Source organism: Oncorhynchus tshawytscha, linkage group LG02, assembly GCF_018296145.1.
Source record: "Oncorhynchus tshawytscha isolate Ot180627B linkage group LG02, Otsh_v2.0, whole genome shotgun sequence".
NCBI lineage: Eukaryota > Metazoa > Chordata > Actinopteri > Salmoniformes > Salmonidae > Oncorhynchus > Oncorhynchus tshawytscha.
The window spans coordinates 65,215,377-65,279,794 of NC_056430.1; the positions used below are offsets into that span (position 1 = coordinate 65,215,377).

A 64,418-nucleotide genomic window follows, 5' to 3' on the forward strand; every position below is an offset into this window, starting at 1 on the left:
TATAAATATTTGGACGAACAATGTCAGAGCGGCATAGACTACAATACAGTAGAATACGATAGAGTACAGTATATACAGTTGGAAGTCGGAAGTTTACAGACACATTAGCCAAGTACATTTAAACTCAGTTTTTCACAATTACTGACATTTAATCGTACTAAAAATTCCCTGTCTTAGGTCAATTAGGATCACCACTTTATTTTAAGGATGTAAAATGTCAGAATAATAGTAGATATAATTATTTATTTCAGCCTTTATTTCTTTCATCACATTCCCAGTGGGTCATACACTCAATTAGTATTTGGTAGCATTGCCTTTAAATTGTTTAGCTTGGGTCAAACGTTTTGGGTCGCCTTCCACAAGCTTCCCACAATAAGTTGGGTGAATTTTGGCCCATTCCCCCTGACAGAGCTGGTGGTGTAACTGAGTCAGGTTTGTAGGCCTCCTTGCTCGCACACGCTTTTTCAGTTCTGCCCACAAATGTTTCTATGGGATTGAGGTCAGGTCGTTGTGATGGCCACTCCAATACCTTAACTTTGTTGTCCTTAAGCCATTTTGCCACAACTTTGGAAGCATGCTTGGGGTCATTGTCCATCTGGAAGACCCATCTGCGACCAAGTTTTAACTTCCTGACTGATGTCTTGAGATGTTGCTTCAATATATCCACATAATTTTCCTCCTTCATGATGCTGTCTATTTTGTGAAGTGCACCAGTCCCTCCTGCAGCAAAGCACCCCCACAACATGATGCTGCCACCCCCTGTACTTCACGTTTGGGATGGTGTTCTTCGGCTTGCAAGCCTCCCCCTTTTTCCACCAAACATAACAATGGTCATTATGGCCAAACAGTTATATTTTTGTTTCATCAGACCAGAGGACATTTCTCCAAAAAGTACTATCTTTGTCCCCATGTTTAGTTGCAAACCATAGTCTGGCTTTTTTATGGCGGTTTTGGAGCAGTGACGTCTTCCTTGTTGAGCGACCTTTCAGGATATGTTGATATAGGACTCGTTTTTACTGTGGATATAGATACTTTTGTACCTATTTCCTCCAGCATCTTCACAAGGTCCTTGTGTTGTTCTGGGATTGATTTGTGCTTTTCGCACCAAAGTACATTCATCTCTAGGAGACAGAACGCGTCTCCTTCCTGAGCGGTATAACGGCTGCGTGGTCCCATGGTGTTTATACTTGCGTACTATTGTTTGTAATAGATGAATATGGTACTTTCAGGCGTATGGAAATTGCTCCCAAGGATGAAGCAGATTTTTTTTCTGAGGTCTTGGCTGATTTCTTTTGATTTTCCCATGATGTCAAGCAAAGAGGCACTGAGTTTGAAGGTAGGCCTTGAAATACATCCACAGGAACACCTCCAATTGACTCAAATTATATCAATTAGCCTATCAGAAGCTTCTAAAACCATAACATCCTTTTCTGGAATTTTCCAAGCTGTTTAAAGGCGCAGTCAACTTAGTGTATGTAAACTTCTGACCCACTGGAATTGTGATACAGTGAATTATAAGTGAAATAATCTGTCTGTAAAGAATTGTTGGAAAAATTATTTGTGTCATGCACAATGTAGATGTCCTAACCGACTTGCCAAAACTATAGTTTGTTAACAAGAAATTTGTGGAGTGGTTGAAAAACGAGTTTTAATGACTCCAACCTAAGTGTATGTAAACTTCCGACTTCAACTGTACATATGAGATGAGTAATGCAAAATATGTAAACATTATTAAAGTGACAAGTGTTACATTATTAAAGTGGCCAGTGATTCAATGTCTATGTATATAGGGCAGCAGCCTCTAATGTGCTAGTGACGCCTATTTAACAGTATTTAACCGTCTGAAGGAAGTTGTTTGTCAGTCTCTCGGTCCCAGCGTTGATTCACCTGTACTGACCTCACCTTCTGGATGATAGCGGGGTGAACAGGCAGTGGCTCGGGTGGTTGTTGTCCTTGATGATTTTTTTTGGCCTTCCTGTGACATTGGGTGCTGTAGGTGTCCTGGAGGGCAGGTAGTTTTCCCCCGTTGATGCTTTGGGCAGACTGCACCACCCTCTGGAGAGCCCTGCGGTTGTGGGCTGTGCAGTTGCCGTACCCGGCGGTGATACAGCCCAACAGGATGTTCTCAATTGTGCATCTTTAAAAGTTTGTGAGGGTTTTAGGTGCCAAGCCAAATTTCTTCAGCCTCCTGTTTCTTCAGCCTTCTCAACCTGAGGTTGAAGAGGTGCTGTTGCGCCTTCTTCACCACACTGTGTGTGTGGGTGGACCATTTCAGTTTGTCAGTGATGTGTACGCAGAGGAATTTAAAGCTATCCACCTCCTCCACTGCGGTCCTGTCGATGTGGATAGGGGGGTGCTCCCTCTGCTGTTTCCTGAAGACCACAATCAGCTCCTTTGTTTTGTTGACGTTGGTTGAGAGGTTATTTTGCTGGCACCACATTCCCAGGGCCCTGACCTCCTCCCTATAGGCTGTGTTGTCATTGTTGATAATTAGGTCTACCACTGTTGTGTCATCTGCAAACGTGATGATTGTGGCCTCCTGAGTGGCGCAGTGGTCTAAGGCAGGTAAAAGATAAACAGAGAGACCGGTAGAATATAAACTGATAAAGGTACAGCTACAATCTGTGTCACTAGAGATTCTGGGTTCGAGTCCAGGCTCTGTTGCAGCCGGCCGCGACCAGGAGACCCATGGGGCGTCGCACAATTGGCCCAGCGTCGTTAGGGGAGGGTTTGGCTGGCAGGGATGTCCTTGTCCCATCGTGCACTAGTGACTCCTGTGGCGGGCAGGGTGCAGTGCATTTTGACATAGTCACCAGGTGTATGGTGTTTCCTCCAACACATTGGTGTGGCTGGCTTCCAGGTTAAGTGGGCATTGTGTCAAAAAGCAGTGCGGTTGGGTTGCGTTTCGGAGGATGTACGGCTCTTGACCCTCCCCACTCCCGAGTCTGTATGGAAGTTGCAGCGATGAGACAAGACTGTAACTACCAATTGGATACCACGAAATTGGGGAGAAAAAGGGGGTAAACAAGAAACTTGATGATTGAGTTGGAGGTGTGCATGGCCATGAAGTCATGGGTGAACAGGGTGTACAGGAGGGGGCTGAGCAGGCATCCTTGTGGGGCCCCAGTGTTGAGTATCAGCAATGTGGAGGTGTTTTTTCCTTCACCACCTGGGAGCGGCCTGTCAGGAAGTCCAGGACCCAGTTGCACAGGGCGGGGTTCAGACCCAAGGCCTCAAGCTTAATGATGAGCTTGGAGGGTACATAGGTATTCCTCTTGTCCAGATGGGATAGGGCAGTGTGCAGTTTGATGGCAATTGCATTTTCTCTGGATCTATTGGGGCGGTAAGAAAATTGAAGTGGGTCTAGGGTGTCAGGCAAGGTAGAGGTGAAATGATCCTTGACTGGTCTCTCAATACACTTAATGATGACAGAAGTGAGTGCTACAGGGCAATAGTCATTTAGTTCAGTTACCTTTGCTTTCTTGGGTACAGGAACAATGGTGGACATCTTAAAGCATGTGGACATGTAGACTGGAATAGGGAGAGATTGAATATGTCCGTAAATACTCCAGCCAGCTGGTCTACAAATGCTCTGAGGACTCGGCTAGGGATGCCGTCTAGGTCGGCAGTCTTACAAGGGTTAACACGCTTAAATGTCTTACTTACGTCGGCCACGGAAGAGAACCCACAGTCCTTGGTAGCGGGCCGAGTCGGTGGCACTGTGTTATCCAACAGCTTATCATACACAATCTACGGCACCCAATACTGATCACAGATTTGATACTATTTGTTAAAGATGTGGTCCACTGGTCTGTGTCCTCTGATCTGCAAGGTACAAGGAAGTGGGTTTCCTGTTTTCAATATTGCACCACTCTTTCCAGCTGTCTTAGTAGTGTTATCATTTGTAGTTAACATTTTAACCAACAGTATTTATATTGTATTGACCTGATGTGAGCAAAAGAGACAGGTAGAAGATAAACAGATAAGAGAGACCGGTAGAATATAAACTGATAAAGGTACAGCTACAGTCGTCTTCCTGCTAGCACACTTTAAAAAAAAACGTCTGTCACTTTTGCAGCTAGACACCATGTGTAGGAACCATACCAGCAGCCCCATATCATTTTAATTAGTAGAAAAGACATTCTCATTCAAATCAACATCCATGATGGGTGGGCCGGTGACCTATTGAGTTTACCCATGAGTGTTCCAGTCAAATTGTTGCAGCTCATAATTGTCCGTTATAATAATTATATTTCTATGATCAGCCTTTTGCAATAGTGATGAGATTTGTCACAGCTTTACCTTAGGTGCAGAGATGCAGTCGTCCCTCTGCAGCAGTCACCTGTTGCACAGAATTGTGGTTAGTGTTTTTTTGCTGGGTTCTTTTCCTGAGCGCCTTGAAAACTCAAAGCCGCAACCGCACAGGCAGACAGGTGTGCAGCTTGTGCAGAGTTGATGGAAAGTAGGGGAGAATAAGACTGAACGTGCCCTTTACTGACCAAGATAAACTAAGACAGCAGTGGAACTGCCACCACTGCCTAAACAAAAGTGTTGTGGTGGTAAACACAATGACAAACGTATACTGTATGAGTATTGGTGAAAGGGACATTTGGAGAAATTACTGAAACTTTTGTGTAAAGCACTTATTTGTCGAAGTTGTCAAAGGGGACATGAAGAAACATTAGAATATCTATATTATTTTGGATCAGACACGCATGAAGCATTGACTGAAATGAGTCTATCTCACCTTAGAAGTACATATCAGCCATTTGCTCTGGGAGGCCTGTTTTGTAGCTGTTGGTTTGGCAAACACCCAGAATTGGTATAAGACACTTAAAAATAGTCTCTTCAATGCATGAGGTTTACAGAATGAGCATCGCTCTTGTTTGTTACTTACTTGTGCAGTATTTGTTTTTTAGTTATATTTATACTTTTATTCTAGCTAAATGTAACTCAAAGTGGGTTATTTGCTATGCTAAAGATTTCATTTTAATACAGACTTTGTAATACAGCCTTTTTCATCCAACATATTAGTACACTCTTAGAAAAAAAAGGTGAACCTAAAAGGGTTCTTCGTTTGTTCCCATATGAGAACCCTTTGAGTAACCCTTTTTGGTTCCAGGTTGAACCCCTTTGGTCTCAGAGGGTTCTAAACGGAACCCAAAATAGTTCTACCTGGAGCCAAAAAGGGTTCTACCTGGAACCAAAAGGGGTTCTCCTATGGGGACAGTCGAATAACCCTTTTGGAACCCTTTTTCTAAGAGTACATACAGTACATGTATTGTAATGATAAGCAGTATGCCCTGTTTGACCCAGACACTGAGCTTTTCTTTACCTTCATCCCTGCTCCACCTGAAAGTACAGGCAGTTGTGGGGATAAGCTGCAGACAATAGAAAATAGTAGACAAAAGTTTTTAAAAATACAATTAAAATCAATGTCTAATGGCTTTTAATCCAACATCAGCTGTAAACTCAGTCGGAGATGGCATGACCAATTTCATCAACATCTAAGCCTATTGTTTAGCAATGGGGTTGTAATGGCGAGATGAGAAACCAAGTCTATACCGATTTAGGACCTATATACTGTATTCTCAATGAACCGATGTAGCCCATTCTTCACTGTGGACTACAAAAATAAGCCTCAACAGCACAAGCGTAATGGTGTTATCTTTCTAGTGACTGTGTGTTGAAAATAGAACAGGCAATACATTTTCCCTCAACCACTGTGGTCACTGAGATCTTTGTGTCTGAGTGTCTGTGCTGAACAACATGAACAATAATTTCCTCTCATAGCGTGCAATAGCTGTATGCAACAGTTCAACACGAATGTTCAATAGGTAGTAAATCACCAACTACAAGCAGTTCTATCTCTCTGTACTGTCATAGATTATACCTCAAATTGTTCATTTGTCAATTTCTTGCACACTCCTGCACAATGCGTAAAACCAACAACATTTGCATTCACTCTCATTCCTAATCATTGTTTTTTACAAGACACCGAGAGAGTAACTATGATCCAGGGGCCCTTTTTTTTAGTATAGTTCAAAGGAGAAACTAGCGCCTCACACAGCCTCATCTAGACTTGCGGGCTGTCTCTCTACTTTCACAACCTGTGTACTGAACGAATGCGCAGTAGTAACTCTCAATCAACATGACCGCTGTCAAAGGTGAGAAGATCATTCAATGTTTCATACAATTTCATAACTGTGGAAAAGTGATTTGAACCTCTTAAATAGTTGATTATTCATAGGATATTAGCTCTACTGTGGGGCAGGTTTAGCAAAACAATGTGTCCAGTCAATTGCTGCATGCATGTAGACAATAAAATACGAAAATAGTAAATGTGCTTCCGTTAGGTGAACATAGTGTATGTGATGTATGGTGCTAAGATGGAAAGACTGATAACAAGCCATACAGCTGTATAGCTACAGTAGGCTGTGATCATTAAATTGAGCTTCTACTTCTTATTAACACAATATCTGTGAATCGCTGACATCTGCTGCCCTTGTTTAATTCATGTTTAGGGAGAGTGTTAATTCACTTTTTAAGTGTTTCGAATCAATTGAGTATAGAAATAGTGAAACTGGAACCAGGTTTGTAAGACTGAGATGGTTGCAGGTACAGCCCCAGTTCACTCATGATGTTTTGTAACCGAGTTACTTCTGTTTTGACGATTGAGAATTTCCAGTTTTCTGATCATGAGATTTCTTTTATATATATATTTTTTATTTCACCTTTGTTTAACTAGGTAGGCTAGTTGAGAACAAGTTCTCATTTACACCTGCGACCTGGCCAAGATAAAGCAAAACAGTGCGGCAAAAACAACACAGAGTTACACATAAACAAACGTACAGTCAATAACACAGTAGTGTGTGTGTGTGCAAATGTATGTAGGCAATAAATAGGCCATAGAGGCGAAATAATTACAATTTAGCATTAACACTGGAGTGATAGATGTGCAGATGATGTTGTGCAAGTAGAAATACTGGGGTGCAAAAGAGCAAGAGGGTAAGTAATAATATGGGGATGAGGTAGTTGGATGTGCTATTTACAGATTGGCTGTGTACAGGTACAGTGATCGGTAAGCTGCTCTGACAGCTGATGCATAAAGTTAGAGAGGGCGATATAAGACTCCAGCTTCAGAGATTTTAGCAATTCGTTCCAGTCATTGGCAGCAGAGAACTGGAAGGAAAGGCGGCCAAAGGAAGTGTTGGCTTTCAGTTGTGTCACTTCCAGTTGCTGCAGGGGGTGCTAAGATGATGGTCGGGGGTAGTGGTAGCCAGGTGGAAAGCATGGCCAGCCGTGGAAAAATGCTTATTGAAATGATCGATTATCATAGATTTATCAGTGGTGACAGTGTTTCCTATCCTCAGTGCAGTGGGCAGCTGGGAGGAGGTGCTCTTATTCTCCATGGACTTTACAGGGTCCCAAAACTATTTGGAATTAGTGCTACAGGAAGCAAATTTCTGTTTGAAAAAGCTAGCCTTAGCTTTCCTGACTGACTGAGTATATTGGTTCCTGACTTCCCTGAAAAGTTGCATATCGCAGGGGCTATTTGATGCTAATGCAGAACATCACAGGATGTTTTTGTACTGGTCAAGGGCAGTCAAAGTCTGGGGTGAACCAAGGCCTATATCTGTTCTTAGTTCTACATTTTCTGAATGGAGCATGCTTATTTAAGATGGAGAGGAAAGCACTTTGAAGAGCAACCAGGCATCCTCTACTGCCGGGATGAGGTCAATATCTTTCCAGGATACCCGGGCCAGGTTGATTAGAAAGGCCTGCTCGCTGAAGTGTTTTAGGGAGCGTTTGACAGTGATGAGTGGAGGTCATTTGACCGCGGACCCATTACGCACGCAGGCAGTGAGGCAGTGATCACTGAGATCCTGGTTGAAGACAGCAGAGGTGTATTTAGAGGGCAAGTCTGTCAGGATGATATCTAAGAGGGTGCCCATGGTTACGGATTTAGGGTTGTAACTGGTAGGTTCCTTGATAATTTGTGTGAGATTGAGGGCATCTAGCTTAGATTGTAGGATGGCCGGAGTGTTAAACTTGTCCCAGTATAGGTCACCTAACAGTACAAACTCTGAAGATAGATGGGGGGCAATCAATGTCTTGGGCACAGATGGGGGCCTATAACAAGCAGCAATGGTGAGAGACTTGTGTCTGGAAAGATGGATTTTTAAAAGTAGAAGCTAGAATTGTTTTGGCACAGACCTGGATAGCATGACAGAACTCTGCAGGCTTTCTCTGCAGTAGATTGCATCTCCGCCCCTTTGGCAGTTCGATCTTATCAGAAAAAAAAAATAGTTAGGGACTCTCATTCCCTAATGAGGTAGCTTTCCTAAGCCAGGATTCAGACACGGGTAGGACATCCAGGTTGGCGGAATGTGCTGAAGCAGTGAATAAAACAAATTTAGGGAGGAGGCTTCTAATGTTAAGATTAACAATGTTCAGCTAGCAGGCCGGGATAGCAGGCTAGCAGATGCGCCTCAGGGGGACGTGCCAAAGGGGTATTTCTGATCGTGTTTTTTGTTTGTTTCTTTCTTTTTGCCTCTTTAGAAATTTTTTATTTTTAATGCTATTCATATTTGGGTTGGTGCATCCCCTTCTGTTACCACCAGATGTCCTTGCTATGTCTTTGTTGCACACTGGACAACAGGGCTCCTCAATTACATTAATCCGTGTGAATATTTTTCTTTGGGTGAATGGTCACAGGTCCAGAACATAGTTATAAAAGATTTGCACACTGCAAATTAATTGCAGAAATCCCAAACACTTTGAGCTGATTTCCTGGTGATTTTCTGGTGATTTTCTAGTTTTTTATGTCCAACAACAAACACTATGCTCAGAAAACTTGGGGGGCCAAATAAAATCACCTGTGGGATGAATTTGGCCTATTGGCCACTTATTGGGGAACCCTGCAGTACAAGCTAAATACCGAACAGTTGACACAACTCAAATGTATTGTTGACACTTAGAAAAACCATTTATGCTAATAACAAGGGACATCAACTCCTACGTATCATCATAAGTGACGTGTCTTGAACTCTTTCCAAAGGTTGTTCTTATACAGTGGCTTGCCCTTCACATTGTTCCTATTTCGTAACATTACAACCTGGAATTAAAAATAGATGTTTTGGGTGTTTCTATCATTTGATTTAAACATGCCTACCACTTTGAAGATGCAAAATATTTTTTTTTTGTGAAACGACCAAGAAATAAGACAAACTGAAAACTTCAGCGTGCGATACTATTCATCCCCCCAAAGTCAATAGTTTGTAGAACCACCTTTTGCAACAATTACAGCTGCAAGTTCCTTGGGGTATGTCGCTATAAGCTTGGCACATCTAGCCACTGGGATTTTTGCCCATTATTCAAAGCAAAACTCCTCCAGCGCCTTCAACCTTGATCTGTACTTCTCCACAACTTTGTCCCTGACTTGTTTGGCGAGCTCCTTGGTCTTCGTGGTGCCGCTTGGTAGTGCTCCTTGCTTTGTGGTGTTGCAGACCCTGGGGCCTTTCAGAATAGGTGTATATATATATGCTGAGATCATGTGACAGATCATGGGACACAGATTACACACAAGTGGACTTTATTTAACTAACTATGTGACTTCTGAAGGTAATTGGTTGCACCAGATCTTATTTAGGAGCTTCATAGCAAAGGGGGTGAATACATTTGCATGCACCACTTTTCCATTTTTAAGAATTTTTTGAAACAAGTAATAAAAAAAAAAATTCACTTCACCAATTCGGACTATTCTGTGTATGTCCATTACATGAAATACAAATAAAAATCTATTTAAAGTGCAGGTTGTAATGCAACAAAATAGGAAAAACGCCAAGGGGGAGAAATACTTTTGCAAGGCACTGTAGTCAACTAACATATCAGTCTATTTATCAATCAACTGATACTCTAGAGCTTTAACCACACCTTATCTGATTTTCAGATACACAAATCTTAGTACCAGCTCTACTGATCTGGACCTACTTTGAGGTAAGAACCATGTATGAACAGTCTTCAGTATACCATATCATACAATATAATTTGTATGAAGTATTAATAGTCTTTTGATATAATTTTTTTTGGACAATCAATTAACTGATATCTTTATAACTCTAACACAATCTACCCACAGAAACGCACAAACACTACACTGGTACTAACCACAGTCTTTCATTCGAGAGCATACTGTATAGCACATCTTCCTCTCAGGAAGTGGTATACTCATCTGTACATTGTGTCTGCTTTATTTTGGACACAGTTCCCTGAACCTGAACACTAATCTATTTGAATGACATTTTATTAGAATTCAAGGCATATGATTACACCAGTCAATCATCAATTATCCTGATTTACAGTATGTCCCATTGTCTTTTTTTCAGACTTGCTTCTCTCAGAGTGAAAAAATGACTACAGAGTTCATCACTGATTACACTGATTACCCCACAGACAAGACTGACTTGGATTATGATCATTGGACCCAGCAATGCCAGAAGGAATCCAACCGCCACTTCCGCTCCTGGTTCATGCCCACCTTCTACTCCCTCATCTGCTTCCTCGGTCTGGTCGGTAACATCCTGGTGATCGGTACCTACGTCTACTTCAACCGGCTGAAGACCGGGACCGATGTGTTCCTGCTCAGCCTGTCCGTCGCCGACCTGCTGTTTGTCGTGTCGCTGCCCCTCTGGGCGACCAACTCCATGACGGAATGGGTGCTGGGGCTGTTCATCTGCAAGGCCATGCATACCATCTATAAGGTCAGCTTCTACAGCGGCATGTTCCTCCTCGCGTCAATCAGCGTGGACAGGTACGTTACTGCAAATGAGAAAGCGTTCTCAAAGACTAACCTGGTTAAATAAAAGCCTGATCGAAACGTGTTGCAGTGTGCGTCCTGCTGTGACCTAATAGGCTGATCTGCTCCTATCTCTGCTGTGACCTAATGGGCTGATCTGCTCCTATCTCTGCTGTGACCTAATAGGCTGATCTGCTCCTATCTCTGCTGGGACCTAATAGGCTGCTCCTATCTCTGCTGTGACCTAATAGGCTGATCTGCTCCTATATCTGCTGTGACCAAATAAGCTGATCTGCTCTTATCTCTGCTGTGACCAAATAAGCTGATTTGCTCCTATCTCTGCTGTGACCAAATAAGCTGATTTGCTCCTATCTCTGCTGTGACCAAATAAGCTGATCTGCTCCTATCTCTGCTGTGACCAAATAAGCTGATCTGCTCCTATCTCTGCTGTGACCAAATAAGCTGATCTGCTCTTATATCTGCTGTGACCAAATAAGCTGATCTGCTCTTATCTCTGCTGTGACCGAATAGGCTGATCTGCTTTATCTCTGTAAATATTTGTATATGGTTCACTAAAGTATTATATGAGCCTGCTATATAAAGCCTACTTTGTCATTTTTCCGACAGGTACTTCGCCATCTCCAAGGCCGTCTCTGCCCACCGCCACCGCTCCATGGCAGTGTTCATTAGCAAGGTGACCTCTGTGGTCATCTGGGTGATGGCGCTGGTCTTTTCTGTGCCCGAGATGTCCTACACCAACATCAGCAACAAGACCTGCACCCCCTACACCGCCGGCTCAGACCAGGTGCGCGTGGCCATCCAGGTGAGCCAGATGGTCTTGGGGTTCGTTCTGCCGCTCCTAATCATGGCCTTTTGTTACGGCGCCATTGTGAAGACCCTGTGCCAGGCCCGGAGCTTTGAGAAGAACAAGGCCATCAAGGTGATCTTCACTTTGGTGGCGGTTTTCCTTCTCTGCCAGGTGCCCTATAATCTGGTACTGCTGCTGACCACTCTCGACGCGGCTAAGGGGGGCAGCAAGGACTGCCTCTATGACAACAGCCTCCTCTATGCCGCTGACATCACCCAGTGCCTGGCTTTCCTGAGGTGCTGCCTCAACCCCTTTGTGTATGCGCTCATCGGGGTGAAGTTCCGCCGCGACCTCCTGAAGCTGCTGAAGGATCTGGGCTGTATGAGCCAGGAGAGATTCTTCCAGTACACCTGCGGCAAGAGGAGCTCAGCGGCCGCCATGGAAACAGAGACCACAACCACTTTCTCCCCCTAAAGCTGCCAATGCTGCCTAATCTGTCAGCCTTTTCAACATGGACAAGATCTTGTACACAGCCTATGTTTATTTCTGACTATATTTAAATAGTTTTTTAAAAAGTGTTCTATAGATCACTGAAAAGGTCTAAAGGACATGTATGCTTAAATGATCAGGCAGCTTACTTGTTGCCACTAGGTATTGATTTAGATCAAGTCTGTACCATTCCATTTTTTCCTGTTATAGAGCTGCCAGTGGAGGACTAGCACTGTAAATACTCAATGCCTTTGTATTATTCCTGTGTTGTTTTGAGTCTTATTTCCCGAAGTCTAGTAAATAAATAAGAATTTAAAAAAGGTGTGCTCTGGTCTCATTTGACCACTTATTCAACAACTCACATGAAAAAAGACTAAAGTATACTATGGTATAAATACTGTAGTGTTTTTGTGGTATTCATTGCAGTGTTTTTGCATACTTTACTGTATACGGTAGTATTTACAGTTAACTATATTATAAATACTGAAGTAAAAAAAAAAGTATCTACTATAGTAATTAATTCAGTGTTTCTGCATATTGTACTGTAGTGTTTCTGCAGACTAGTATACTGTAGTATTTACTGTAGTGTTTTTGAATACTATACTGTAGTAATATTACTGTTTTTGCAGACATGGTGTTTTTGTTTTACTATCTTTGAAATAGAAGTGGAGGCTTTCTCCTTCAAGAAACCTACTAGAGAAATATTAAAACAGCACATTTTCCATAACCTGTAAGTAGGTAGGACTGGGGTCTGAACTGCTAGTTCGGTGCTTCTGCTCTTTTCAATAACCTGAAGGGAAATTAATATATGGTCTATACTTGGCATGTATGTTTCTCACTTATGGGTGGCACAAATTGCGATACAGGGGAGGGGAATGGGCAGGGTATATGCAAATTAAACACTGCAGTGTTTAATATAGTAGAAAAGTATTGTTTTTGTGGACTGTAATGTTTTTACTGACATTGCTGTAGTATTTACTACAGTGCTTCTTTTGCAGTTAATACTGTAGTATTTACTATATACTACAACATTCTATATTAAGTACTACACATGATCGAGGGATTCTACAGTGTGGTATAGTATTCTACAGCAGCGGTAGACAACCCTGGTCCTGTAGGGCCACAGGCACTTCATGTTTTTGGTTTAACTGACCTGGAAGACCAGGTGTGTTGAATTTAGGCAGTCACTGAACTGATTAAAAGTATACTGCAGTCTACTATAGAATTATATAGCAAGTACTGTAGTATTCCATAGTAAACTGTAGTATTTTGTCACGTGGGAACCCTACATCTAGGCTATTTGACATGTTAAATGTCAACCAATTTACAGTACCTTGCTTCAATATGGGTCTTTGAAGCCCATAACACTTTATTTGCATAGTATGTGGAGCATCTACAGATGGACTATCTACAGACTATCAGTAACATTTCAGCTAACCATCTACTAACCTTAACCCTTACCCTAACATTAACCCTTACCTAACCTTTCTTTTAAACCTACCCTTAACCGTAATCTTAGCAAGCAGTTGCTTATCAAAAGATAGTTTGTTGATAGTATGACCATCTGCAGAGTATCTACAGATGGACTATCCAAATAAAGTGTGACCTTGAAGGCTTCCACAGGACAAAAAGAACATCACACGGCATGGTTAATAAATGGTTTGCATTCAAACTAGGGGGTTACAGAGGAGGTTAGCACAAGTCAGACATACAAACCTTGGGAGTTCAGTTCCCCAGAAAAGCAATTGTCTCGGTTCCCCAGAAATGCAAATGACAATAGGCTATTGTTTGTAAGAAAGGGGTTATCCCTTTACATCCTTTCTGAAAGTTACCTAATACTCCTTTCTAACAACTGTAATAGTGATGAGATAAGCTTTTATTGATTCCACAGCATTTTGTTTTACAGACGCTAAAAGACATGGAGATCAATTGGAAGTTTTATAGAACATGTATTGGCTTTCAACATAACATGTAAAGCTTATGGAAGTTGTCCAATTTACTGTATCTCAGTGCAAAATTTGCACACAAAAAATACAGTAAAAGACATGGGTTATACTCATGCCCTCTTCACGAATGTGTTCTCTAGAACACTATCCATCCTTTAAATTTCACTCATTCTAGTTACAGATCTGTAAAATCCACTTAGAAAATTCAAAATCTCCACGAATTATATTCCTCGTGATAATTAATAATTCCTGTTTCTGCCTCAAATTAATATCCTACAACTGATGACATCATCAGACCTAACCCAGAATATTAGAGCTGCAAGCAAGGGCGTGTGAAACAGTCGACTGACTAGATGACAGTAGGAGGAGTTGGGAGCTATCAATAAAAGCATTCTACTCTTGGATTAATTTACTTTGAAACCTCAGGGATATAGACAACCCCTTTCCTTACACATTGAGGACAAGAGAACAACAAAAACAGGTAAGATACCTCAACTATATTTCAGTATCCAGAATCTCATACGTGACGGAGGTAGATTAAGAATGCATTTAATTAGAATATGTATACTATGTTTACTTATACTTCTGCTGTTACACTTTGGAGAAAAAAATTGATTTATGCAAACAAGTATCATAAAACATTAGTACTGTATTCATCAAGGATAGATCATTGTGTCTTTCCAAATGTTAGGGTCGTGATTTTTCAGTAATAGACATATCTATTATTCCCATAAGTATATTGTGGTGAAGGTGGGTCAGGACCTCATGCACACGCTACCTGCACATAGAGATTGGACGTCCTTCGCAGGGTCGCAATCTAATGCTACAACCTCATGCTACTGCAACTACAGTATGTTTTGCCCCCAAGGCTGATAGAACGATGTTGAAGTGTGTCACATAACAGTGAGCCTCAGGCATCGACTTTCCTCACTCTGTCTGGAATGTGGAAATAGTAGGCTACTGTACACTACAGCAACACTAAAGGGGGTCTTTATAGGGCCTCCCGAGCGCACAATTGGACCAGCATCGTCCGGGTTAGGGAAGGGTTTGGCTGGGGTAGCCGTCATTGTAAATAAGAATTTGTTCTTAACTGATTTGCATAGTTAAATAAAGGATAAATAAAAATAAAATAGGAAGCAGTTCTTAGAAGTAACATCTGCACATATTTTAATTGCTGTAAATACCAGTGGTAAATCAGGATAGAAAATGTATGGTCTCTGATTGCTGTATCAGCAATGGAAGTGTTGGGGGGACAACAAGGGTTGTGTTGTCATGGCGACTCCCTCTGGCCCTGTGACTCACTGGGAGCCTTGCCCTGTCTGAGACGAGGGGGTAGAGTCCTTCTCCCTCTTACACACTCCACACCCTTCCTCTGACTGCTTCCTTTATCCCCTCAACTATCACTGTGCGCAAACCCTTCACTTTCTCAAGAGATTGCGTCATACTTCTAGGTCAAATATGTCACTTTCAAAATGACTATGGCCCTTACCTATACTTTTGCATGTGTGGTGCTGTAAAGTTAATCACAGTATTGGTAAGCAACTGGTAGACAGAAAACCTGAAGAGAAGGATATGAGTATTTGTTCATCGCCAGTAGCTGTTAAGCCAACAGTAAACAGGTCTCATATAATTAAATATTACTCATATTTAGATGCCGCTCCTTTCACTGGGTTCAAAAAAAGTTGACCTTTGTTGATAATACTATCAACAATACAATGAAAGTTTGTGGAAGGTTCATATAGTTCACGGGACAGCTGCAGGTCTATTGAGACTGGGAAAGGCTGGGTGGAGTTCACACAATGTGGAAGAGTGATATTTGAACTTAATTCACTCAAGATAACATTGTGTCACGATAACAATGTGTGTGAATCCAATGAAAAAGCAATATGATGTGAATCATAAAACGAACGAGTAAATCATCTACAATATCTGATCTTTTAGCACTGAGCCTTCTACTTGGGTTCTGTTGAATTGCAATGTCATTTAACTGACAGCTTTTTCTTAGTAGGCAACTCTGGTTGAAATTACGTTCCTTACAACAAGACAGTTTTAATAACTTGTCCCCGGTGGGAAACTAAACATTTTATCTGTAATGGAGATTTGTATACATACATGTACATTTTAGCAAAGTGTAAATATAACTTGTACAGTAGCAGGGTCAAGTGTAGGGTAGGACAGCTGTCCTATTTAGGTCAGTTTGGACACAGTGTAATAACTTCCATTCATCCCATTGACACACCAATGTTAGTGATCTCACCTATAATCAAATCAAAGTTTAATATGGGACGTGGGAACGAATCCAAATAACAACTCAAAAAGCGTGGTTACAGTAATCCAAATTCCATCTATATGTACAGTACCAGTCAAAAGTTTGGACACACCTACTCATTCCAGGGGTTGCTTTATTGGTACTATTTTCTACATTGTAGAACAATAGTGAAGACATCAAAACTATGAAATAACACATGAAACCAAAAAACAGTGTTAAACAAATCAAAATATATTTTTTATTAGTAGCCACCGTTTGCCTTGATGACAGCCTTGCACACTCTTGGCATTCTATCAACCAGCTTCATGAGGTAGTCACCTGGAATGCATTTCAATTAACAGGTGTGTCTTGTTAAAAGTTCATTTGTGGAATTTCTTTCCTTCTTAATGCGTTTGAACAAGCGTTTGACAAGGTAGGGGTGTATACAGAAGATAGCCCTATTTGGTAAAAGACCAAATCCATATTATGGCAAGAACAGCTCAAATAAGCAAAGAGAAACGACAGTCCATCATTACTTGAAGGTCAGTCAATGAGGAACATTTCAAAAACTTTGAAAGTTTCTTCAATTGCAGCTGCAAAACCCATCAAGCACTATGATGAAACTGGCTCTCATGAGGACTGCCACAGGAAAGGAAGACCCATATTTTGCTCTGCTGCAGAGGATAAGTTCATTAGACATAACTGCACCTCAGATTGCAGCCCAAATAAATGCTCCAAAGGGTTAAAGTAACAGACACATCTCAACATCAACTGTTCAGAGGAGACTGCGTGAATCATCCATTCATGATTCAATTGCTGCAAAGAACCCACTACTAAAGAACATCAATAAGAAGAAGAGACTTGCTTGGGCCAATTGAGATGGTTTGGGATGAGTTGAACCGCAGAGTGAAGGAAAAGCAGCCAAGAAGTGCTCAGCATATGTGGGAACTCCTTCAAGACTGTAGGAAAAGCATTCCAGCTGAAGCTGGTTGAGAGAATGCCAAGTGTGCAAAGCTGTCATCAAAGAAAAGGGTGGCTACTTTGAAGAAACTAAAATATAAAATACATTTGAAATTTTATTGGTTACTACATGATTCTATGTGTGTTATTTCATGGTTTTGATGTCTTCACTATTACTCTAAAAAAATAAAAACCCTTGAATGAGTAGGTGTGTCCAAACTTTTGACTGGTACTGTGTATGCATCGGATTAATTTACACAAGCTATACTAAGAGCGATATTTACAGCAGTAGATGTAATAGAGTGAGTTAATCCTACTGGTGTGTCTGTTTCAGAGATTTACGTGATGCCTATAGCTGGAGCCATGTCCCACATAATACCCAATCACATTCTGAGGGTGGGTCAGAGTACCTGCCTGGACTCCGCTCATGAGGCGGCTCTGGGGTGCAGTCCGAGCGCCATGATGGACTCCAACGGGAGTTGCAGTGAACAGGATGACCTGGACATCTCACTAAATAACTTGAACCAGCTCATTCTGGAACTGGACCCCACGTTTGAGCCCATCCACTTCAACAAGAGGTCCCAGTCCAGCAGCCTCCACACAGGTAGGACAATGAGTGAGAGGGCATATAAAGCCCAATATTGATTCATATGCTGTAATATAGGCCTATTTATTTTTATTTCAGTACAAGCTCACATGCTTTATTTCAACTGTAGTTTATCTACATATATTTTTTAAATTGATATTTCTACGTAGACCTGTCAGGAGGCCTACGCCTACTGAATTACTTTCGGTCATTCAATTCAACAGTTCTGAACATAGAAAAATGTCAAACTTAGTCAATAAAGGAGTTTAGACCTAGGGTACTTTTCCGTCGTAAAACATGGCTAGAAACATCTGCAGTTACGTTGGCTGGAGACCAAGCCTAAGAACCTTCAATAGCAACTTACATTGTGCCCCATTCATGTGCCCATGGCCCGGGGCTATGTAAAAATCCACCCATCATTTCACATCAGTTTAATGTTACAAAATAGAGTACATTTGTCTGGGGTTACTGCCCAGACAAAAAACATACCACACCCAGAACATCTGAGGCAGACACACAGTGGTGCTTTAAATACAGTCAACCTTTAACAGTCACTGTCTGACAAGGTCTGAACAACTGAAAAACAGAAGTGAGCACAATTCCATATATAGAAGTATTCATTCTTAAACAACCAAAGAACAAATGGTGTGGAATGTACTGAATGAGGTTACAGTAATTGTGATGGATATAGTTACTAGTACTACCTACTCATCAATGGATCTCCCCCTTAGTACTTGTCACCGATCCACGTTAACTCTCGTCACTACATAACAGTGACCCGCCTGTCTCACTCACCCTGACCACAGGACACCTCACCCTGACCACAGGACACCTCACCTCAGTGTCATGGGGCAACAGACTCATCTATTTCAATAGGTTCCCGCCGTTACTGACAGGCGGGTAGATCATACAGTCAGACATCATTTTTGGGGGGGACAAGTTCAAACTTATCCGGGGAAATTCTCCATGGCAAAGTACTGCATTCTCACCCTCATAGCAGGAACGCAGTGTTTGCTTGATGTATTTGAAAAGGGAGGGTTGGGACTCATTTGAACAAGTAAAAGCCTGCATGATGTGGAGGAATTTCAACCTTCTGTCTTTAGCCTCTCAGGAAAACACCTGTGTGGTATACACTGAGTATACAAAAAATTATGAACACCTGCTCTTTCCGTGACATAGACTGACCAGGTAAATCCAGATGAAAGCTATGATCCCTTATTGATGTCACTGGTTAAGAATGGTCCACCACCCAAAGGACATCCAGCCAACTTGACACAACTGTGGGAAGCATTGGAGTCAACATGGGCCAGCATCCCTGTGGAACGCTTTCGATGCCTTGTAGTCCATGCCCCGACGAATTAAGGCTGTTCTGTGGGCAAAAGGGGGGTGCAACTCAATATTAGGAAGGCGCTCTAAATGTTGGTATACTCAATGTAGCATTGACATAAAGCCACGCCCATCTAATACACACACAGCCATAGAAGGGAAAGGAATGGGATGTATGAGTGAGTACACGTACGAGATTAAATGAGTCTCCACAATCTGCTCTGACTGTAGAGTATGTGGGTCTTAAAAAGGCAATACATTTTTATCTGCAATGGATATGATTTTTGATCATAAGAAGACTATTTCAACACTTCTCATTCATATTATGGGGAAGGAAACGTTTAAGACCTCCAATTTTAAATGTGTGTGATCACTTCTCGTAAGTGACTGTATGTTAGAAACACAAGGAGAACAAATCCCACGAATTGTGGGACTTATTGCTCTCCGAAAAGGGAAGTTCAGTTCATTCACTGGTTAAGCCACTGAACATTCCTTTCTCACGCTTCTCTTGGATGTTCTTCCTCTCTCCTCTCTCCTCAGATAACACAACATTAACGATATAAGAAATTGCATAGACCTATTAGATTTTCCATTCCCTTTATCTAGTCGATATTTAGCACCATCTGCTCCAACTTCCTCTGGCGTTCTCCCTCCTCTCCAGATGACTTCTCTCCAGATGAAGACGTCTCCAACTGTGTGCTGGTCCCCAGAGGCTGTTCTCCAAGGAACATCTCCACCTCCGTCTCCCCCTCCTGCAGCATTCCCATCCCACTGTCCTCTGCTTCTGGCTCCAGGTGCAGCCCCCAAGGCTCCCTGGTGTTCTCTGATGCCTCCTCTCGCCCCCCACTGCCGTGTGGAAGTGTCGTCCGCCGGCGGCTGCCCTCAATGCAGGGAGGCGATGTGGGCATGTGTTCATCCCCGGTTACCCTGCGCATGTCACACTCTCACAGGAACAGTGCCGTCTCGATGCTCTCCACGTCGCCCGGCTCAGAAACCAGTTACATGATGGGCAGGTCAGACCCCTTCACACTCTGTTAATACATGCTTTTGGAAATTACTTTAATATCTTAGTTTTATGCAAAGATAATGGCAAGTTAGACCAGTCTTGACTCCATAGAGCAGCACTAACTGGTGTTGTCACAGCTTGACACTTGAAAGTTCTACCAATCCCCTGTCTGGACTCAACAGTGCCGTAAACATCTTCTCTTCAACTCATCTCTCTTCCACAGCTATCAGTCATTGCTCAGTGACAGTGAAGGCGACAGCCCCGAGTCTCTCCTCCTCTACCGCACATCCAGCTCCTTCAGCGACGTGTCCAGGTCCTCGACCAGGCCGTTCACCAACAAGCCTTTGCCGACCGGCCCATCACCACTCGGCCACTTCCAGGGGATCCACAGCAGCCCTCACAGCAGCCCTGCCTCCCTGGCCGGTTCACTGACAGACATCCCTGTGGTGTTGGTCAATGGAGCTCCAGAGCGGGAGCTCAGCCCCCAGTCACCTCCAGAGGCAATGGTCCCAGACGTAAAGATCAAGCAGAGGCCCAGCTCCAGGCCATCCTCGCCATCTCCCTCTCACTGTGAGTCCTGATGATGATGATCCTCGTTAATCTGTTTAAAATCTAAAATCTCTGTCCAGTGCCCTCTGCTGGGAAAAGGTTTGTGCGTATTCAATAATAAAATAATGTGCATTTTATTTTCATGGTCCCTTAGCTTTCCAAGGCAATCAGCACTCGATGAAGTTTGTCATGGACACTTCTCAGTTTTGGTTCCGCCCACACATCAACAGAGTTCAGGGTAAGCATTTTGAGAAGAAATGGAGAGCCAATATTTTGGCCACAACTGTATGTACGTTGTTGCATTTGATGTCCTATATTAAGTTAAAGACGCAAAGCAAATGTATGTTTAAATTGAAAACCAAAACTTATCTTAGACTAAAATGAATGATTTTATTAATACTCGGTCTACAACAGTGACAAACAATGGTGACTCTATGGGGATACCCCTGCACTGTCTGAGCTGTATCTGTGGTACCTGTGTGATTGTAGCTGAGGCCATAGTGATAGATAAGGAGCCGGGGACCTTCGTGGTGAGAGACAGCACGTCCTTCAGAGGCTCCTTCGGGCTGGCTATGAAGGTGGACCAGGTGCCCATCAATATATCCCCTACTGGCCAACCAGGTAAACAATCCTGAAGTCTTTCTCCCCGTTCAACACTGCTGCTCAGAATAACCACACACACACCACATTACACAGTCCTATAAACAGAGTATACACAACTAAAGCACACGATCAATACCAATGTGTCTTGAAAAGACCTGATGGGACTTACCTAACTCTCTCTGCTGCTGACTTGAGTGGGCATGTCTGTCTGTGTTTATCCTGAAATCTGTGGTGCAACCGGAGGCTGCTCATTACTCATAATATCTACCTCTGTGGCAGTGCAAACACTCCATAGCATTTAATTACCAGAATGTTATTATAGTGTTTAAATCCTGGCTTCTTATATCAACAGTAACTATTATCAATATTATACTATTATCACAACACCACATCATCAACAATACCGGTCACAGTAGAATCAAAGGCATCTGTCCGTATGTTATGTCATATCTCATATCAGATTCATTTACAGTAAATACTATACTGCATATCTGCCTTGTCTCTTTTCCTGACTCTTGGCTTCTTTATTGTAGCGGAAGGCAGCTCAGAGCTCGTGAGGCACTTTCTCATTGAATCGTCGGCCAAGGGCGTCCGTATCAAGGGCTCCTCACAGGAACCATACTTTGGTAAGAAGTAGGCTACGTCAACTTTGTTTATTCATAGTGTAACAATCTATCAATCCCATACGTCTTTGTTTACCATGAATGAACAATCTGTCAATCTTGACAAAAGGCCCACACCCTGGTTTAGGAGAAGCATGAATCACAAGACTTGAGTCAGCTATGTCTGGTCAGTGTCCTGAAAATTGGGAGGCAGAAGGATGGAGCTGTTTGCTTTTCAGGGCTTTGAGAGATGTGGGCTTCTACCCTATGTCCTGTAAGAAAGAAAGTAGATCAGATTTATATTGGCTGTACCGCAACTCAAACAATCACACTATAGAAAAACAAAAAACAAAGTTGAGTCTGATTGTGATAATCTATGTAGATACACATTTGTCTATGTCAAACACATGTGTGATGTTGAGGTTGCTTTGTTGTTGCCTTGGGTCATCAAGGCTACTCTGATGCATGGATGTAATACCATGACTCAGAAAGATCACCCATGCCCTCTTGTGGCCATTCCTTGAAACAACATTAATACTTTATCGTTTGATATGTATATTCAACCACATTTAGTTAAAACAACTGGACTGTTTTTTTTATCCCCTTGCAGGTAGTCTGTCTGCCCTGGTCTTCCAACACACCATCACTGCATATGCCCTACCCTGCAAACTTCTGCTCCAGTCACATGGTATGCTATAATAATTTAACAAATAGCCTAAATCTATTAGGCAACAAGCCACAGATGTTTACATAAATTGTATGATGATCTGAATAATTGCATATTCCACATATAAGGCAACGTTTTTATTTCTAAACCAGGCAATAAAATAGTATCTGTTTGGTCTACAGATCTGAATAAAGGACAGGAGGGAACAACTGACAGGTCAGCACCAGAAGACAAGACAAAGACTGGTGAGAATTGTGCCCCCAACATTCATCATTAGGTTATCTAGTTGTGGTTTCAATTTGCCTATCAGCTAGGTAGTTTTATATTATTCTGTCTCTAAAGACAGAATAATAGGCCTTAATGGTGACTGGCTAAAGAAATAGCCCAAGCTAGCTAGCTATAGTAGCCAGCGTTTCGTTGTAATATTAGCTAATTATCTGTTATTAATGGCTTACCTGAGCAAACTGGCCCTTACAAAAGAATATTGCAGTTTTGAAACTGCAGTAAAATAACAGTAAATGCAGTTGACTGTGGTGTTTTGAAAGAAAGAATTACAGCATACTGCAATCTTTTTCCATATAGGGTAAACATTTCTGCATTGGTTATCTTGAACTTGTTACAGTTCAACTAAGTTATTTCCCCCGTAATATACTTTAGGAACATATTTAAATGTTTACAATGTTAGCGAACGGCATCTTCAGGTAAACCGTGCAGATTCCCTAAAAACACGCCACTTTGGTGTAGTAGGTTAGGATAATTTAAGCAGAAGGTTAAGGCTTAACGAAAATGCTTTCTAAAAAGTCACTTGAATCGAAATAGCATGTTTTTAGGGATTCCCAAGCCGTGCATGCCAAGAAAGCTCACAGGTGAGATGACCACCTGTCCTCGCGGCACCCGCTAATTATCTGGATCATCGCAGTATGCTTGATACAGCCAGAAATGTGGATATTATCACATTTATTTATAAAGCCCTTCTTACATCACCTGATATCTCAAAGTGCTGTACAGAAACCCTGCCTAAAACCCCAAACAGCAAGCAAAGCAGGTGTAGAAGCACAATATTGACGAAATACCTATGTCTACTCCTCCCCGCTGATCCTCAACACTGGGGCCCCACAAGGGTGCGTTCTGAGCCCCCTCCTGTACTCCCTGTTCACCCACGACTGCGTGGCCATGCACGCCTCCAACTCAATCATCAAGTTTGCGGACGACACAACAGTGGTAGGCTTGATTACCAACAACGACGAGACGGCCTACAGGGAGGAGGTGAGGGCCCTCGGAGTGTGGTGTCAGGAAAATAACCTCACACTCAACGTCAACAAAACTAAGGAGATGATTGTGGACTTCAGGAAACAGCAGAGGGAACACCCCCATCCACATCGATGGAACAGTAGTGGAGAGGGTAGCAAGTTTTAAGTTCCTCGGCATACACATCACAGACAAACTGAATTGGTCCACTCACACAGACAGCATCGTGAGGAAGGCGCAGCAGCGCCTCTTCAACCTCAGGAGGCTGAAGAAATTCGGCTTGTCACCAAAAGCACTCACAAACTTCTACAGATGCACAATCGAGAGCATCCTGGCGGGCTGTATCACCGCCTGGTATGGCAACTGCACCGCCCTCAACCGTAAGGCTCTCCAGAGGGTAGTGAGGTCTGCACAACGCATCACCGGGGGCAAACTACCTGCCCTCCAGGACACCTACACCACCCGATGCTACAGGAAGGCCATAAAGATCATCAAGGACATCAACCACCCGAGCCACTGCCTGTTCACCCCGCTGTCATCCAGAAGGCGAGGTCAGTACAGGTGCATCAAAGCTGGGACCGAGAGACTGAAAAACAGCTTCTATCTCAAGGCCATCAGACTGTTAAACAGCCACCACTAACATTGAGTGGCTACTGCCAACACACTGTCAATGACACTGACTCTACTCCAGCCACTTTAATCATGGGAATTGATGGGAAATGATGTAAATATATCACTAGCCACTTTAAACAATGCTACCTTATATAATGTTACTTACCCTACATTGTTCATCTCATATGCATACGTTGATACTGTACTCTATATCATCGACTGCATCCTTATGTAATACATGTATCACTAGCCACTTTAACTATGCCACTTGGTTTACATACTTATCTCATATGTATATACTGTACTCAATATCATCTACTGTATCTTGCCTATGCTGCTCTGTACCATCACTCATTCATATATCCTTATGTACATATTCTTTATCCCCTTACACTGTGTATAAGACAGTAGTTTTTTTGGAATTGTTAGTTAGATTACTTGCTCGTTATTACTGCATTGTCGGAACTAGAAGCACAAGCATTTCGCTACACTCGCATTAACATCTGCTAACCATGTGTATGTGACAAATAAAAATTTGATTTGATTTGAACAATGGATTCGTTGTCCACAGAGCGGAATGGCGTGCTGTCAAGTTCCCACCTAATCCTCTATTTGGATTGGTGGATACACTTAGTTATTTAAAAACTATTTTGAATACTCGATGAGGGGTATTGACGTCAACCGCCTGTGTTTAATGGAGAGTGAGATTCTATGCTCGCCTCAATATGCATAGACCGTCTCGAATTTCAACAGGGACAACTCTATAAAGTGTTCTCATAGTTGCCCGGATGTCACGTGAATCTCACTTAAATAACTACAACCGTAACAACCTAAACAGGTCTCGAACCCTCGACCTTTGAGCCCGAGGTCCGGCGCGCTATCGACTGTGCAGCAAAAGCATGCTCGTTACACTACTCCCTTCTTTCAAAGAGCGCGTCCTCGCGCTAGTTTGCGACTCTAGGTCTTACGCGCTCACCGGCCAAGCACACGCACTGTCGTAGATGCAAGGTCCGATCCCACTTCTGACACCAATGTAATGAAACAGGCAGGGGAGCAGGTCTCGAACCCTCGACCTTTGAGCCCGAGGTCCGGCGCGCTATCGACTGTGCCGCAAAAGCATTCTCGTGCGGCAGAATCGATTTCCGGGCTTATAAACCCAGGGTCGTTACATTATATTTGATCAAATAAGCCTCACGTATCAAAATAGCAATTCATGTTTATCTTGACTAAATTCAACACTCTCATTGCCTCTCATACAAAAACTCACCACCTGCTTATTAATTAAGAATCTGCTTAACGTGGGCAGATTTTATACAATGTTGCAACTTTTTGCATTAAATAATTTATGCTACATTATAAACAGTCACAGTAGGCTACATTGCGCACAGCATTTGGACTCCTATAATATTTAGGAAATGACTGGTAAGTGTCGAAATCTGCAGTGCAATGTAGTGGTTGTCCTCCTGCCCTACATGCCACAGTAGACAGCTGCGATAAAAAGCATCACACTGGTTTCTCTTCTCTCAAATGAATTAATTATCTTCCTTGTCTTCTCCCTAGCTTGCAATTTCCTCTACCTGAGTGCAATCCCCACTGAGATGTTGACAGGGCCATGCGCTGTACAAAAGGCTGTGTCCTCCACCTTCACGATGGACCAGGGCACCATCACACCCACCATAGTCAACCTGAAGGTGTCACCCAAAGGTGTCACTTTGACAGACATCCAGAGAAAGTAAGAAACATATGAATCTGAATTACATTTTCTTTTGAGCATTCAACAATGATCGAATTATGGTAATGACTTCTAAGACCTTTCTTGATTAAGTGAAACCTGATGAATGTGTGTGTTCCCATTAGACTCTTCTTCAGACGTCATTACCCTGCACACCTGCTCAGCTACAGTGGTGAAGATCCAGACAAGAGACTGTGAGTTGATTCTTTCAAAAGCTTGTTTTTAAGGGCCCTGAGTTTTTCCTGGTAAGGTCATGTGGTCAGGAAAAACTCTGGGCCTACAAATCAGAAATGAAGTCCACTTGAATGGACTGTATCCCTATCCATTTTTAAACATAGTTTTAATCTCTAATTTACCCCTTTTATCTTCACAGGTGGCACAAGAGTTCCAAACCAGCAAGGTAATGTTCTTCATTATTAGATAGCTTCAGCATGCATATGCCCATATTATAATAGGTATGATTTTGTGAAGGAAAGCTAACAACAATGTAGGCAAATATCCAACTTTGATTATTTTTCCCCTCCTCCAGGATATTTGGTATAGTGGCAAAAGGCACTGAAGCGGGTATGGAGAATGTGTGCCATGTCTTCGCAGAATACGACCCTCTTCAGCCCTGTAATCCGACCATTGAGTTGACACAGGGCATCATTTTCAAACCATAACATCACTCTGTCCAGTTTGGGAAGGTGAGATAAGACAATATCACCAGACTGAATGCCGGAAACCCCTGAAGTCACTTCCGTCAACGAGGGCGCCCAGAGCCAGACCTGATACAGATACTCTGATGTGTCATAAAGACACGTAACAGGGATTCCTGTAGCATGTTGCAGACCTGATGACCCACTGAGGCCAAAAAGCTTTATTTCCACCCAAGCTAAGATTGTGGTGTCCGTTCATAAAAATGTGGTACCCCAATTAATTTCATACAAGGTAGGAAGATACTGTAGATTTCAAAATCGATAGGTCATAGATGTTGCAAGCAATAACATTGTATAGTTTGGATGGAAAGGGTTCCACAAAGTACACTGCTGATGAACTGTAGATCAGTACCTTATTTAATAGTCACCCCCTGGTTATGTTGGAGGGGACAGTAATTCGAGCTATCTTAATTTCTACAGGAAACTGTGATATAAATCTGTAGTAGTTATCATAACGAGGTTGAAAAGCACTAGAGGTTCATTAGATAAGTAGAGATATCCTCTCGGGGACAAATTCTAACTTGATATCCATATGTCACTGCATTTTGGCACAACTCTCCCATTTACACTAATGCATGAGAAAATGCGATTTATGGGCATGCAAGTTAGAATTCGGCCCTAATATGGGTAATTTGATTATGTATAGCCTATTGCTATGCTTCATGACAGAATTATATTTTTTCCTGCACTAACTTTATCATATCTATTTTCTCAGATGTTGTATATTCTTGTGTATTAAATACAAAACGTATCTATTTCATATTTTGTCATATTTATTTGATATGTAGGATAGTAATAAACTTAAAGTGAGAAGAGTGTTTGTGTCTTGTCCCGTAATGGATCTTTAATATCCCTGCAGGCTGCACCCATACCCCCAAAACATACCTGCCAAATACATTAAATATTCCGGAAATACATTGAATAATCTGACTCTGGAAATACATTATCTGAAAAATTTGTAGCATTTGTACAAAACCCATGACTAGAGAAATATACTATTCTATATTGATTAAAAAAACAACTGAAGACAGCGTTTTTGGTGTTTTATTTAAATGAATACATTGTTAGATAAAAGCATAATTATTCATTCTAAAGTTAAAGAGCTGTTGAAAAACGAAAGGAAGATTTAGTCCCAAGTACTCCACGAAGCAGAGCAAATCAAGCGCATGAAGAACTGCTTAGAAGATAATTGTTTTTAACATTTGTACACAGGAGGGACCCAACTGCAATGCACAATGGTATTATTTTTCACGTAATATATTTGGTGCCAACTCAAAAACATAGCATAAAAATAAAATAAAGATATTGTCATATAGAGTGTAATCAGTCATATAGATATTATGTATACGACACAACAATACCAAAATAAAGCATTCAGGATACTGTAGAGCAACTATTTACAAATACCGGCCCCTGCTGGCTAAACCAGGGTATATCTCTGCGATACAAGTGGCAGGGTTAGATTAGAACAGGGCTCTACCGTCCTGTAGGTTTTCGCGCCTATCCTATCCTAGCGCACTTGATTCTAATAATTATCTGGTTGATAAACTGAATCAGGTTAGTTACGACTGGGGTTGAAACGAAAACCTACAGGAGGGTTGCTCTCCAGGAAGAAGCCTCACTGCAATTTCGGGTCACAGTGAGCAGTGTGGGGGAAATAAATAGCTTCTTCTTTTTTTTTTACTGTACATTTCTATCTTTGTTGCTTTGTTTTGATTGTGGCCATATTGTCCATATATAGATAATATATAGACTACAGTTAACTTACAGCATTATAAGGAAAAAGCCATTTTCAGCCATAGGCAAACTCTCAGTGCTGGGTTGATCCATGACAGCATAGCAAAACCATTAGCATTTTACACACAGCGAATTGAGAAGAAAATAACCCCCCTTAAATAGCCCACAGTAGAATGCCACATACAACTCTGATGGTTCCGCCTTTTTCCATGTTTATATTTTTCACCACCTGTATAAATTGTTAGTTGTTACTGAGGGATGGTTGGATTATTCATTTGTTAAATGTGGTGACAACAGTGAGTATTATATACTGGTATGATGTATTATTGACCACAGGGGAAATCTCATGAGCATGGCATGTTTTCACATTTGTCTTGATGGCAAAATCATAAGTAGGCAATAAGACTTTCTACTTTTATACATGATTGAGAAATGCTGATATATCAAATGAATGACATTCACTTTTCTGAATCACACATTAACCCCTCATGTATGTGGTTTTGTATGGATGTCACCAGGATGGTTTGGTCATGGGGGTTGCAAAATGGCTGCTGGTAATGCTGATGTCACAATGATGATTGTGGGTGATAGTGGAGTTGCAGGAACTTTGATGACATGACAATAAACCCTCTGGTCAATGGCTAGGTTCAAAATATACAGGTTAATACAAGAGGATTCTAATGAAGCAATAAGGCCCGAGGAGGTGTAGTGTATGGCCAATATACCACGGCTAAGGGCTGTTCTTATGAGCAACTCGGAGTGCCTGCACACAGCCCTTAGCCGTGGTATATTGGCCATATACCACAAATCCTGAGGTGCCTTATTTCTATTATAAACTGGTTGGCAACATAATTAGAGCAGTAAAAACAAATGTTTTGTCATAGCCGTGGTGTATGGTCTGATATACCACAGCTGTCAGCCAATCAGCATTCAGGGCTCGAACCACCCAGTTTATAATATTTCATAACTCTTTGCCATTCATAAAACCAGCATTGCCAGTTAGCAATGGCGCTAATAGTTATTAATGGAGCTGGTCGGTCCCATATTTTCAAAAGCTTCCGCATGGAATTACTTCATTGTCTTAACCTTCCCATCTTCAACCTAGTTCAATGGGAAGCAATGCTGATCTCATGGTGATATCACAGTCAAGGTTAGGGATGCTGTTGCCAGATCACAACATTTATGAGGGAGTCAATTCAATGATGATATCACCTATCAATGGTAGGTATACTGTTGCCTTGACTATACTGTTGCCTCGACATTTGCCGCGATGGTGGGGATACTGCGGGACCTCTTCATCACCAGGCGGACCTCCACGTCAGGCAGGCTGTCCTGCTTGATCTGGGCGCAGCCCTCATCCGCCGCCGCCATGTGCAGGTCGAATCGTAGCGATACCGACTTCTTCCGCAGCTTGGGGTTCCCCTTGAAGAAGGAGCCCTCCCACTGCTTAATCACCTTGTCGATCCTGTCCGTCCTGGGGGGGGGGTTGTGGAAACAATGGGCTAGGTTTTAAAATGCAATAGATGCTAGACTACAACTAGAAATGTAGACTACATGTATAGAAACAATCAAACAGACAATACTGGTGTTGTGAATTGTACCCTGGCCTCAGTAAACCTGGGGTAAATTGTAATATGGTATCTCTAACTGATGACTAGTCCTATATGATTGTATGGGTGGGTCTTTTACAGGTATAGGTATAAGTCAGAGAACCCTTCCCAAACACACACAAGGATTGTACATGCCTCGTTAACAATTAATTGTGATAATTATCTAATTCAGAGTCAAGGAAAGTTTCCGAGATGACACCGTTAGTAAAACAACTGGGCGACGATGACTCTGAAAGCAAAAATTATTTACGTGGCCATTACCATCCCGGTTGGTACGGCGTGTGCTTTTAACTCCTGATGTGTGCACAAAGAATTGTGCACAAAGAATTTAGGAATGACAGACGCCGCTCCCACTTGGGAGACGCCGGTGTCTCCACATCTAATGGAGCTCATTAAGGAATGTCTCTCAATGAGAAAGATTCCCAACAACCCCCAGACCGAGAGCTCATGCCAAATTTATGCCACATTTCGAAACTGAATAAACTGCTGTTAATCACTCCTGGCTTAGGCATGCAGAGGTACTTCCCTGTGGGTGGGTGTGACTATTGGTGTCATCATTACTCTAACAAAGACAATACACAGGGAAAGGTGGTTCATGTGAAAGATGCGTTCAGCTGCTACCTAAAGTGGTAACACTTTGTCCTGAAGTATATTTAGAATAGCTCATTTGACAGTTTGTAAACATATCCCATAATTGTCTCTTGAATAACATCATAAGTAAAGCATCCCTGCTCCCTTCATTGTAATTGACACTTTCTGGCACTAAGGCACGATTACTTTTCACACTGACTGAAGCAGGCGTGGTGGTGACATTGGGTCAAAGATCACGATTAATAGGTCTGATTAGGGATGTGGTGATGACGAGATTTTGTCAGCCGGTGATTGTCAACCAAATAACTGCGGGTCTCACGGTAATTGACCATTAATTAACATAAACACATTTAGCATCTGCTGGCTTCCACACATAGCCTACAAGCCACTGATGCTGACCTTTGGAACATCTACATTTTGAAAAGTCTAATAAGTCCATGTAATATAGCCTACACCTTAGCAATAAATCCATTCTTTATTTTAGACAGGTATCAAGAAACATGATATGAATATTTATTTGGTCTATTTCACAAGAACAGAATTGCAAACTCTGAGTTGACCTTATGTCAGACCCTGATCTGGCTTTGCCATATAGCTATGGGCTACACTAGTTCATTCAGCAGACAAGACTTGCTTAGAATTCCGTGGCATTATTTTATAGTATTTTAAAGTATGAAGAATACAATGGAACAATGCTGAATAAAATGTAAATGATATTTTCTCCAAACAATTTGAGGGAGTGCGCACATGCAGCTATTCTGTGTTGAGTGGTTAACAAAGAAATATGTACTCTTATATGCTTAATTTAGAGTTATTAATATAAATGTAGTTGTTCTACACACATTGGGCTATTTGTTTGGATTTTTAATGCATTGTGGCATGACGCCACTCTAATGATGATTTGAAAAAAGTTGCTTGAAAGGCATGAACTCTGTTTGCACAGGCTGTACACACTTCATCAGTCTCTCATTCAATTCGAGGCACTTCATAATGCCTAAAATTTCCCGGTGGCATCCCCTTTGTGTGACCGTAATGCACTCTTAAGTAATCCATGCTTTTTGTGACTGTTGTGCCCTTGGGCTAAATATAATAATTACAATTCCCTTCTCCCTAAGTGCTGCGTGCTCCGAAGCACTTCTCACTCACATGATCAGGTCTTTATCACAGGCTACAAGTGAAGACAAACACATCGGGGACGCAACTGCACATGTCCTTATCCAATTCCAAGGTGTATATTGAAGATATTGGATGAACTGTCCACATTTACTTTTTGTCAGTCAACAAGATGAGTAGAACTAACAACAAGCAAAAGCACTAGCCTATGTCAATCTACTATCCCCCATTGTACAAAAGTTGACCCATTATATTCTGTGCAAGAAATAAATATTCCAAACATAGTCTAATGCAACCACTAGCATAAAAAAAAAGTTTTTACATAATGAGGCTGACGCAACAGATCATAATCATTAGCTTAAAATTAGGCTGTTTATTCACATTATAAGCACAGCAATGCACACATGGCAGTAGGCTATTAGCACGAATGTTCCATTAGCGGGAAAACACCATGATCAAAAGTGACCGCAAATGAGATTATGCATGTAATGCTTTTATTATTAATGTGCATTTTTATAATGAAAAGGATCTTCCCCAAACTTGAAACTCACTCACTGCTTATGTATGCCAGTTTGGCTCCCACTCCTCTTTCTATTCTGGTTAGAGCCAGTTTGCTCTGTTCTGTGAAGGGAGTAGTACACAGCGCTGTACGAGATCTTCAGTTTCTTGGCAATTTCTCGCATGGAATAGCCTTCATTTCTCAGAACAAGAATAGACTGACGAGTTTCTGGAGAAAGTTATTTGTTTCTGGACATTTTGAGCCTGTAATCGAACCCACAAATGCTGATGCTCTAGATACTCAACTAGTCTAAAGGCCAATTTTATTGCTTCTTTAATCAGAACAACAGTTTTCAGTTGTGCTAACATAATTGCAAAAGGGTTTTCTAATGATCAGTTAGCCTTTTTAGAATGCTAAACTTGGATTGGGTAACACAACGTGCCATTTGAACAAAGGAGTGATGGCTGCTGATAATGGGCCTCTGTATGCTGATGTAGATATTCCAAAACAAAACTGCCGTTTCCAGCTACAATAGTCATTGACAATGTCTACACTGTATTTCTGATCAATTTGATGTTATTTTAATGGGAAACCAAATTTGCTTTTCTTTCAAAAACATGGATATTTCTAAGTGACCCCAAACTTGTGAATGGTAGTATGTGTGAAATTAGTTTTGATTCAGAATGGACCATTGTATAGTAGGCCAAGCCTATAGAAAGCTTGTGGGATCCTCTTTTTAATAGAAGTCATCACTCTGTTTTCTCACACAATTGCATAGCCTATAGAAATGTTGCGCAACATGAGCTCATGGGCTCTCATGAAGTGTTTGATTACATTTTCTATTACATTTTTTATTGATGTCAGAGTGATTAGAGGGACAATGGAGTGCGGAGTACCAGGGAGTTAGCAAGTTTGTTCGGCTACTAATGACCACCAGCAGCATCAGAGCTTCGAGAAGCCTAATTACCGTGACTAAACGGTCATGTGGAATTTAACTTCCCTCGTGACTTGTGAGCGCCAGTGTGGCGGTAATACAGTCACCTCAACAGCCCCCTGTCTGATAAATACTTACTCCACGGTGCCAGTGCCCTCTGCACTCTCCCTCACCACGTTGCCTTGGAGGATCTCCTGGGTCTTCACTGTGGAAATCCTCAGATCATTGTCTCTCTCTGGCTCTGCACATAAAACCCATACTGAAATCAAATTTAATTGGTCGCACACACATGCACTACATGACAAAAAGTATGTGGACACCTGCTTGTCGAACATCTCATTCCAAAATCATGGGCATTAATATGGAGTTGATCCCCCCTTTGCTGCTATAACAGCCTACACACTTCTGGGAAAGCTTTCCATTAGATGTTGTAACATTGCTGCGGGAACTTGCTTCCATTCAGCCACAAGAGCATTAGTGAGGTCGGGTATCGATGTTGGGCGATTAGGCCTGGCTCACAGTCGGTGTTCCAATTCATCCTAAAGGTGTTCGATGGGGTTGAGGTCAGGGCTCTGTGCAGTCCAGTCAAGTTCTTCCACACCGACCTCAAAAACCATTTCTGTATGACCCTCGCTTTTTGCACAGGGGCTTTGTCATACTGGAACAGGAAAAGGCCTTCCCCAAACTGTTGCCCCAAAGTTGGAAGCACAGAATCGTCTAGAATGTCATTGAATAATGTGGCGTTAAGATTTCCCTTCACTGGAACTAAGGGTCCTAGCCCGGGCCATGAAAACAGTCCCAGACCATTATTCCTCCTCCACCAAACTTTACAGTTTGCACTACGCATTGGGCTGGTAGCGTTCTATTGGCATCCGCAAACCCAGATTTGTCTGTAGGACTGCTAGACGGTGAAGCGGGATTCCTCACTCCAGAGAACGCGTTTCTGCTGCTACAGACTCCAATGGCGGCGAGCTTTACACCACTCTAGCCGACGCTTGGCATTGTGCATGGTGATCTTAGGCTTGTGTGCGGCTGCTCGGCCATGGAAACCCTTTTCATTAAGCTCTCTACGAACAGTTATTGTGCTGACGTTGCATCCAGAGGCAGTTTGGAACTTGGTAGTGAGTGTTGCAACCGAGGTCAGACGATCTTTATGCGCTATGCGCTTTAGCACTCGGCGGTCCCGTTCTGCTAGATGTTTCCACTTCACAATAACAGCACTTACAATTGACCGGGGCAGCCCTAGCAGGGCAGAAATGTAATGAACTGACTTGTTGGAAAGATGGCATCCTATGAAGGTGCCACTTTGAATGTCACTGAGCTCTTCAGTAAGGCCATTCTACTGCCAATGTTTGTCTATGGGGATTGCATGGCGGTGTACTTGATTTCATACACCTGTCAGCAATGGGTGTGGCTGAATTATCCAAATCCACAAATGTTTGTATATATAGTGTATTTAGCATACTGAATGTGTGTGTGTGTGTATGGTACTCCTGCCTGATTGTGTGTATACGAGTGTGTATATGACCATTAAGATGAATATGTGTATACCATTCTGTTTGTGTATGTGTCTGACCATGTCCCCCACCTGTAAGGATGACCAGGCTCTGTTGCCTATGCAGAGTTAGTGCAGGGCTCTTCCTCAGGCCGTTCTCTGTCACAGACCACCGCTGAGGTCTCTCAGGCAGGGGCTCGGACAGTGGCTCCTCAGGGGTCACCGCGGGGTCACTGAGGCCGTTCTCCTCCACTCCATTCTCTTTAGGCCCCTCCCCTATGGGGCCTGGCTCTCTTTTGGGGCCCCTCCAGCACTGCAGCCCCATGACCTGTCCATAACGCCCACCTGGGTACCTGTGAATAGATGAGAAAACATGGTGAGTAGGACTCAATGGAATCTGTGTGGGGGGGACACTCCTTCGGCAGCTGTCTCAGATGCTGTCTACATATTTGATGGATAACTATAGCCATTTCTGTGCACTGAAAGAAATTGCGTGGCGGAAGGATATCTTATAGTGCGATCAGCACATCCGAATCACGATATGACAGAGCAGATTGAATCAATACAGAGCCTGGCATCTTGAGTTGAGCAAGTGCATTGTGATCTTCCGAGAATATAGATATAAATCCAATAGACTGGGAGAAGATCTAGGATGCATCATCGAGCATCATCTTTCTCAACCTGGATGGTCATAAAACTAGATCATGCTGGGCACCTCCCAGATAAATAGAAGGTGGTAATAAAAACATAATTATGAGGCCTGCTGGGCTGAGTGTGCTCAATAGAGGGACAGATCTGCGATGTACAAACATAATGGCCGTGAACTGTCTGTGCTTGAATGCATTCGTGTGACCAGCCTGTGAATGCCTCAATGCTGATAATTGAGTATTATCTTTAGGCCTGTAAATTGACCGGAATCTTCCCTAATAAATGTTAAGAGGAAACGACATTAACGATCTAAGTGAATGAAAGCCATGAGGTGAATGTGGGGATGTCTGGTACAGAACAGCTGGCAGTTTAAAACGGTCTTATATCTGTACACACAATGCAGAGAAATGTGTCTGTCTGTTTGCCTGTATGTCTGTCTGTCTGCCTTTCTTCATGTCTGTCTTCCTGCCTGCCTGTCTGCTTGTCTGCCTGCCTGTCATCCTGCCTGTCTGCCTTCCTGCATGGCTGTCTGTCTGCCTGTACTGTATGTAGGTAAATACACTTGAGTGTACAAAACATTAAGGGCACCCCCTCACAGTTGTGTCAAGTTGGCTGGATGTCCTTTGGGTGGTGGACCATTCTTGATTCTTGAAACTGTTGAGCGTGAAAAACCCAGCAGCATTGCAGTTCTTGACACAAACCTGGCACCTACTACCATACCCCACTCAAGGTTTAAAAATCCTTCTTTAACCTGTCTCCTCTCCTTCATTTACACTGTTGGTAGTGGATTTAACACGTGACATCAATTAGAGATCATAGCTTTCACCTGGATTCACCAGGTCAGGCGATGTCATGGAAAGAGCAGGTGTCCTTCATGTTTTGTATACTCAGTGTACATTAGCACAAGTCTGGGGAATTTCCAGTAACCAACAGTTTCGCTATTATATTGAGTCACTGCCAAAACATCTTTGTCTCAACCTGCAATTATTTTGGATTCTCTATGCAAATAAGGCTTTCTTAAGCTGCTACAGTAAAGAAAGTCATCTGTCACACTCCTCAACAAAAGAGAAAGACAACACATAAATGTAGCTGTTTTGACAGAGAAACAAAAGGGATAAAATAAGAGGAATCCTTTTTTAAATCAACTTCATCCTTTAAGCTCCTTTTGGATGGTTTGGATGCTTAATTTCATTGAACATGTTTGGGAACAAGGTGTTGCTTTTTCGATGAGGTTATGACTGTCTGAATGTGCATGGGAAACAAAGGATGGATCATTATAGGCGTGGGACGATCATGGGAGAGAACATGTTTTCATGTTCTGTTAAAAACAACTGGGGTATCTTCATTTCGCTTCATTTGCAAACTGAAGGAGAGTTCATGCGACTTAAAAGGGTCTCCCCCCTTCCTCATGTCCTCACAGATCCTGAGATCATCTTTCTCATACTGACTAATGATTCACGACCTCCACTTTCGATCCCTTTTCTTCCAAATGTATAGTGCCCTCAAAAAGTTTCTCTAGCAAAATACCTTCACTGTCTCGTTAAGAACTTCACTGTGATACAATTTCTGTTTGGACATTTTAATGTTATACGAAAGCTATCCTGCCTGTTCATTTCAGCCATCTTCATTCTTAATGCAGAAGTTCATTTCGGGACAATTTTATACTTCTCATCGTTTATAGTTCTTATCTATAGTTCAGGTTTACGGTTTAAGACGAAGACCTGCCCGCTCATTGCTGTGAATATGCCCTGTAGCTTGAAACAGTTTAATATCACAATATAACATTTTACCTTTATATCAGCTACCTCACCCTTAGTAAGTGTGTATTCATCTGTGAGCATCTATGTCTGTGTAATTGACCAGAAATCGAATCTAGCTCAGCTGCTCCATTCTAGAGTAAAGGCTTTTGCTCTGGGGTTTACACATCTCAAATCTCAAGAAAGGTTACTCATCACCATGTAGTTCACCAAACCTCCTCTGCTACATCTGCCCCAGGAACTGTCCCAGGAACTGTCCCAAATGGCATCCTATTTCATTTTTAGTGCAACATTTTTGTTGAGGGCCCATACAGCCCCTGTCTGTGACCGTTAGCCCCCTCACCTGCCCTCCTCGCGCTCCAGCAGGCGTCTGTAGGTGGCGATCTCTTTCTCCAGCCTCATCTTGGTATTGAGCAGCTGACCGTGGCGCTCTTGCTGTGTGGCCAGGCCGTCCCTCACCTGCTCCAGCTCGCCCTCCAGGCCTTGGATGACCTCTGACAGGCCCTGCAGCTGGCTGGAGTATTGCCGCTTGGTGTGGTGGAGGGAACTCTCTAGACCTTTCTCCTGGGGAAGGGAAGGATGGGGGAGAGAGGGTGGACAGGAGAAAATTATGTGGGACAGAGAGAGGAGATAGGGAGCAGGTGAAAAGGGAGAGAAAGGGCAGAGGAGATGGAGAAGAGAGGGGAGAGGAGGAGAGAGAGGGGAGAGGAGATGGAGGAGAGAGGGGAGAGGAGATGGAGAAGAGAGGGCAGAGAGGGGAGTGGCGATGTAGGGGAGAGGAGATAGAGGAGAGAGGGTAGAGGAGATGGAGGAGAGAGGGGAGAGGGGATGGAGGAGAGATTGGAGAGGAGATGGAGGAGAGAGGGGAAAGAAGAGAGGGGAGAGGAGATGGAGGAGAGAGGGGAGAGGAGATGGAGAAGAGAGGGCAGATGAGAGAGGGGAGAGGTGATCGAGGGTAGAGGAGATAGAGGGGAGAGGAGAGAGGGTAGAGGAGATGGAGGAGAGAGGGGAGAGCAGATGAAGGAGAGAGTGAAGAGGAGATGGAGGAGAGAGGGGAGAGGGGAGAGTAGATAGACGAGAGAGGGGAGAGGGGATGGAGGAGAGATTGGAGAGGAGATGGAGGAGAGAGGGGAAAGAAGAGAGGGGAGAGGAGATGGAGTAGAGAGTGGAGAGAAGATGGAGGAAAGAGGGGAGAGGAGATGGAGGGGAGAGGAGATAGAGAGGAGAGGAGAGAAGGGAGAGGAGATGGAGGAGAGGAGAGAGGGGAAAGGAGAGAGGGGAAAGAAGACGGAGGGGAGAGGAGAGAGGAGGGGGGTGGGGAGAGGGGGAGGGGATGGAGGAGAGAGGAGGGGTGGGGAGAGGGGATGGAGGAGAGGAGAGAGGGGAAAGAAGACGGAGGGGAGAGGAGAGAGGAGAGGTGGGGAGAGGGGAGAGGGGATGGAGGAGAGAGGGAAAAATCAGGATCAGAGAGATTAAATCATTGTAAAAATGGAGAGGGGGGGAGAGAGCAGAGAGTGGATGAAGAAGGTGGAGCACGGCGATGGAGAGGGAGGACAGCATAGAGGGGAAAGAGGGAATATGATAGAGGAGAGAGTGGATAGGGACAAAAGGTCATGAGAGGATGACACAGAATGTGGAACAGAAGAGAGAGTGAGAGGGGATGGGGTAGAGGGGGAAGAGGCAAGAGAAGAGAATAAGATTGAGAGAATCACCAATAGTGTTTCAGAATCAATAAAGATGAATGTTCTCCAAACTCTACTGATCCATTATGGGTGTGTGGCAGAGACAGGAAAGTACTGTATGTGTCTGCCGCAATGCTGAGGCTACAGTGGTGTGTATGTGCATGTATGTGTGTGTGTGTGTGTGTGTGTGTGGGCTCACCAGAGCATGTAGGGACTCGATCTCCACCTGCAGGCAGTGCCACTGTTTCCTGGCCTCGGCTAGCTCTGCCCGCGCCTCCCTCAGGGCAGTCCCTCCGAGGTTCACCTGGGCCCATGCTGCCTCTTCTGCATTGAGCTGGGGGAGAGAGAAGGAGGTTATATAACACACACCTACACGTGCGCACGCAAGTACGCATGCACGCACCTACACACACACATCATTCACATGGAAGAACACAAAATTAAAGTTTTGATGGAGATAGATGCTGACACACACACAAACAGGAACAGTTCACATGGAACTCAGGGACACACACACTCATAAAAACTGGTACCCACACACATTGGCACAGAGCCAGAGGACTCCAGGCACATGTGGGACAGGTGGGGAGGGTAATCTGACACCCTAGGCGTTAACACGAACTGATGAACTATCAGGTACACAAAGTAAAACAACTCTAAACCAAAAGACTTAAACTTGATAAAACATTGTAAATAGGCTCCACACCTTTATATATCTACCTGTAATCATTTTCCCCACAGATTCCCACAGGGCACAAACATGTGGAATCAAGTTTGTTAGTTAAACATGAAACTGACGATTGTGCTCAGTGGATTGCTCGAACCTGTCGACATCATAGCATTACTCTGTAATTACCATGTAAACAAGAACCTATTAGGGGCAATTATTGTAAGTGTTAACCTTAACCAGTCATTTTACAGTGAGAAGCATAACATAATAGCTAGTTCATTTGTCCCATACAGTATGTACAGAGCATTCGGAAAGTATTCAGACCCCCAATCAGGCCCTATTCTAAAATGGATTAAAGAAAATGTCCTCATCAATCTATACACCCCATAATGACAAAGCAAAAACTGTTATTTAGATTTTAGATTTTGAAACTGAAATATGACGTTTACCTATGTATCCAGACATTTACTCAGTACTTTGTTGATGCACCTTTGGTTACTGCCTTGAGCTTTCTTGGGTATGATGCTATAAGCTTGGCACACCTGTATTTGGGGAGTTTGTCCCATTCTTCTCTACAGATCCTCTCAAGCTCTGTCAGGTTGGATGGGGAGCGTCACTGCACAGCTATTTTCTGGTCTCTCCAGAAATGTTAAATCGGGTTCAAGTTTGGGCTCTGGCTGGGCCACTCAAGGACATTCAGAGACTTTTCCCAAAGCCACTCCTCTGTTTTCTTGGCTGTGTGCTTAGGGTCATTGTCCTGTTGGAAGGTGAACCTTCGCCCCCACTCTGAGGTCCTGAGCACTCTGGAGTAGGTTTTCATCAAGGATATCTCTGTAATTTGCTCCGTTCATCTTTCCCTCGGTCATGACTAGTCTCCCAGTCCCTGCCTCTGAAAAAACATCCCCACAGCATGATGCTGCCACCACCATGTTTCACTGTTGGGATGGTGCCAGGTTTCCTCCAGACGTGACGCTTTTCATTCAGGCCAAAGAGTTCAATCTTGGTTACATCAGACCAGATACTCTTGTTTCTCATGGTCTGAGAGTCTTTAGGTGCCTTTTGGAAGACTCCAAGTGGGCTTTCATGTGCCTTTTACCGAGGACTGTCTTCCCCAGATCTGTGCCTCGACACAATCCTGTCTCAAAGCTCTATGGACAATTCTTTCAACCTCATGGCTTGGGTTTTGCTCTGACATGCACTGTCAACTGTGGGACCGTATATAAACAGATATGTGCCTTTCCAAATCATGTCCAATCAATTGAATGTCCCACAGTTGGACTCCAGTCAAGTTGTAGAAACATCTCAAGGATGATCAATTGAAACAAAATGCACCTGAGCTCAATTTCAAGTCTCATAACAAAGGGTCTGAATACTTATTTAAAAAAGGTATTCCTGTTTTTATTTTTAATACATTTGTAACATTTTCTAAAAACCTGTTTTTGCTTTGTCATTATGGGCTATTGTGTGTAGATTGATGGGGATTTAAAAAAAAAGTAATCTAATTTAGAATAAGGCTGTAACGTAACAAAATGTGGAAAAAGTCAAGGGGTTTGAATACTTTCTGAATGCATTGTATGTGCTTTAGCCAACTCTGCTTCCCCGACAGATCTGGAACCAGGCTGTAACAGGGCTGTATTCCACTCCAGACTAAAGTCCACTCTGACATAAAAGGCAACAAACAAAGTCATTCTGTAGAGCAGACGCTGGTTAAGTACCAGTCGCTGCCTGCCTGCAGCAATGGGCCAAGATGCTTAATCACGCCTGTCACTTCAAAGTCACTGGCTGCATCCCAAATGAATCCCTATTCCCTAAAAAGTCCACTACTTTAGACCCGAGCCCTATGGGAGCCCTATGGGCTCTGGTCAAAAGTAATGCACTAACTAAGGAATAAGGTGCCAATTTGGATGCAGCCAGTGTGCCACAGACGGTAAAACTGACCAGACAGAAACAACACAGCCATGATGAGTGACTCATCCTACTCCCCCTATTCCAATGAAACCGAAATGATCCTATTTCAAAACCTGAAATATGAGCGGAAATATAATCTCATGGGTAATAAGCGAAACTGACTAGACGGGCTGCATTATTGTTGAAAACAACATAGCTATGAGAGAAAGCTATACGTTATTTGCTAAATGTATCATATTCCCTGAATTCAAAATGCTACTATTTCAAAGCCTGAAATACTGTCCCCATCCGATGTGATGTTGTCGAAACCAACAGCTATGGAAGGTGGCTATATGCCACATGCCAATTGCAAGTTATCCTTTTCAACTGAAATCCAAATGCTCCTATCAAATGCTCCTATAAGACTGAAAAGAATACTGTCCTCAGCTGATGCCTTATAAGGACTTAGCAGTAAGCAGATCAGAGAGGCCCGTTACAAGTGATGTATTACAATGCTGCAGTTGTGGTTTACGACGTATCAATATCTAAAGAGGAGCAGCGTTTCAATATCGTAGTAAAAGTTGATCTCTTCTTTGGAGGTAATGGATTGTCTATGGGGCACCTTTCTGTGTGGGTGAGGATAAAGAGAGGAGAGAGAGAAAGAGGGAGAGAGGTAAACAACCTCAGACCACCTCAGACCACCTCAGAGCTCCGACACTAATTCAGTACAACAAATCAAAACCAACCAACTCTTCTTATCTTACCACATATCACTGCGTTGCCTGGAAACAGCAGAGATAGAGCTATGATCAGGGTGTGACTAGGTGGCAGGAAGCCAAGGGAGGATGAAAGAAAAGACAGAGAGAGGGATGGATGGAAGGAAGGAAATAAAGACAGGGGGAGGGACGAAGGCAGTGGGACACTGCGTACCTGTGGGAGAGACCCTCCATGGGCTCGGGGTCTGAGTCTGGCTCCGAAACAGCTCGGCCCGGCAGCGGAGCATGGAGTTTGATTTGGGCCGGCGACCAGGCCGGGGTGTCGGTCATCTGGGACTTGATTTAGGCCGGTGAGGCTGAGGCGGTCGCACTGCGTCCTGATTCGGTCGAGGAGCTGGGAGAGCTCCATCCCTGTGCCATCCTCCTCCCACGCTGTGGCCGTCACTAGCAGCGCATCGCAGGAGTCGGCCTGCTGCTGCTGCAGAGCACGGGCTGCCTGCACAATGAGCCAACCAGACAGAGGGAGAGAGAAGAGGGAGAGAGAGACAGGGAGATATATGAATGTAAGAGAGTATACAAGAGTGTGTGTGTGACAGCGAGAGGTGATGGATCTGAGAGAGAAGGAGAAAATGGAACAGCGAGAGAATGAGGGCAGAGGAAGAGAGCGAGAGAGAGAGAACAGTGTGAGAGCAGACACACGCAATGCAGGGGAGGGAGTCTGTTATTGAGCCTGAGCCTGTGAGTCTGGGACAGTGTGTGTGCGTGCGTGCGTGCGTGCGTGCGTGCGTGCGTGCGTGTGCATGTGTGTGTGTGTGTGGGAGAGAGAAGCTGGATCACGTAAAGACCTGAGTGGAGGAAGGGAAGGGGAGTATTAGTCAGCAGGAATAAAAAGGGGTTAGTAAAAGAGAAAGAGAGAGAGAGAGAGAGACAGAGAGACAGAGAGAGAGAAGGGTGGGAGGATGACAGGAAAGCATTGAAAGGGAAAGGATGGTGTGAAACCTGGCACGCCTTTCCACTGAGATCAATAGGGGAGGTGTGAGAAAACAGGAGCAGGCATTCTTCTGGTTAATGGGCTAATAGGGAGAAGGTGTTCTGAGACGTTGTTCTTTCTTTACAGTAGCTTTCTTGTGTCTTTCTCTCTCTCTTTCTCTCTTGTTTCACCTTCTGTCTGTCTCGCTCTCTTTTCTTTCTCTTGCTTTCTCTCTCTCTTCTCTCTTTCTCTTCTCCCTCTCTTTCTCTCTCTCTTTCTCTTCTCTCACCTCTCTAATGTCAATTCAATTCAATTCAAGGGCTTTATTGGCAGGGGAAACATGTGTAAACATTGCCAAAGCAAGTGAGGTAGATAATATATAAAGTGAATATATAAAGTGAAATAAACAATAAAAATTAACAGTAAACATCACACATACAGAAGTTTCAAAACAATAAAGACATTACACATGTCATATTATATATATATATATATATATATATATATATATATATACAGTGTTTTAACAATGTACAAATGGTAAAGGACACAAGATAAAATAAATAAGCATAGATATGGGTTGTATTTACAATGGTGTTAGTTCTTCACTGGTTGCCCTTTTCTCGTGGCAACAGGTCACAAATCTTGCTGCTGTGATGGCACACTGTGGAATTTCACCCAGTAGATATGGGACTTTTTCAAAATTGGATTTGTTTTCGAATTCTTTGTGGATCTGTGTAATCTGAGGGAAATATGTCTCTCTAACATGGTCATACATTGGACAGGAGGTTAGGAAGTGCAGCTCAGTTTCCACCTCATTTTGTGGGCAGTGAGCACATAGCCTGTCTTCTCTTGAGAGCCATGTCTGCCTACGGCGGCCTTTCTCAATAGCAAGGCTATGCTCACTGAGTCTGTACATAGTCAAAGCTTTCCTTAATTTTGGGTCAGTCACAGTGGTCAGGTATTCTGCCGCTGTGTACTCTCTGTGTAGGGCCAAATAGCATTCTAGTTTGCTCTGTTTTTTTGTTAATTCTTTCCAATGTGTCAAGTAATTATCTTTTTGTTTTCTCATGATTTGGTTGGGTCTAATCGTGCTGCTGTCCTGGGGCTCTGTAGGGTGTGTTTGTGTTTGTGAACAGAGCCCCAGGACCAGCTTGCTTAGGGGACTCTTCTCCAGGTTCATCTCTCCGTAGGTGATGGCTTTGTTGTGGAACGTTTGGGAATCGCTTCCTTTTAGGTGGTTATAGAATTTAACGGCTCTTTTCTGGATTTTGATAATTAGTGGGTATCGGCCTAATTCTGCTCTGCATGCATTATTTGGTGTTCTACGTTGTACACAGAGGATATTTTTGCAGAATTCTGCGTGCAGAGTCTCAATTGGGTGTTTATCCCATTTTGTGAAGTTTTGGTTGGTGAGCGGACCCCAGACCTCACAACCATAAAGGGCAATGGGCTCTATGACTGATTCAAGTATTTTTAGCCAAATCCTAATTGGTATGTTGAAATTTATGTTCCTTTTGATGGCATAGAATGCCCTTCTCAGATCATTCACAGCTTTGTGGAAGTTACCTGTGGCGCTGATGTTTAGGCCAAGGTATGTATAGTTTTTTGTGTGCTCTAGGGCAACAGTGTCTAGATGGAATTTGTATTTGTGGTCCTGGTGACTGGACCTTTTTTGGAACACCATTATTTTGGTCTTACTGAGATTTACTGTCAGGGCCCAGGTCTGACAGAATCTGTGCATAAGATCTAGGTGCTGCTGTAGGCCCTCCTTGGTTGGTGACAGAAGCACCAGATCATAAGCAAACAGCAGACATTTGACTTCGGATTCTAGTAGGGTGAGGCCGGGTGCTGCAGACTTTTCTAGTGCCCGCACCAATTCGTTGATATATATGTTGAAGAGGGTGGGGCTTAAGCTCCATCCCTGTCTAACCCCACGACCCTGTGTGAAGAAATTTGTGTGTTTTTTGCCAATTTTAACCGCACACTTGTTGTTTGTGTACATGGATTTTATAATGTCGTATGTTTTACCCCCAACACCACTTTCCATCAGTTTGTATAGCAGACCCTCATGCCAAATTGAGTCGAAGGCTTTTTTGAAATCAACAAAGCATGAGAAGACTTTGCCTTTGTTTTGGTTTGTTTGGTTGTCAATTAGGGTGTGCAGGGTGAATACATGGTCTGTTGTACGGTAATTTGGTAAAAAGCCAATTTGACATTTGCTCAGTACATTGTTTTCATTGAGGAAGTGTACGAGTCTGCTGTTAATTATAATGCAGAGGATTTTCCCAAGGTTACTGTTGACGCATATTCCACGGTAGTTATTGGGGTCAAATTTGTCTCCACTTTTGTGGATTGGGGTGATCAGTCCTTGGTTCCAAATATTGGGGAAGATGCCAGAGCTAAGGATGATGTTAAAGAGTTTTAGTATAGCCAATTGGAATTTGTTGTCTGTATATTTGATCATTTCATTGAGGATACCATCAACACCACAGGCCTTTTTGGGTTGGAGGGTTTTTATTTTGTCCTGTAACTCATTCAATGTAATTGGAGAATCCAGTGGGTTCTGGTAGTCTTTAATAGTTGATTCTAAGATCTGTATTTGATCATGTATATGTTTTTGCTCTTTATTCTTTGTTATAGAGCCAAAAAGATTGGAGAAGTGGTTTACCCATACATCTCCATTTTGGATAGATAATTCTTTGTGTTGTTTGTTTAGTGTTTTCCAATTTTCCCAGAAGTGGTTAGAGTCTATGGATTCTTCAATTACATTGAGCTGATTTCTGACATGCTGTTCCTTCTTTTTCCGTAGTGTATTTCTGTATTGTTTTAGTGATTCACCATAGTGAATGCGTAGACTCAGGTTTTCCGGGTCTCTATGTTTTTGGTTGGACAGGTTTCTCAATTTCTTTCTTAGATTTTTGCATTCTTCATCAAACCATTTGTCATTGTTGTTAATTTTCTTCGGTTTTCTATTTGAGAATTTTAGATTTGATAGGGAAGCTGAGAGGTCAAATATACTGTTAAGATTTTCTACTGCCAAGTTTACACCTTCACTATTACAGTGGAACGTTATACCCAGGAAATTGTCTAAAAGGGATTGAATTTGTTGTTGCCTAATTGTTTTTTGGTAGGTTTCCATGTCTCTCTCTCTTCCTTCTATCTTTCTCTCTTCTTTCTTTCTCTCTCTCTTTTTTGTCGCACCTTTCTCTCCCCTCCGCACATAAACATTAAAAAAAGAATGAGACAATGGGAATTATCAAAGGTGGAATACACTGTGCAAACACAGTGGATGCTGATCAGTAAAAAGTTACGAAATTTCCTCCTAATTGGAACAAGACACAGAGTTGGATAACCCCTGTCAGAGTCACTTCCCACTGGGCACAAACTGGTTGAATCAACGCTGTTTCAATGTAATTTTTCAACATGTTGTGATGTGGAATCTACGTGGGAAATACGTTGGATTTGAAGAAAAAAAATCAACGTAACATGTTGTTTTGAGGGTGAAACTTCAATTAGTATGTAACCATGGTAACCAAATTTCAATGGAGACAAACCTTGCATAAAACATGTTGAATTTGTAACTTTAAAACAATGTCAGATCTTCAACATTATATCCAGTATCAGAAAAAAAATACTATAGGCTGGGAAGCACCTCCTCCTGGAGAATGTATATATCTACAGCTACCGTTTGGTCTCCCAAGCCCAGCCCTACTTAGCTATGATATTCATCAATAGTTATTGTTTTAATTCAAACCAGAACTAAAAATAGACAATAAAATAGGCCAATGGCTTCAAGCTCTGGTTGATTTCAAATGTAATGATATTTAGTGATATTGGAGTGTTTTTGGTTGTCAACACAACCAAATATCAACATTTGAAGGAGATGTATCTTCTGCTTGGATAGTTCCATCTGTGCCAATGACTTTTATTCCATTTTGTCTACAAATGAATCATTGATAAGTTGGATTCACGTCTGCATCTCAACCAAAAATCTAAGTTAAAGAAAAGGACTGAATCCAAAACAAACCAACATTTAAATGCCCATCAATCAAAGTTTGTTTTGATTCAGCCCTATTTTTTTACTTCGATTTTTGGTTGAGATGCAGACGTGAATCCAACATATCAATTATTAATTTGGAGACAAACTGCAATTAAAGCCAGACTAAGTCATTGACACAGATGGAACTATCCAAGCAAGAGATAAATCTCCTTCAAATGTTGATATTTGGTTGCGTTAACAACCAAACACAAGTCAATATTATCTTTGAAATACAATAGGCGAGATGTTAACAAATGATGCTGGATTCATGTCCCCGACTCAAGTTGAAGAATGGAATTAAGCCAGTGGCTCAGATGGAACTATCCAAGCAGTAGATACATCTCTTTTAAATGTTGATATTTTGTTGCATTGTCAACCAAACACAATTCAATATTACTTTTACAGTAAATAGCCTAAAGTTAAGGCTATCTTACAAACTAATGTAACGTTCAACCTTAAAATGAGTAACACATCCATGGCCACATTTATTCAACCTTTTTACGGATGTCTTTACTGAACGAATGCAGGTGTACGGAACCGCACGGACACTGGCACAAGACCGTACCACATAGTCCTGGTGCATGTCCTGCAGCTCTGTCATGGAGTTGTGTAGTTCCGCCTCCAGCTGCACATTGGTATGCTCCACCCTTGCCTTGTTCTCCCTCAGCAGAGCCACCTGTTGCTCCAGACACTTGGTCTGCCACTCTTCCAACTCACATCTATGACAGGACACAGAACACATCTCATCCTATTAGCTGGGTTGCGTTCATTAGAGCACTCAATAGAAAATGTTTTAAAACTTTTTGAAATGGGAATACTGAAGAAAAAAAGGTGTGTTTCTTACTGGACAGGTCGTTCCTGTTACCATGTTTCAGTCGACGATATTGAGTAGTAATTAGCCTTGACCACAGTGGTCTATGCAAAGCAGCTATAGGCCTACACTTTACCAAGAGGTAGTGATGGTAACATAGGGAAGTGTTTTTCAATGTACAGCTACTGAATGTTCCCTACTCTGTGTCAACTAGTCAGGGTACTTTACATGGGTGGTGAAAGAGCTACATGTACTGTGCATGTACTGTAGGTAAACACTGTGATACAGTATATGGAAATGTTTCAGCCGCACATCCATTGTATCTAAGCAGGTGCCTAGCCCTTTCCTTCAGTCACTGACTCAAAGCACCCTCGTTGGTCTCATGGCTGAAATGTTTTTAATATTTTTCAAAATGTCTTAATTAATCAAGTTTTTCTTTTTTTAACTGACGGAAATCCAGTGTTTCTACAGTATGTCAAACGGTTTTGTTATATTTCAGTTTTCTGTGATGCACATCATGTGTAATATTGGGATGCAAACTCAAGATGGAATACATTTCATATATCTGACATGGTACAGGTGTTTTCTTTTTTCTTAAGCCTATAACCATGTATGTGAGGTGTATACTTTTGTTTCAAAGTAGATTTGTTTAAGACCACCAAGAATCACTCTGTGTGACCCTGATATAGCCCACTCTAGTAAAAGGTTTTAAGATATACAAGTCTTTTCAGGTCAAGGTAAATAGACTGCACACTGCAATCTATGCTCCCATGTGTTTTAGTGACCCTTCATCAGATCTAACCTAATCATGTAAAATACCTTATCATACAGTGGGAAAAACATCTTGCAACAGTCATTCAGTAGTTGCAATAGTCCTCACTTCCCAGCAGATGCTAAAGTCACAGTCACAGACATCAAATCAAAGTGTATTGGTTGCGTACACAGTTTAGCAGATGTTATAGCAAAATGCTTATGTCACTAGCTCCTAACAATGCAGTAAAATGTCAAAATGTACACAAATAATATCTACATATTTTTTAAATACAATATAAACCTTGTGACACAGAGTTACAGACAACATCGTGACAGTGACCCAGTTAAGGCCAGTAGGACGCCGTATATAAATAGAGGAGGTGTGTATTCATAGCTCATAGCTGCCTGCATGTTGTTGCCCTCCCTTGCCCTTCAGGGGTTAATGGATCTCCAGCTGAGTCCCAAATGGGACCCTATTCCCTATTTAGTGCACTAATTTTGACCACACCCTATGGGTACCCTGATGGTTCCTGGTCAAAAGTAGTGCTCTAAATAAGAATTAGGGTGCCATTTGGGATGCAGATCTCTGGCAGTAGCAGAGGGGCCGGTGTGTCACTCTGCATCAATACAGATGGGAAAGTGCCGACCAGGCACAACACAGCCAGGCTGCGATTTGTATGCAGGTTGTTGAACAGGAGTGGGAACTAGCAGAGTTATAACAAAGTGTGGGCTGTACTGCTGCTACAGTAGAGAAGAGATTATAAAGTATCTCTTCAGGGGAAAATAAGATATCTGATTGTTATTCAAGAGGTGTATTTAAAGTGTTATAGACTGAAATTGATTGTTGGTATTATACTAACAGTAGGTGTAGGATTTGATGGATATTTGCTTCTGTTTCCAGAAGGCGTTCACAACTGCTATGGTATATCTGTGTTTTCTTTAGATATGATGAAAATAAATACTATGAGGGTATGTGTTACTGTATTAGTATACTGTAGTATTCTAGGCCTCACCTAGAATGTCCCAAACACTACTGACCTGGCCTGGATGGTAGAAGCCCTGGACATCATGTGGTCAGAATGCAGCACCAGCTCTGCATTCTCCATCAGCAGTTTACCAACCTACAGAACCAAAACACAGTCAACACACAAAAGACAAAATAACAAGGAAGTGAATACGATGCGTGAAAAACATGATCGGTTTCAGAATGTGTACAATCTGGTTGATCCATGTAATGTCATTGGCCCAATAGGTAGAAAAAAACACGATGAAACATGAAATCACATATGAATACACCTCAGAACACTGGAAGTTCACATTACCAGGTGCTGCATCAAACAGGGTCTTTCTCAAAATGTGAAAACATGTGGGTGAGTCTTATCACAATAGAACAACTGTAATAAAGGTTTTGCTTCCTTGAATTACACTAGCCTCGTCTCATACTGTGTGGCATGACATTGACCAATGGAAGAGTTGGCAATAGCACATAGAGCATGGGACAAGGCTAATACACTAGCACAAGCATGAAGATAGAAGCCTTTGAAATATAATCAAAGAAAGGAAGTTGGAAAAGAGATAAGATACGGAAGTTCAGGATACTTCGGGATTGTTGGCAATGAGGCCCTTTATCTACTTCCCCAGAGTCAGATGAAATCGTGGATACCATTGTTATGTCTCTGTGTCCAGTATGAAGGAAGTTAGAGGTAGTTTTGCGAGCCAAAGCTAACTAGCGTTAGAGCAATGACTGGAAGTCTGTGGGTATTTACCAGCATGCTAGCAGATACCCATATATCCACTTAACATTCATTTAAAATACTGCATAATAATATTCTGCCTGTTCATACTTGTCAGATTGCCACCAGCTCAGTGAGTCAGTTTTATTACATGATGATGTCCCACGATTTGGGTTCATTAAGACAAGGCCTGAAGCAGCTGTGGCACAGATATTAAAGCCAAAGAGCCTCTCACAGTAATTCTAGTACTTGACCTCAAGACCCCTAAATGTTTGGCGTTAACTGCAATGTAAGTACATGAAACTTAAACGAATGTTATCCAAAATCTCTTGCATCTTTGATATGGAAATGTTTACTGTATAACCTAGGGCCATTTTGAGTTTCAATGCTGACTCTTCCTTTGCCAATCACAACATCACAATGCTTACTCAAGACAAACACACCCATTTTGAAGGAGGAAAACCTGAAATAACTTGGGCAATTGTGTTTTCGCTCACAGAAGTGCCTCAAAGATTATCATCATATTTTCATTGTAATTACCCGTTCCAGTATCTTAGCTCTGTCAGTTATTCATCTCTGACTGTGTTGATTCATAGCCATGAGAGAGTACAAACCAGATATCAGCACTTTGTCTTCCAACAGGGCACTCTCCAACTGAACATTAACTGATTGATTTCAAATGAAATGTGTCACGTTTTGTAAATAACAGGTGTACACTAACAGTGAAATATTGACTTTCAGGCCCTTCCCAACAACGCACAGAGAAATAGAAAAATAATAACACAGGGAATAAATACACAATGAGTAATGATAACTTAGCCATATATACGGCTACCAGGAATTCCTTATTATGGCTTGTTATTCAACGCTTCTCAATAGAACGAGGGTGGCGCCAGGTTTTAGAACCTAAACCCACAACAACAACAGCAGTCTAGGACTGAAACCGGCCTTGAGGAAGATGCACATAACAAAGACAATTGTTACAACAAATCACGAATTCACGTCAAAGGACAATTTGAAGAACGTTATCAGTTATGCGTCTATGTCAAGTCATACATTTTTCATTTGATTTGATTTATTTAGCCAGGATTTTCCACTCAGTAACAATTGCCACTGTTTTACAGGGAGTCCTGGGTTCCATAGAAGTCAACATTCCAGGTATTAGTTCAGGCGAAAGTGTGAGGAAATGTCCCACATATGTACATTTGTACATGACAGGTTCTCACATGGGAAAGTCTGCAGATATCGTATCAGTGCTGCTATGCATGATGGATCTTTATATTGGTCCAATGGATTGGCAATCGCTCATATTTTACGCAACACTCTCGCTGAAAGTGAAATTGGGCATAAAAGTCAACCCACCCGTTGGCTTCAATACTAATAGGTCAGATCTTGGTGCTTTCTTTGCCTTTGTCTCCATTCACATTCAGAGACCATAAATCAAGGAGCGGTTGCAAAACCTCCAATCAGCTCATGCGAGTAAGCTGACAATTACAGCAGCCCGTGTTAATGGTCTACTAGGGCAGTGGCCTTTAAAGGAATAAAAGGATCCACATTCTTGAGTGTGACAATGGAGTGATGGCTTGTTTCCAAATGTCCTGACATATAGTATGACACTACTTCTCACACTCTGGAACAGTTGACATTGTCTTGGTAGGAACCACTTTGTCAAATGTTTGTTTTAATTTGACTGCTATTAAGTGTAATCATTGCTAGGACTGAAAATCGTTAATAACTGGTTTGCTTAGTCAGTGCTGTATCTGTCTCAAAGCCAAAGCCCTGCACGCAAGAAAACACATATCATCTGCTTTGTTCTACTCTGGTAAAAAATTATACGGAGAACATACCATACAAGTTAGTCCAAGTCAGTCCTAATAGCTACTGTATGGCTAGAACACAGCTGCTCAAACAAATCTAGGCATTACAGTACCTCAGCATAATCACTGGCAAACAAAGTTACTGTCAGTGGACATAAGAAAAAACACTGTTTAATGAGTTGGGGTCCCTCAGGGCTCAATGTTTGGACCAGTTAAAAAGGTAATAGATGCCAGTCTCACCTGGGCACGGAGATCGTCCACAGTCCTTTCCTGCTGGGTCCATTCCTGGAGGTGCGGGGCGTTCTTTAGGCCCCAGTATGCAATCTGGCCCTCCAGATGCCAGTTTGCCTCTTGCAGCTTGTTTACCTGCTCCAGGAAGCCCTTCAGACGGCTGTTGAGGCCCTGCATTGTCCACCGAGAGTCCTGCAGCAAATCCATGGTGCTCCTATGCAGTGTACCCCCCAAAGAAAAACACAGAATCCTCTCAGGGGTGCTATCAAACACTTACAGGCTCGCCAACTCAGGAGAGTGTCTGATAAAATGTGTCAACCCAAACGTACAGTAACTACTTATACTATCCAAAAACTCTTTCACTACTATTGCAGCATATGTCCACACCACAGTCACTTCTACCCACTTGCAACGCTGGCAGGCGGTACCCTGCCTGCCACCGATACTGGTGAGATTACGGACCCATGAGGTGGTTACTGGGTAAATATTTACCCAGCAATACTCACCCGTGAGGCAATGTGGCGTCCCTTTCTCTCTCCCTCTCCCTCCCCCCCTCTCTCTCTCTCTCTATCTCTCTAGGCTAGGCAGCACCGTGTGTTGGCAGTGGTAAGATAAGCACCAGTCTCAGTAGCCCCTGGTCACTGCAACGAGCTGCTCCTGATCATCCCCTCCCAGACAGAGTTGGACCACATTCTTCTCCACTGCTTCAACAACTTTCACTTTCCCACTGGGTCCCAGGTCAGAGACGGTCCCCTGTCTGTGACAGATCAGATAGGAATGGTAGGGGTAGGGAGAGTCTCTCTATTGCTCTCGCACCAACTATGTGCCAGTTATCCTGGGGTCAGCCATGACAGGGCCAGTGGTACTGTCCCTGTTCTTTCCCCCCGACGAACACAGCCTGCAGCAGTGCTGTAGGTGTGAGTGCTGGGGTAAAGCAAAGCGCTCACTTGCTGGACACACTGTTGCTTACATCACCAGCACTCTGAGGCCCTTTGTGTTCTCTGATCCAGGATTACTGAGCCCTGTGTGGAGGGAAAGTTCAGGCACACACTGCGACACCACTCTCTGTTTGTGTGAGTGTGTCTGTGTTTGTGTCTGTTTGCGTATGTGTGTGTTTGTTTGCACTTGTGTGTGTGTGTGTGTGTGTGTGTAAACAACATATCTAGTATCTCCCAAATATTAATAGTGAGAAACGAATGTCTATCCACTGACTCATCAGATCAACAGCCTGTAAAACACTGAACTTTGTGTTGTGTCACATGGGTTGCTCAATTCCTCCCTTGACTACCACTACCCTCTCATTGGCCTGTTTTGTGAGTGAGTGAGTGTGTGTGTGTGTGTGTGTGTGTGTGTGTGTGTGTGTGTGTGTGTGTGTGTGTGTGTGTGTGTGTGTGTGTGTGTGTGTGTGTGTGTGTGTGTGTGTGTCAGTCTGGGAGGGCAAGTGAGATCATTTACCAGACATTCTCGCAGGTCACAACTTTTTCATCCTCTTGAAGTTGACAACAATGTTCTACTTGTATAGGAGATACCAAATGTGTGTTGAGTCGTCATGGCAACCACCACGCTTTCTTTCAGTCTTTCGCTGACTTTTTTTTAATGACTTACCTCAAGTAATGTGAGGGTGTTATTTCCATTATCAATTAATCTAACCAAGATCTTAGACATTTTGGCACCAGCACATACGTCATACAAGCTTTAAGTCAAGTGAGGTAATAAGATAAGACGCATGGTTAAGGTAGTTAAGGTGTGGGTGCGGCATCTAAAGAAGCCAGTGAACGTCTGACGGAAAAAGCACAATAAAACATCCCGTTTAAGCCACTCTGACATGGTGTTTGGAATGTGAGTCAAGGTAACACAACTCATAGTCATCTCTATCCGTCTCTCTCTCTCTCTCTCTCTCTCTCTCTCTCTTGGAGTAGGCACTTTCAAGTTCTTTCCAGTCCTTTGCACTCCCAATCTACCTCATTATGTGAGGCAGCAGATGACTGTGGGATTTACTTGTTGGATCAATAAAGGATTTCTCTTCCTTTCTGTGTAAACAGCCGCGCCTGCATTCTACCATTCACAGACAGGATCTAGGGATCATTAATATGAGGTCACACATAAACCTGCTACAAACACTGCGTCTGTCTCGAGTCTATAGTACAATATCACCATGGAAACACTTCATGGGCAAAAATAATGTTCTCTCCTTGAATCAAATAAAATCTAATCAAATGTTTTTACATAGCCCTTCTTACATCAGCTAATGTATCAAAGTGCTGTAGAGGAAACCCAGCCTAAAACCCCAAACAGCAAGCAATGCAGGTGTAGAAGCACGGTTGCTAGCAAAAACTCCCTAGAAAGGCCAAAACCTAGGAAGAAACCTAGAGAGGAACCAGGCTATGAGGGGTGGCCAGTCCTCTTCTGGCTTTGCCAGGTGGAGATTATAACAGAACATGGCCAAGATGTTCAAATGTTCATAAATGACCAGCATGGTAAAATAATAATAATCACAGTAGTTGTCGAGGGTGCAACAAGTCAGCACCTCAATGTCTGTTGGCTTTTCATAGCCGATCATTGAGAGTATCTCTACCGCTCCTGCTGTCTCTAGAGAGTTGAAAACAGCAGGTCTGGGACAGGTAGAACGTCCGGTGAACAGGTCAGGGTTCCATAGCCGCAGGCAGAACAGTTGAAACCGGAGCAGCAGCACAGCCAGGTGGACTGGGGACAGCAAGGAGTCATCATGCCAGGTAGTCCTGAGGCATGGTCCTAGGGCTCAGGTCCTCCGAGAGAGAGAAAGAAAGGAAGAGAGAAAGAGAGAATTAGAGAGAGCATACTTAAATTCACACCGGACACCGGATAAGACAGGAGAAATACTCCAGATATAACTGACTGTCCCTAGCCCCCGACACATAAACTCCTGCAGCATAAATACTGGAGGCTGAGACAGGAGGGGTCGGGAGACACTGTGGCCACATCCGATGATACCCCCAGACAGGGCCAAACAGGCAGGATATAACCCCACCCACTTTGCCAAAGCACAGTCCCCACACCACTAGAGGGATATCTTCAACCACCAACTTACCATCCTGAGACAAGGTCGAGTACAGCCCACAAAGATCTCCGCCACGACACAACCCAAGGGGGGGCGCCAACCCAGACAGGAAGACCACGTCAGCGACTCAACCCACTCAAGTGGCGCACCCCTCTTAGGGACGACATGGAAGAGCACCAATAAGCCAGTGACACAGCCCATGTAATAGGGTTAGAGGCAGAGAATCCCAGTGGAAAGAGGGGAACCGGCCAGGCAGAGACAGCAAGGGTGGTTCGTTGCTCCGGAGCCTTTCCGTTCACCTTCACACTCTTGGGCCAGACTACATATGACCTACTGAAGAGATGAGTCTTCAGTAAAGACTTAAAGGTTGAGACTGAGTCTGCGTCTCTCACATGGGTAGGCAGACCATTCCATAAAAATGGAGCTCTGTAGGAGAAAGCCCTGCCTCCAGCTGTTTGCTTAGAAATTCTATGGACAGTTAGGAGACCTGTGTATTGCGACCGTAGCGTACGTGTACGTATGTAGGGCCAAATCGGAAAGATAGGTAGGCACAAGCCCATGTAATGCTTTGTAGGGTAGCAGTAAAACCTTCAAATCAGCCCTTGCCTTAACAGGAGGCCAGTGTAGGGAGGCTAGCACTGGAGTAATGTGATCACATTTGTTGGTTCAAATTGAAGTGTTTCCCTCAGAGCATGCCAGTGCTGTGGCTTTGGCTTTGGTCCATAATAAGTGCATACTAGTAGAGAGAGTCCTAGGACAGTCCATCCGGACAGGGTCGAGAGAGAGGTGAGAAACGTTAGACCCACACATCCACCAGACCAAAATGTGAAACCAGGTGAGACCTAACAAGCATGTCAAAAGGAAAACTAGAGCAGGTGGCTGTTTGGGCTCTTACCATCACACACACACCCGCCCACGCAGCGCTGGCCCGCAGCCTATCCCCCTGGTATAGAGGGCGTTGATGGTTTTCTGTCTATGATGATGGGCGATTGATAGTGCTGTCGTTAACAGGATGAAAACAATACAGGCAGCAAGCTCTTCTGTGTATTGTGCCTGGGACAACCGATGAGTGAATGCGCACGGGGAATGCGGCCTAGCCTGTTCCAGTCAGGACACCGCGTTGCGTTGCTCCCACAAGCCGAGGAAGCAGTTTCGTCGCAACGACATTTGCAGGGACAAACAAGTAAAAACCTGATCGAGTGTTGATCTTGATCTTGACAGTGCTACTGAAGACCCGTTGCTCCTCTTACAGTAAATTCATTGCTCTACATGTTTTCTGCAGCAAAAGAGCACAAGCAATTCTGACAACTGACATGTTTTTTTTTTACATATTCCTTTATCCATTTAAGCTTTATTAAACCAACAGTGGGACCTGCAGGTGTCATTTGAAACACACTGTAGCACTCAGTACTGTGTTAAAGCCGAGAGGGTTTTGTCTGAGCATGATATCATTATGCAACCTCTGAGACTAGAGCCCTGATTTGTAGGTTATTATGGTATTAATCCAAACCAGTTCAAAGGATTAACTGCAGTTAAACTCATTATCTCAGTAACGCATTAGCGCATTATCTCAGTAACTGGTCACGTTTTGGCTTCCATGTACCTGATATGCCATGGTAAACCAGTAAACCATTATTACACTGTTGAAGATGGTTTGGGACATACATACATTTACAATACTTCATAAACACACTTTTTAAGAGTAGGGGAAATAATGTCTGTCTGGGCCAAATACCTAAACTGGCCTACCATATTACCATGGCCACCGAATTATCCCCAGCTTCCAAATGGCTCATTTAAAACCTATCTACGTTCTCCTGCAATGCTCCACAGGGCTCTGCTGTAAAATATGTTGTTGTTATAGCTTACTTTCGAAGCTATACCACATTGTGAAAATGTATGTCTTTTCGAACTGGTAATGAATTTTCAGGACAACCATATGGAGCAGCGTTTCACGGCTGCTGACTGGGTCCTGGTTAGAAAACATCTGTTTTCTTCACTTGATGGGCCACAAACCTATGCAAACTAACTTTTGTGAACTTTCAATCATAATTCATCATGAACGGTTGAGCTTCAGTCACTTAGTCGATAAATCAGAGAGTTCAGAGAGTTCAAAAGGCTAGAGTAAGGCCTACTGTATGCATTGGGTCCATCTCTCCTGTCACTAAGGGAGTGTGCGTTTTAGACCACCTGCATGGAGCGACGCCCCTTAATTCCAACACCCATTCTAATCCTGTGTGAACTCCCTTTTATCAGATTATTTCCCTGAACATCAGATAGTTTGTATATACTGTAGAGTGACAGCCGTGAACCTTAAACCCCTTATAATCCTACTACAGGTGAACACACTCATCAGATGACTCTACTGAATCACAGATAGTACATGCTTTTATCTACTCTCCCTGCCACACCTTAGACATAAATGATAACCACGACAGGTATTCAGACAGGTGAGATCCAACCATTTCTGTGGTTGTAGGTGGCAGACATACTAGTCATTCCATACATTTTCAGCCCGAGCCAGAACAACTAAGTTGTGTGTGTGAGGTATTTCTTGTTGCATGAGAGAGACTTATATTAGAGACGAAGGCAAGGGAAAGAGATCATATTCCAGTCCACTATACAGACAGAAATGTCCAAAGCGTCAGGTGATGTTGAATTGACATGGGGAAAAGTGTTAAAAGGTTGTTGAGTTGAAGGACGGAAAACCATTAGAACAGAAATGTGCCTTCTGCTGTACATGCTGTTTTAGACATATCTATCTATCTATCTATCTATCTATCTATCTATCTATCTATCTATCTATCTATCTATCTATCTATCTATCTATCTATCTATCTATCTATCTATCTATCTATCTATCTATCTATCTATCTATCTATCTATCTATCTATCTATCTATCTATCTATCTATCTATCTATCTATCTATCTATCTATCTATCTATCTATCTATCTATCTATCTATCTATCTATCTATCTATCTATCTATCTATCTATCTATCTATCTATCTATCTATCTATCTATCTATCTATCTATCTATCTGTCTGTCTGTCTGTCTGTCTGTCTGTCTGTCTGTCTGTCTGTCTGTCTGTCTGTCTGTCTGTCTGTCTGTCTGTCTATCTATCTATCTATATAAATATATATATATAGTACCAGTCAAAAGTTTGGATACACCTACTCATTCAAGGGTTTTTCTGTATTTTTACATTGTAGAATAAAAGTGAAGACATCAAAACTATGAAAAAACACATATGGAATCATGTAGTAACCAAAAAAGTGTGAAACATATCAAAATATATTTGAGATTTTACATTCTTCAAAGTAGCCACACTTTGCCTTGATGACAGCTTTGCACACTCCTGACATTCTCTCGTTAGCTAGCTTCACTAGCTTCACCTGGAATGCTTTTCCAACAGTCTTGAAGGATTTCCCACATATGCTGAGCACTTGTTGGCTGCTTTTCCTTCACTCTGCAGTCCAACTCATCCCAAACCATCTCAATTTGGTTGAGGTTGGGTGATTGTGGAGGCCAGGTCATCTGATACTATCACGTTTCAAGGTAAGACCCAGATGCAGACAAAGTTGAATCAACAAAATTGTATTAATCCAACAGGGGCAGGCAAAATACAGGTCAAGGGCAGGCAGGGGTCAGTAACAGGAGACAAAGGGCTGTGAGATATGTGTCCTTTCATGGACACATGAAAGGTGGGGTGTATACGAAGGGTATGGGGCAACAGAAGAATAATAGCAGAGGGGCTAATAATTTTAGAGATGGGAAACGGGCTGATAAACCGGGGGAAGAGTTTGCGGGATTCCACCTGGAGGGGCAGATCCCAGGTGGATAGCCATACCTTCTGCCCGAGATGATACTGGGGAGCCTGGGTCCAATGGCGATCTGCTTGTCTTTGATACCTAGAGGTGGTCTTGAGGAGGGCCGACCGGGCTCTCCTCCAGATACGACGACAGCGGCGGACAAACATCTGGGCAGAAGATATGCCGACCTCTTTTCCCTGCCTGGGGAAGAGCGACCTGATACCCCAGGGAACAATAAAATGGCGATAGGGCCTTGGAAGAGCAGGGAAGGGTGTGTTCCACCCACACAAGCTGCTGGCTCCAGATGGTGGGGTTGGCGGAGACCAGGCAACGCAGGCTAGTCTCGAGGTCCTGGTTGGCTCGATCTGACTGGCCATTGGACGACTGGGGGTGGAACCCAGAGGACAGGCTGGCTGACGACCCAATGCAGAACGCCTTCCAGAACTGAGGACCCCGGTCGGAGACCATGTCCATGGGCAGTCCATGGATCCGGAAGATGTGCTGCACCATGAGCTGGGTTGTCTCCTTGGCCGAGGGTAGTTTTGGGGAGGAATGAAGTGGGCGGCCTTGGAAAACAGGTCGACCACTGTCAGGATGGCAGTGTTGCCCTCAGACGGGGGAAGACCCATGACGAAATCCAGGGATATGTGGGACCAGGAATGGTGAGGGACAGGCAGTGGTTGCAGAAGACCAGCCGGAGCTTGCCGAGGAGTCTTGTTCTGAGCACAGACTGTGCAGGTGGCGCCAAGCACGGCGACATCCGGGACCATGATAGGCCACCAAAAGCATTGTCGCACGAAGGCCTAGGGTCTGACGGGAGCCCGGGTGGAAGGCAAGCCTAGAGGAATGGGCCCACTCCAGGACCGCAGAGCGGACAGCATCAGGCGCAGACATCCGGTTATCTGGGCCCCCCACAGGGTTTCGGCTGGGACTGCTGCGCCTCCCTGACCTGTTTCCCTATACCTCAGCTGAGTGCCGTCATCAGGCACGAGGTGGGAAGGATGGTCTCAGGCTCTGGGGTGGTAACTGTGGGGCTATAGCGGTGAGACAGGGTGTCCGGCTTGACGTTCTTGGACTCTGGCTGGTAAGAGAGGGAAAAGTTGAACCGGGTAAACAGCAGGGCCCATCTTGCTTGCCTGGAGTTGAGGAGCTAGGCGGTGCGGAGATACTCCAGGTTTTTGTGGTCGGTTCGCACAATGAACGGATGTTCCGCCCCTTCCAGCCAGTGCCTCCATTCCTCCAACGTCATCTTCACTTTGAGAAGCTCTCGATTCCCCACATCGTAGTTCCTCTCTGTTGCATTGAGGCGGTGGGAGAAGAAGGCGCAGGGATGCAGCTTAAGGTCCAGGGCAGAACGTTTTCCACAGTGCCGTGAAAAAGTATTTGCCCCTTTTATTTTAGCCCATTTTCTATACTGAATGTTATCAGATCTTCAACCAAAACCTAATATTAGATAAATTGATACTTATTGTATTTATTTAATTAACAAAGTTTTGCAAAGCCCAATACCCTTGTTTGAAAAGTAATTGTCCCCTTACACTCAATAATTGGTTGTGCCACCTTTATCCGCAATGACTGCAACCAAATGCTTCCTGTAGTTGTTGATCAATCTCTCACATCGCTGTGGAGGAATTCTGGCCCACTCTTGCATGCATAGCTGCTTTAACTCAGCGACATTTGTGGGTTTTCAAGCATGAACTGCTCGTTTCACGTCCAGCCACAACATCTCAATTGGCATCAAATCAAATCAAATCAAATGTTATTGTCACATGTGCCAAATACAACAGATGTAGTAGACCTTACCATGAAATGCTTTCTTACAAGCCCTTAATCAACAATGCAACTTTAAGAAAATAAGAGTTAAGAAATGTTTACTAAACAAATTAAAGTTTAAAAAAGTAACACAATAAAATATCAATAACGAGGCTATATACATGGGGGACTGGTACCGAGTCAATGTGGGGGGTTATAGGTTAGTCGAGGTGATATGTACATGTCGGAAGGGGTAAAGTGACTATGTATAGATAGTAGAACAGCGAGTAGCAGTAGGGTAAAAAAAACGGGTGGGGAGGGGTCAATGCAAATAGTCCGGGTAGCCATTTGATTAATTGTTCAGCAGTCTTATGGCTTGGGAGTAGAAGCTGTTAAAACCTCTTAAGGATCCGCACCTTTTTTTCAATTTTCGCCTAAAATGACATACCCAAATCTAACTGCCTGTAGCTCAGGCCCTGAAAGTAAGGCTATGCATATTCTTAGAACCATTTGAAAGGAAACACTTTGACGTTTGTGGAAATGTGAAAGGAATGTAGGAGAATATAACACAATCGATCTAGTAAAAGATAATACAAAGAAAAAACCAACTGTTCTTTTTAATTTTATTTGTACCATCATCTTTGAAATGCAAGAGAAAGGCCATAATGTATTATTCCAGCCCAGGTGCAATTGGGCTATTTACAGATGAGCTATGTACAGCTGCAGTGATATGTGAGCTGGTCTGACAGCTGGTGCTTAAAGCTAGTGAGGGAGGTAAGAGTCTCCAGCTTTAGTGATTTTTGCAGTTTGTTCTAGTCATTGGCAGCAGAGAACTGGAAGGAGAGGCGGCCAAAGGAAGAATTGGCTTTGGGGGTGACCAGTGAGATACAGTGGGGCAAAAAAGTATTTAGTCAGCCACCAATTGTGCAAGTTCTCCCACTTAAAAAGATGAGAGAGGCCTGTAATTTTCATCATAGGTACACTTCAACTATGACAGACAAAATGAGAGAAAAAAAATCCAGAAAATCACATTGTAGGATTTTTTATGAATTTATTTGCAAATTATGGTGGAAAATAAGTATTTGGTCAATAACAAAAGTTTATCTCAATACTTTGTTATATACCCTTTGTTGGCAATGACAGAGGTCAAACGTTTTCTGTAAGTCTTCACAAGGTTTTCACACACTGTTGCTGGTATTTTGGCCCATTCCTCCATGCAGATCTCCTCTAGAGCAGTGATGTTTTGGGGCTGTTGCTGGGCAACACGGACTTTCAACTCCCTCCAAAGATGTTCTATGGGGTTGAGATCTGGAGACTGGCTAGGCCACTCCAGGACCTTGAAATGCTTCTTACGAAGCCACTCCTGGCTGTGTGTTTGGGATCCTTGTCATGCTGAAAGACCCAGCCATGTTTCATCTTCAATGCCCTTGCTGATGGAAGGAGGTTTTCACTCAAAAATCTCACAATACATGGCCCCATTCATTCTTTCCTTTACACAGATCAGTCGTCCTGGTCCCTTTGCAGAAAAACAGCCTCAAAGCATGATGTTTCCACCCTCATGCTTCACAGTAGGTATGGTGTTCTTTGGATGCAACTCAGCATTATTTGTCCTCCAAACACAACAAGTTGAGTTTTTACCAAAAAGTTATATTTTGGTTTCATCTGACCATATGACATTCTCCCAATCTTCTTCTGGATCATTCAAATGCTCTCTAGCAAACTTCAGACAGGCCTGGACATGTATTGGCTTAGGCAGGGGGACACGTCTGGCACTGCAGGATTTCAGTCCCTGGCGGTGTAGTGTGTTACTGATGGTAGGCTTTGTTACTTGGGTCCCAGTTCTCTGCAGGTCATTCACTAGGTCCCCCCGTGTGGTTCTGGGATTTTTTCACTAGGTCCCCCTGGTGGTTCTTGTGATCATTTTGACCTCACGGGATGAGATCTTGCATAGAGCCCCAGATCGAGGGAGATTATCTGTGGTCTTGTATGTCTTCCATTTCCTAATAATTGCTCCCACAGTTGATTTATTCAAACCAAGCTGCTTACCTATTGCAGATTCAGTCTTCCCAGCCTGGTGCAGGTCTACAATTTTGTTTCTGGTGTCCTTTGACAGTTCTTTGGTCTTGGCCATAGTGGAGTTAGTAGTGTGACTGTTTGAGGTTGTGGACAATCGTCTTTTATACTGATAACAAGTTCAAACAGGTGCCATTAATACAGGTAACGAGTGGAGGACAGAGGAGCCTCTTAAAGAAGAAGTTACAGGTCTGTGAGAGCCAGAAGTCTTGCTTGTTTGTAGGTGACCAAATACTTATTTTCCACCATAATTTGCAAATAAATTCATTAAAAATCCTACAATGTGATTTTCTGGATTCTTTCTTCTCATGTTGTCTGTCATAGTTGAAGTGTACCTATGATGAAAATTACAGGACTCTCTCATCTTTTTAAGTAGGAGAACTTGCACAATTGGTGGCTGACTAAATACTTTTTTGCCCCACTGTATACCTGCTGGAGCACGTGCTATGGGTGGGTGCTGCTATGGTGAACAGTGAGCTGAGATAAGGTGGGGCTTTACCTAGCAGAGACTTGTAGATGACCTGGAGCCAGTGGGTTTGACGACGAGTACGAAGCGAGGGCCAGCCATTGAAAGCGTACAGGTCGCAGTGGTGGGTAGTATATGGGGCTTTGGTGACAAAACAGATGGCACTGTGATAGACTACATCCAATTTGTTGACTAGAGTGTTGAAAGCTATTTTGTAAATGACATTGCCGAAGTCGAGGGTCGGTAGGATGGTCAGTTTTACGAGGGTATGTTTGGCAGCATGAGTGAAGGATGCTTTGTTGCGAAATAGGAAGCTGATTCTAGATTTAATTTTGGATTGGAGTTGTTTAATGTGAGTCTGGAATTTGAGTTTACAATCTAACCAGACATCTAGGTATTTGTAGTTGTCCACATATTCTAAGTCAGAACCGTCCAGAGTAGTGATGCTGGACGGGCACTTTTAAAGAATAACCAGGCATCCTCTACTGACGAGATGAGGTCAATATCCTTCCAGGATACCTAGGCTAGGTCGATTAGAAAGGCCTGCTCGCTGAAGTGTTTTAGGGAGTGTTTGATAGTGATGAGGGGTGGTCGTTTGAACGCAGCCCCATTAGGGATGCAGGCAATGATGCAGTGATCGCTGAGATCTTGGTTGAAAACAGCATAGGTGTATTTGGAGGGCAAGTTGGTTAGGATGATAT

General features: G+C 43.0%; 3 protein-coding genes across 4 annotated transcripts; 2 read left to right on the forward strand and 1 right to left on the reverse strand.

Moving 5' to 3' along the window:
• The first annotated feature begins 5,848 nt into the window (after positions 1 to 5,848).
• Positions 5,849 to 12,254, forward strand: LOC112264384 (C-C chemokine receptor type 7-like). The gene is made up of 4 exons (XM_024440953.2): positions 5,849 to 6,167; positions 9,953 to 9,999; positions 10,389 to 10,813; positions 11,426 to 12,254. Exons 1-4 carry the CDS (start codon positions 6,152 to 6,154, stop codon positions 12,078 to 12,080), a joined length of 1,143 nt encoding a protein of 380 aa, XP_024296721.2. The 5' UTR covers positions 5,849 to 6,151; the 3' UTR covers positions 12,081 to 12,254.
• Positions 12,255 to 14,376: 2,122 nt separating this feature from the next.
• Positions 14,377 to 27,694, forward strand: LOC112264380 (tensin-4-like). Its single transcript, XM_024440938.2, has 13 exons — positions 14,377 to 14,522; positions 17,584 to 17,853; positions 19,823 to 20,174; positions 20,391 to 20,737; positions 20,871 to 20,954; positions 21,206 to 21,337; positions 21,853 to 21,945; positions 22,532 to 22,609; positions 22,771 to 22,833; positions 26,009 to 26,180; positions 26,306 to 26,374; positions 26,554 to 26,580; positions 26,710 to 27,694. The coding sequence occupies exons 2-13, from the start codon at positions 17,595 to 17,597 to the stop codon at positions 26,840 to 26,842; spliced, it is 1,809 nt and encodes a 602-aa protein (XP_024296706.1). The 5' UTR covers positions 14,377 to 14,522; positions 17,584 to 17,594; the 3' UTR covers positions 26,843 to 27,694.
• A 212-nt stretch (positions 27,695 to 27,906) lies between these two features.
• On the reverse strand, positions 27,907 to 53,874 carry LOC112264366 (keratin, type I cytoskeletal 18-A). 2 transcript variants are annotated; one of them, XM_024440917.2, is made up of 10 exons: positions 53,194 to 53,874; positions 52,584 to 52,788; positions 49,832 to 49,914; positions 47,795 to 47,948; positions 42,432 to 42,713; positions 39,144 to 39,278; positions 37,606 to 37,826; positions 34,951 to 35,210; positions 33,501 to 33,603; positions 27,907 to 30,089 (listed from the first exon to the last, which is right to left on the reverse strand). In XM_024440917.2, the coding sequence occupies exons 2-10, from the start codon at positions 52,779 to 52,781 to the stop codon at positions 29,858 to 29,860; spliced, it is 1,668 nt and encodes a 555-aa protein (XP_024296685.1). In that variant the 5' UTR covers positions 52,782 to 52,788; positions 53,194 to 53,874; the 3' UTR covers positions 27,907 to 29,857. The 2 variants fall into 2 exon arrangements, with proteins under 2 accessions (XP_024296685.1, XP_024296693.1); XM_024440925.2 differs by lacking the exon at positions 53,194 to 53,874 and adding an exon at positions 53,081 to 53,136.
• Positions 53,875 to 64,418: the final 10,544 nt, after the last annotated feature.

Coding starts and splice junctions, on each gene's coding strand:
- LOC112264384 (XM_024440953.2), top strand. Junction 10,000..10,388: donor TGATCTGGACCTACTTTGAG/GTAAGAACCATG, acceptor TCTTTTTTTCAG/ACTTGCTTCTCTCAGAGTGA. Junction 10,814..11,425: donor GCGTCAATCAGCGTGGACAG/GTACGTTACTGC, acceptor TTTTTCCGACAG/GTACTTCGCCATCTCCAAGG.
- LOC112264380 (XM_024440938.2), top strand. CDS start 17,595: ATGCCTATAGCTGGAGCCATGTCCCACATAATACCCAATCACATTCTG. Junction 20,175..20,390: donor ACCAGTTACATGATGGGCAG/GTCAGACCCCTT, acceptor TCTCTTCCACAG/CTATCAGTCATTGCTCAGTG. Junction 26,181..26,305: donor TTGACAGACATCCAGAGAAA/GTAAGAAACATA, acceptor TGTTCCCATTAG/ACTCTTCTTCAGACGTCATT.
- LOC112264366 (XM_024440917.2), bottom strand. CDS start 52,781: ATGGATTTGCTGCAGGACTCTCGGTGGACAATGCAGGGCCTCAACAGC. Junction 47,949..49,831: donor GCTTCTACCATCCAGGCCAG/GTCAGTAGTGTT, acceptor GTCCTGTCATAG/ATGTGAGTTGGAAGAGTGGC. Junction 33,604..34,950: donor GAGCCTGGTCATCCTTACAG/GTGGGGGACATG, acceptor TTTTATGTGCAG/AGCCAGAGAGAGACAATGAT.